Source organism: Eretmochelys imbricata, chromosome 8, assembly GCF_965152235.1.
Source record: "Eretmochelys imbricata isolate rEreImb1 chromosome 8, rEreImb1.hap1, whole genome shotgun sequence".
NCBI classification, from domain to species: Eukaryota; Metazoa; Chordata; order Testudines; family Cheloniidae; genus Eretmochelys; species Eretmochelys imbricata.
The window spans coordinates 6575892-6630430 of NC_135579.1; the positions used below are offsets into that span (position 1 = coordinate 6575892).

The 54539-nt window shown below is 53.9% G+C and overlaps 1 protein-coding gene across 3 annotated transcripts; it reads left to right on the plus strand.

Moving 5' to 3' along the window:
• The first annotated feature begins 497 nt into the window (after positions 1-497).
• Positions 498-52610, plus strand: TNIP1 (TNFAIP3 interacting protein 1). 3 transcript variants are annotated; one of them, XM_077823783.1, is made up of 18 exons: positions 498-569; positions 24992-25162; positions 26757-26879; positions 28197-28285; positions 28880-28948; positions 34664-34852; positions 35631-35725; positions 35898-35988; positions 37444-37533; positions 41477-41542; positions 41997-42128; positions 43022-43150; positions 44379-44507; positions 45037-45162; positions 46688-46768; positions 47291-47488; positions 48329-48419; positions 48946-52610. In XM_077823783.1, the coding sequence occupies exons 2-18, from the start codon at positions 25030-25032 to the stop codon at positions 48987-48989; spliced, it is 1875 nt and encodes a 624-aa protein (XP_077679909.1). In that variant the 5' UTR covers positions 498-569; positions 24992-25029; the 3' UTR covers positions 48990-52610. The 3 variants fall into 3 exon arrangements, with proteins under 3 accessions (XP_077679909.1, XP_077679908.1, XP_077679910.1); XM_077823782.1 differs by lacking the exon at positions 498-569 and adding an exon at positions 7327-7435; XM_077823784.1 differs by lacking the exon at positions 498-569 and adding an exon at positions 7327-7435 and having other exon boundaries at positions 48333-48419.
• The last annotated feature ends 1929 nt before the right edge of the window (positions 52611-54539 follow it).

Sequence of the window (54539 nt, forward strand, 5' to 3'; positions counted from 1 at the left end):
TGGTTTATCTGGAACGACTGCAGGGCTGGCGTCTATTCACCTTGCCTTCAGAATTTACCACTGGCCCACTCGACTTCACTGCTGCTGAGGCTGATGGGACAGTGAGGGACTGTCAATGGGATGCACTGATCACTGGCTAGGGAGGACAAGGCAGGCTGGCCAGCAGGAAGTATTTCCTAGCAACGCTAAACAGGCTTCCTAGGGAAGTCACTAAACATATGGGAATGTGGGAAAGAGAACAATCTTCCGATGGCCAGGCAGGAACTGGATGATCTCATCAGCCTTTCTAGGATTCCATAACTGAATCATTGTTCTGTGGTTCCAGGCTGCAATTACTAACTAATAAGTGAGGTACAGCCCCCTCTTCAGGAGGACAGACACAGGATAGCCCTTCATGCTGTGTGTGGCTCCTTATCAAAACCACTCCAGCTGTCTGGGGCCTCAGCATGGGGAATTTCCCTTCTCCTGCCTAAAAGTAACTCAGCTGGGCTCTCCTTCCTGTATTCGCTTAACAGCCCAGAGTCTGGACCGAAGGCTCTCTCTCGCCAGCTCCCCTTGGCCCTACCTGGGTGAGTAACCAAACGTTCTTTTAGCCAGAGCATGTGGTAGATAAGGTGAAAGGGAGAAGAGTCAGTTATGTTGTAAATCAAGATTCTGGAACTATGGAGATAGAGACATGACACCTCTTTGTCTCTCTTTGACAGAAATAGAACAGAGTTTTTACAGATTGCCTTAGGCTATTTATTTGCAGGCTGAGAAACTATCTTAAAAATAAGCCCCTTTGTGGCTCAATATGGCCGTATTTAGCTTTGCCTCCAGGCTTTCTGCTGGCTCACAGAACAAAAAACAGAACGAAACGAGTTCCAGCTGGGCTACGAGAAGCAGTGATAATGACTGTTTTTCAGTCCCAAGGTTCCCATAGATTCCTGGGTGCACAGAGCACCTGGGTGGTACATTCAGCTGTAGAACATAGGCATTTACATTTCCTGCACTGGTTTAAAATGCAGGACACGAGAGTCCCACGACCAAAGTCCTAGAACACAGTGAGCTGTGAAATTAAACCCTGTAGAACATTTTAAGGCATTGTTCTATTTAGAGCAACAAGCGACTAGGCCACAGAGCTTACCCCTTGTAACGTACTTTAATGACCATGTTCTCCGGTGTTTCCTGAAGCCTCCAGTTTCCAAAAAGTGATGGTGGTGCGTGAGCAGTGTGCTGCGGGAACCCAAGACTGGAACGGCTGACCATGCTGTAGGGCAGGACTGAAGTGTACAGGCAGCCTTCTGGGAGAGCCCACCATGGGCTAGCAGGAGTTGCTACAAGTCAGCAGTGAGGTGCATAGGCTGAAAGCTGTGGGGGAATGGTTCAACTTCTCTGCTTGCAGTGTGGATCCTCTGCTTGTTCCACAGCCTGATAGGCATATTCCCTAGCACCTTACTGGCAAAAAATGGCTAATAATTAAATGGAAGATCGGTCCAGCGTATGTGAAAATCTGTGCAATATTGTGCAGAAATGGGGAAATTCCCTGCAGTTGTCACTGGCTCTTTTTTCCTGTCATTATGCACCATTGTTGCTCATGAGCACCCTACAATAACAGAAGCGATGGTGCCGGGGGAGGGAAATGTGATAAGGAAACAGATCGTAATGTCGGTTTTCCAATATATTATGAGAACAGCTCAAAGATGACTTGACTCTCCCTTAGGCAATAAAGGCTGGGGAATTCTCACAATCTGAGCTGCTCATGGTGCCAGGAAAGCTTCGGTAACTCTGGAGCTGCTCTTTGCACTGTATATAGGCGTGCCTCTCATGCATCACTCTTGACCTTCATGGACAGTTCCCCTTGATATCAAGGGGAGCCAGCCATAGTTACAAGGTTAGGCAAATATGTGGTCATTGTGAAACAAAGCAGTGAGTCTCTGGCATTCTGAGGAAACACAGTGACCATCCTCTAGCTAACGGAATGCTTCGTCTGGCAACTCACAGTTACATTGGTATAATTCACTTGTGAAAACTTTAAGTAAGAATGGATTTTGCACCTCCATGCTCCCCGTGCTCCACCTTCACCTCCCCAGTCTGGCAGGGGGTTCCACCTCTGAGTCTGTGATGTCCCCCCTCTATTTGGCATTGGTGAGGCCTCATCTGGAGTACTGTGTCCAGTTTGGGGCCCCACACTACAAGAAAGATGTGGAAAAATTGGAAAGAGTCCAGCGGAGGGCAACAAAAACGATTAGGGGGCTGGAACACATGATTTATGAGGAGAGGCTGAGGGAATGGGAATTATTTAGTCTGCAGAAGAGAAGAGTCAGGGGGATTTGATAGCTGCTTTCAACTACCTGAAGGGGGGTTCCAAAGGGAATGGATCTAGACTGTTCTCAGTGGTACCAGATGATAGAACAAGGAGTAATGGTCTCAAGTTGCAGTGGGGGAGGTTTAGGTTGGATATTAGGAAAAACTTTTGCTCTAGGAGGGTGGTGAAGCATTGGAATGGGTTACCAAGGGAGGTGGTGGAATCTCCTTCCTTAGAGGTTTTTAAGGTCAGGCGTGACACAGCTCTGGCTGGGATGATTTAGTTGGGGATTGGTCACACTTTGAGCAGGGGGTTGGACTAGATGACCTCCTGAGGTCCCTTCCAACCCTGATATTCTATGATTCTATGATACTCACTGGCTTAAGAGCATCCACCTAAAGGTTCAGGGTTTCTGTTCTATTTCTCCCCGCCCCAGAACCAAGGAGTCCTTGCTGACAGCTGCTGACAGTCCTTGCTGACAGACTCCCCCCTCTACTAATGCTAGGTGCTTCAGAGGGAATGAACAGAACAGGCAATCATCAAGTGACCAACCCTAGTCATCCAGTCCCAGCTTCAGGCAGTCAGAGGCTAGGGACACCCACAGCATGAGGTTGTATCGCCGAACAGCTTGGCTAATAGCCATTGATGTATCCTCCGTGAACTTATCTAATTTTTTTAACCCCATTATAAGTTCGGCCTTCACAGCATCCCCTAGCAAGGAGTTCCACAGGCTGACCGTATGTTGTGTGAAGTAGTACTTCCCTTTTGTTTGTTTTAAATCTGCTGCCTATTAATTTCATTGGGTGACCCCTGATTCTTGTGTTATGTGAAGAGGTAAATAACACTTCCTTATTCATTTTCTACTCACCATTCATGATTTTATAGCCCTCTATCATAACCCCCTTTAGTCGTCTCTTTTCCAAGCTGAAAACTCCCCTCTCTTTCTAATCTCTCCTCGTATGGAAGCTGTCCCATACCCTTAATCATTTTTGTTGCCTTTCTCTGGACCTTTTCCAATTCTAATATATCTTTTCTGAGATGGGGCAACCAGAACTACATACAGTATTGCAGGGGTGGGAGTACCATGGATTTATATAGTGACATTACAATATTCTCTGTCTGATTATCTATCCCTTTCCTAATGGTTCCTAACATTCTGTTAGTTTTTTTGACTGCTGCTGCACATTGAGCTATATCATCAGCATGGGACCTGCTCTCCCTTGGCACCCTGCAAATCACAAAGGCCACCATGCATAAGTATCTCGTAATGATTACCGATACTGCCAGATGCAAGCAGACAGCCAGTGGGCATCTAACATGTGGGGCAAAGACCATCTTTTTGTTCTGTGTTCACACAATGGTGTCCTGGTCGTTGGGCAGACCGGGGCTGCTTCTTGCTATGACAATACGAATAGTAAATATTAACAGAATCAGATGCAGGCTTAAAGGCTTTTTTTTTTCCGGAGTGACTCTGTGGGTTGGAGAGACTGAGAGGAAGCAGCAGATCGTGAGCAGCCCAATGTTTACTGCAGGAACCACAGTGGCGGTACCCACTTCCATCCAGGAGTGGAAATCCCCTCCACATATGTAATCAGCCTTCTGCCTCCCTGCCTGCCTCTTCCCCCTTCAAAGATAGCCAAGGTGGATCAGTGATTTGAAGACTCCAAACCATTCGAGTGCTAAATTTAGGAAGGGAAACTTAGGGAGATAAGAGTGGTTGCCTCTTTCTGCTCTTTGCATTATAAAGGCAATGACAGCGTTCTGTAGCCATGATCCAGCACGCTACAGCTCAGGCGAGTGATCCCATAGGGTATGGGGCCATCAGTCCAGAATGCTCCAGGACATCACAGTGTACAACTCCGATGCTACAGGGCATGGGGCCGTCAGTCCAGAATGCTCCAGAACATCACAGTGTGCAACTCCGATGCTACAGGGCATGGGGCCGTCAGTTCAGAATGCTCCAGAACATCGCAGTCTGCAACTCCGATGCTACAGGGCATGGGGCTGTCAGTCCAGAATGCTCCAGAACATCGCAGTGTACAACTCCGATGCTACAGGGCATGGGGCCGCCAGTCCAGAATGCTCCAGAACATCGCACTGTACAACCCGCAGGGCATAGGGCCATTGGTCCAGAATGCTCCAGAACGTCACACTGTACAACCCGCAGGGCATAGGGCCATTGGTCCAGAATGCTCCAGAACGTCACAGTGTACAACCCCGACACTGCAGGGCCATCCCTCCAGAATGTCACAGCGTACAACCCCGACACTGCGGGGCACGGGGCCATCCATCCAGAATGTCAGAGTGTACAACCCCGACACTGCAGGGACATCCATCCAGAACGTCACAGCGTACAACCCCAACGCTGCGGGGCACAGGGCCATCGATCCAGAACGTCACAACGTACAACCCCGACACTGCGGGGCACGGGGCCATCCATCCAGAACGTCACAGCGTACAACCCCGACACTGCGGGGCACGGGGGCCATCCCTCCAGAACGTCACAGCGTAGAACCCTGACACTGCGGGGCACGGGGCCATCGATCCAGAACGTCACAGCGTAGAACCCCGACACTGCGGGGCACGGGGCCATCGATCCAGAACGTCACAGCGTACAACCCCGACACTGCGGGGCACGGGGCCATCCCTCCAGAACGTCACAGCGTAGAACCCCGACACTGCGGGGCACGGGGCCATCCCTCCAGAACGTCACAGCGTAGAACCCCGACACTGCGGGGCACGGGGCCATCCCTCCAGAACGTCACAGCGTAGAACCCCGACACTGCAGGGCACAGGCCATCCCTCCAGAACGTCACAGCGTACAACCCCGACACTGCGGGGCACGGGGCCATCCATCCAGAATGTCAGAGTGTACAACCCCGACACTGCGGGGCACGGGGCCATCCCTCCAGAACGTCACAGCGTACAACCCCGACACTGCGGGGCACGGGGCCATCGATCCAGCATGTCACAGCGTAGAACCCCGACACTGCGGGGCATGGGGCCATCCCTCCAGAACGTCACAGCGTAGAACCCCGACACTGCGGGGCACGGGGCCATCCATCCAGAACGTCACAGCGTAGAACCCCGACACTGCAGGGCACGGGGGCCATCCATCCAGCATGTCACAGCGTAGAACCCCGACACTGCGGGGCACGGGGCCATCCATCCAGCATGTCACAGCGTAGAACCCCGACACTGCGGGGCACGGGGCCATCGACCCAGAACGCTCCAGAACGTCACAGCGTACAACCCCGACACTGCGGGGCACGGGGGCCATCGATCCAGCATGTCACAGCGTAGAACCCCGACACTGCGGGGCACGGGGCCATCGATCCAGAACGTCACAGCGTAGAACCCCGACACTGCGGGGCACGGGGCCATCGATCCAGCATGTCACAGCGTAGAACCCCGACACTGCGGGGCACGGGGGCCATCGATCCAGCATGTCACAGCGTAGAACCCCGACACTGCGGGGCACGGGGCCATCGATCCAGCATGTCACAGCGTAGAACCCCGACACTGCGGGGCACGGGGGCCATCGATCCAGCATGTCACAGCGTAGAACCCCGACACTGCGGGGCACGGGGCCATCCATCCAGCATGTCACAGCGTAGAACCCCGACACTGCGGGGCACGGGGCCATCGATCCAGAACGTCACAGCGTAGAACCCCGACACTGCGGGGCACGGGGCCATCGATCCAGCATGTCACAGCGTAGAACCCCGACACTGCGGGGCACGGGGCCATCGATCCAGCATGTCACAGCGTACAACCCCGACACTGCGGGGCACGGGGCCATCGACCCAGAACGCTCCAGAACGTCACAGCGTACAACCCCGACACTGCGGGGCACGGGGCCATCCATCCAGCATGTCACAGCGTAGAACCCCGACACTGCGGGGCACGGGGCCATCCATCCAGCATGTCACAGCGTACAACCCCGACACTGCGGGGCACGGGGCCATCCATCCAGCATGTCACAGCGTAGAACCCCGACACTGCGGGGCACGGGGCCATCCATCCAGCATGTCACAGCGTACAACCCCGACACTGCGGGGCACGGGGCCATCCATCCAGCATGTCACAGCGTAGAACCCCGACACTGCGGGGCACGGGGCCATCCATCCAGCATGTCACAGCGTAGAACCCCGACACTGCGGGGCACGGGGCCATCCATCCAGCATGTCACAGCGTAGAACCCCGACACTGCGGGGCACGGGGCCATCCATCCAGCATGTCACAGCGTACAACCCCGACACTGCGGGGCACGGGGCCATCGACCCAGAACGCTCCAGAACGTCACAGCGTAGAACCCCGACACTGCGGGGCACGGGGGCCATCGATCCAGCATGTCACAGCGTAGAACCCCGACACTGCGGGGCACGGGGGCCATCCATCCAGCATGTCACAGCGTAGAACCCCGACACTGCGGGGCACGGGGCCATCGACCCAGAACGTCACAGCGTAGAACCCCGACACTGCGGGGCACGGGGGCCATCGACCCAGAACGTCACAGCGTAGAACCCCGACACTGCAGGGCACGGGGGCCATCCATCCAGCATGTCACAGCGTACAACCCCGACACTGCGGGGCACGGGGCCATCCATCCAGAACGTCACAGCGTAGAACCCCGACACTGCGGGGCACGGGGGCCATCGACCCAGAACGCTCCAGAACGGCACCGTGTGCAACCCCGAGGCCCGGGGCCATCAACGCAGAACGCCACCGCCCGCAAGCCGGCCGCTGCGGGGCACGGGGGCAATCGATCCAGAACCCGAGGGTAGTTTCCTGGTGGTCCCTCCCATCCTTTGGCCCCGCGGCTTTCCCTTTCCCTTGACCGTACCGCTCCCTCTGCTTCCCCCGTGCCCCCCCCCCCCCGCTCTCTCTGTTTATAACGCCCTCCGCCTGCCGCTGGCAGCTGGTCTGCGGCACGCCATGGGGCGGGCGGGGGGGGGGATCTGCGGGTTAGCGCTCAGCCCGTCAATCACGGGTGGGAATTTCCAGGGGAGGCGGCGCTGACTCACACTTCCTCCGCCCCCGCCTCCTCCCGCCGCCCGCCGGCCAGCGCGCGGGGCGCTGCGATGTCCGAGCCGCAGTCGCGGTAGGGCGCGCGCTGCCGGCGGACCCGGGCTGCCCGTCTCCCAGGTAGGACGAGACCCTCTCTCCCCCCCCCCCCCCCCGCTTGCAAAGGTGCACGGGCCCCTCCTGCAGCCGGCCCCGCTGGCGGGGGCCCTGGCTGCAGGCGGCCCCAGGGGCGGGGCGCTGCTGCCGCTGCCTGGCTCCGCCGCGCCGTGTTGTTCTCGGCTGGCCTGGCTGCGTCCCCCTTGCCGGGGGGCTGGGCTGGGGGGGCTGGCTGGGAGGGAGACTACAGCTGAATGTTTGGAAAGCAAACCGGGGCTTGACAGATCGGGCTTCTCTCTCTCTCTCCTCCCTCCCTCTCTGCCCCCAGCAGCTCGGCTGTCTCCGGAGGCGTTTTGCTTCCCCAAGTGCCCCCCCTCCCTCCCCCCGCTGTGGGGCTCCTGGGAAGGAAGCACCGTAGGTGTGGGAATGGAGGTGGTGCCCCCCCCTCCCCACCCCGGGGGGATGTTGTTATTGCAGAGGGAGTGGGGCGGTTGATGGAAGTCACGCTCTGCTCCGCTTCCCCGGAGCGGTGGGGTCTGTGGGGTGGGGTTCCTACAAGGCTGATAATGGGTTCTGTGCCATGGAGGCCGGGGCGTGTGTGTAAAGCCACCCCCCCACCCTCTCGGCGGCTCTTCAGACATCTCCTGCATGGCCCCCCACCCCGGCACCAAGTGACTCACTCTTTCTGAGCGGGCCTGGAGGATTCATGGACCTGCGGTGGAAAGGCTGAGGTGCGGTGCCCACCTGGCGAATCATGAGACGTCGTCCTGCAAAGCCATTCACCCCAAAGCTCCCCGGCAGTGCCACACTCCCTCGAGGTCCCCCCTAAGGCACAGTGTGCATGGGGTAAGGTGTGGGGGTGTTACATGCTGCCCATACACAGCGCAGACCTTGGGGGTGTGCTGGGACCTGGGGTGCTGCTGATTATAGATGCCACTTACAGCTCTTCCTTGGGGACAGCGTCTGTCATAGTAGCAGCTTCCAGAAGAGAAACGTACCCATTCCCAGGAGCCATTTGAGGCTCCTTGGTGAGTCCCTGCAGGCTGTGCCTCCCCAGGTAATATTGACGGCGTCCTGCTCGCATACAGTATTTTTAATCCGAGAGTCTCTGTGGACTTTATGGACATACGTTAGATAAACCTTGCAACAGCCCTGGGATAATGATATGTAGTATTATCCCTGCCATACGGATGGAGACGCTGATCCTCTGGGAAATGACTTGCCTCGCTCACGTCGCTCACCTGTAGAACCCAAGAGGCCTGACAACCTGTCCTCTGAACTGATCACTAGACACAGCCTTCCCTGCTAACCTTGTCACAGATTGACCAAATGACAAAGGGAGCATCGTGCACGGAAGGCCTCGGAACTGGCCTTAGAAGAGTGTCTGGTGGACACCTGGTTCTGTGTGCTGCAAGTCAAAGGATCTGATGGGGGGGAAGAAACATCTCAATAGTCAATCCAGTTGTGATTTTGAAGAACAACATCCTAGCTGATCTTTGAAAGAGAGAGCCGTGTTCTCCCTGCAGTTTACCTTTCCAGATTTGCATTTACCTGGCTTTGACTGAAAAGCAAAGACGAGCCCTAGGAAAATATAACTTGCTGATTGCCTCTTTGGGTTAGATCAAAGGTTACTGAGCTGTGTAGTCCATGGACCATCAGTGGTTCACAGAGTGCTTGCTAGTGGTCCAGACAGCCAGCTGGTCATATGGGGCTGGCATCTCTCCTTGCTTCCAGCTCCTGCATCACACAAAGACAACTAAAAATGAGACCAGGTTGTAATGGTAATGAGGAACTTTAACTATCCACTTATCTGTTGGAAAAGTAATATGGCAAAACACACAATCTCCAATAAGTTATTGGAACGTATTGGGACAACTTGTTTCAGAAGGTGGAGGAAGTAGCCAGAGGGGAAGCCATTTTAGATTTGATTCTGGCTACCAGGAAGGAATTGTTTGCAAATCTGAAGGTGGAAAGCTGTTTGGGTGAAAGTGATCTTGAAATGATAGATTTCATTATCCTAAGGAAAGGAAGGCATGAAAGCAGGGGAATAAGGACAATGGACTTCAAAGAAAGCAGACTTTAACACACTCAGAGAACTGGTAGGTGAGGTCCCAGGGGAAGAAAATGGAAAGGTAAACATGTCAGGAAAGCTGGCATTTTCTCAAAGAGACAGTATTAATGGCACAACAGCAAACTATTCCAATGTAAAGGAAAGATAGGAAGAATAGTAAGAGGCCAATATGGCTCCATCGGTTAATAAACTGACAATCAAAAAGGAATCCTACAAAAAGTGGAGACCTGGACAGATTGCTAAGGATGAATACAAAAGAATAGCACAAGCATGTAGGGACAACATCAGGCTACAGCACCACCTAAGTTGTGCCTGGCAAGGGACATAACAGGCAATAAGACAAGGTTCTATAAATACATTAGGAGCGAGAGAAAGATGAAGTAAAGTGTAGGTCTACTACTTAGCAAGTAAGGAGAGCTAATAGCTGATGACATCAAGAAGGCTGAGGTGTTTAATGCCTATTTTGATTCACTTACAAAAAGTTTAATTGTGACCAGATGCATGATTAATATTAACAACAAGGGGGGACGGACATAAGCCAGAACAGGGAAAAGAACAGGTTAAAGAATATTTAGATAAGTTAAATGTATTGAAGTTGGCAGGGCCTGACGAAATTCACTCTTGACTACTTAAGGAACTAGCTGAAGCAATCTTGGAACCATCTTCAAGAACTCATGGATGATGGGTTGAGGTCCCAAAGGACTGGAGATGGGCAAACATAGTACCTATCTTCGAAAAAGGGAACAAAGAGTACCCAGGGAGTGGGAATTATAGACCAGTTAGCCTAACTTTGTTACCTGGAAAGATACTGGAACAAATTATTAAGCAATCCATTTGTAAGCACCTAGAGGATAATAGTTATAAGGAATAGACGACATGGTTTTGTAAAGAACAAATCATGTCATATCCACCTAATTTCCTCCTTTGATGCGGTTACTGGCCTGGTGGATAGGGGGAAGTAGTAGACCTAATGTATCTTGATTTTCGTAAGGCATTTGCCACAGACCCTCATGACATTTTCATAAGCAAACTAGGGAAATATGGTCCAGATGAAATTACTGTAAGGTGGTTGCATAACTGAAAGACCATACTCAAGGAGTAGTTATCAGTGGTTCTCTCTCAGACTAGGGGGATATTTCTAGTGAGGTCCTGCAGGGGTCTGTCCTACGTCCAGTATTATTCAATATTTTATTAATGACTTGGAACAGAGAGTATGCTTGTAAAATCTACACATGATACCAAGCTGGGCGCGATTGGAAGCACTTTGGAGCACAGGATTAGAATTCAAAATGACCTTGATAACTTGGAAAATTGATCTGAAATGAACAAGATGAAATTCAATAAAGGCAAGTGCAAAATATTACACTTAGGAAGGAAAATCAAATGCACGACTCCAAATGGGGAATAGCTGGCTAGGTAGCAGTACTGCAGAAAAGGATCTGGGGGTTATAGTGGATCACATACTGAATATGTGACAAGAATGTGACGCAGTTGTGAAAAAAGCTGATTATCATTCTGGGGTTTATTCACAGGAGTGTAGTATGTAAAACGTGAGAGGTAATTGTCCCACTTTGCTCTGCACGAGCAAGGCTGCAGCTGGAGTACTGTATCCAGTTCTGGGCACCTTTCAGAAAGATGTGGACAAATTGGAGAGAGTCCAAAGGAGAGCAACGAAAAAGATAAACAGTTTAGAACACCTGACTTATGAGGAAAGCTTTAAAAAACCTGGACCTGTTTAGCCCTGAGGACAAGAAGACTGAGGGGAGTCCTGATAACAGTCTTCATATATGTTAAGGGCTCTTATAAAGATGACGATCAGTTCCCCATGTCCACTGAAGATAGGACAAGAAGCAATTGACTTAATCTGCAGCAAGGGAAATTTAGGTTAGATATTAGGAAAAACTTCCAAACTACAAGACTAGTTAAGTATTGCAATAGGCTTCCAAGGGAAGTTGTGGAATCCCCGTCATTGGAGGTTTTTGCGAACAGGTTAAATAAACGCCTGTCAAGGACGGTCTAGGTTTAGTTGGTCCTGTATAAGCACAGGGGGCTGAACTAAATGACCTCTCAAGGTCCCTTCCAACCCTACATGTATAAGATTCTCTGAAATACATGCGGTCCTTCCAGTTTTACTTTCTCGTGTAAGCAATTGTTGTAGTGACCCCAGGGATGTTGTGTGGTCCCAAATGAGAGGGGAGGTGTCCGGGAGCCAGTCCATCTGTTAGGATATGCTCTGTCCTATGGGGAAAGTTTGAGCAACACAGATCAAAAAGACAGTCCCCACTCCACAGAGTTTACAATAAACAGAGCAAGCTTTGTCCGTCATTTTTCTTGTCTTCTGTCCAGGAAACCTAGTAGAGGACCAGGCTGGTGTGCCTAGCAGATTGCTAGTTCATAATAGTACTCATTTACATAATAACAAGCATATGCAGTTTGGCACAGCCCCCACCCGTAATCCCATAGTGCTTCCTGGATTATAAAGATGCTTTCTCTGAGACAATCTGGAAAGCATTTAGCGACAGAATGGCACGTGCTCCAGCTATTGTAAGCTCTTTTAGTCCAGAAACATTCCTCTCTATATTTATAAAGCATGGTGTACATTTCCAGCTCTACATACATGTTTTGTAACAATATTAGGTGTGAGTGAATGAGCACCTCATAAGGGCTGGGGTAGGGAGGCCTGTTCCCCTGCCATCCTCAAAAAGCTTTTTGGTTATTTCCTGCAGCTTAGAAATCACGCTTCTAAATGTAGGTATAACAGCAAATAAATTTGTTAGTCTCTGAGGTGCCACAAGTCCTCCTTTTCTTTTTGCGGATACAGACTAACACGGCTGCTACTCTGAAACATCTATGGGAAAACTGATCTGTTTACTAATGTACCTGGAACCACACCTGAAAAGCTGGAGCTGTATCATGACATAGCTGCATCATATGGTGACCTCAGCAGGGTCAAGGCAGAATAACTCCCCCAACACATGGCATGTTGGATAGTCAGATGTGCTGAAAGGATGGATCCTAGATGCATCTGAGGTCACTGTTGAGCACTTGCTTTAGAGAGTGAGCTGGATGACTGTTGGTATTGCTTTTGGGTATCTGTTGGAGATGGAAGTGAGAGCCTTATGCAGTGTTATTAATGGCATTGGAAGCAAGATGAAGGTGGAAAGAAATGCACAAGTCCTTCCCCTTATCTTATTTCCATGCTTCTCAGGTTTTGGGTGGAGGGGGTATATCCTGGAGCAGCCTCAGCTATTGCTAAATGTAGTTATTGTTTGTTACCTCCTGCAAAGACAATTATGGGATACTGGAGTTGGGGGTGTGCATCCCACATAGCTTGAGCCATGGTGTTTATTCTGGGAGCTCTGGAAACAGTGACACTCATATAAGATTTCTCAGCCGGAGCTCAGAACTGTGTTTGAAAAGGCAAAATAATGACAGAAAGGGAAGTGAGTCTTTAACGGCCTTTTCTTCTTGTAGCACTACGGGCTGAGCTGATCCTATAATACCCCTTCAGCCTGACCCGCTGTTTTGCACAGGGCTTGAAGTTTCACTTGCCAATGATGGGTACGAAATGTTGCCCGGTGAGTGAAGAGAGCATAGAGGAGCTTAGCCATCAGTTTCTACAGAATTTCAGCCTTTATTTAAGAATTCTAGCTCTTATGGTTATGAAGATAACCTTTCAAATGGGACTTGGTTCCATGCTGACTTCCTGAGTCTGCTGGCAGTGTCACTGCCACTGCTGCTGCTCAGAGTTTCCTCAAGCAGCAGCAGAGTACACTTAACAAGTTCTGCTTCATTTTAAATGCTGCTGTTTGGAGCTTTGAAGGCTGCTGGGAAAGCATGTCAGTTTATTCTGCTACTTTGGAAAGCTGTGATCAGTAGCTGAGGCAGGTACTGATGCAGTGTGGGAAGCCAAATTAAAATACTTGGTCTAGGGAAAGGGTAGATTAATAGAGAGAACTTATCTTCCCAAAAGAGGATGGGGTCCCCAAGCAGCATCCAAGGACAGAATCCTGCAAAGAAGACCATCACCCCACAGAAGGGGTTTAGCTTCTGATCAGGGCGCTACTGCTAAAATCTCACTATTGGTGCTCCTTTGCATTGGTCTCTGGCTAATAGGTGGCTGGTAATTGCTTCTAGCAGGAACCTATAAGAGCAATGGCTTTCCTGCTTGCTAAAAAACCTGCCCCCTGCATGGTCACTGCCCCCAGGGGAATTACAAGAAGAGCTGGAAAAAATTTTGATGAAATATTTTTCCAGTGACAAATGCTGTTTCATCAAAACCGAAATGTTATGTGGAAATGTATCTGTTTGGGCACAAATTTCATTGGGACGTTTTCTTGGGTCGGGGTGGAATTTCTAGACCGAGGGTACACCTACACTGGAGGTGTCGTTTCCAGCTTGTGTAGACATACCTCTGCTATCTAGTATTGAGTTGGCACACAAAAACCAGAAGTATAGCCATAGACAGTGGGATGCCCGAGTACAGTCCGGTAAGAGATCCTAGGTACATACTCAGGGCAACTAGGCTATCCTGCAAGTCACTCCATCAGGCTACACTTTTTTGTTTTGCTTTGTGTTTTTTTTTGTGTGCTTGCTTGATCAGAGCTAGCCTGGGTACGTTTGCCAAGCTGGAAATTCCACCTTCTTCAGCTCCCATGTAGACATACCCAGAGACCGAGACTAGAATATCTGATAGCCCAGTGGTTAGGGCGCTCAGCTGGGGAGGTAGGTGAAGCAGGTAGAGCAGGGACTAGAACTACTAGGCTATTGGCTATTCTGGGGTGTGTCTCTCTCCCTCTAACCCCCCCTCCCGACAAATAAAAAACGGCCAAAGGTCGTGGTTTCATTTCAGATCAGAATGAAAACAAATTTTGAAACCTTGCTTTTTGAATCCTTGAAATAGTTGTTTTCCAGCCAGCCCTTATGGTAAATAAAACTCTGGCATGGTTTCTGCAGGCAGACGGCTAGGAGATACCCAAACTCTAGGCTGAATTCACTATAGTACAATCTGGATTTTGTTCTCCAGGTTCAGCTCCTCGTTCAGGAAAGTCCCTTCTCCCAACCAGCTCCCCGCCCTGCAAGTGTTCTGGCACGCGCTTCCCCCTCCGGCTTCGCCTCTAAGGGTATGTCTACACAGCAGCTGGGAGTGTGTTTCCCACCATGGGAAACCAGACCTGCGCTAGAGCTGGTTGAGCTAGCATGCTCAAAACAGCAGTGCTCCCAGGGTAGCCAGCCAAGTATGTCCCCAGCGGGGTTAGGTGGGCGTGTGTGAGAGCTATTTGTAGAATACTTGTATCTGGACTGAGGAACTACTGGAGTTCTCACCGAGACCTAAACCAATTGTAGCCCCCGTGGTATCTACCCTCCTGGCCACAGATGGTACAGCCCTATTATAGTTAGCTGCTTTCCAGTAAATAAGGCTGAAGTGTTTTTGCTTTCATTTGGAGGAGATAGTTGCTGCCCTCAGCAGGTGCCCTTTGGAATCCAAGTGTGTTGCAGAGTTTGGGGGATTGCTTTCATGCCCTGGATTCCTGGGTGCCCTGGACTGCCTTGTGTTGCAAGAAGGAAACCCCCTGCTCTGCATAAGGATCAGCTGATGCTGAGTAGCGTTTTTCTATAGTGCTGTGCCAGTGACTCCTGATGCTTGGCACACCTGCTTCCTGGCCCTGCCCGTGTGGAGGGGCGTCTGTCTCGATTTCCCGTGAGTGCCAGGGTCCTGCTGAATGATTTGGTGGTGTCTAAGGGATGTGTGGGACAGAGCCACAGTCTGAGGGGTGAAGGGGAGCTCTGAGAGAGGCTCACTCACTGGCCAGGTGATTCTCAGCCTCCCAATAAGGCTTGTGGGGGCAAACAACTGAATTAACTCTGAGAGAGCTGGGTGAAGTCGTGAATGGGATTATGTGACACACGGGGCTGCTTGTGATGGTGGGGGAACGGCTCAGCCACTCTGGGACTCACTGCCGGTTTATATCTTATGTTCCTAAAAGCTCCGGCTTCAAGGCTTCATCCCGGGCTCTGAGGTGGCACTAGACATTTTCTCTCTCCGGTGCTGGCTGGTTCTTGGTCAGGGTCTAACTGATTGTCATATGGGGGTCAGGAAGGAATTTCCCCCCCAGTCTGATTGGCAGTGGTCTTGGGGACTTTTCACCTTCCTCTGCAGGGTGTGTATGAGGGTCACTTACCAGGTTTATCTGGGTTTATCTCTCTCAGTCATTTCCCTGCCATGGCAGGGGCCTCATGCATCTGTGCACTTTGGTCCTGCCTGTTCTCTTTGTGTGACACATACGAGCTTCATCTCCTGTGGGCTGTCCTACTTCAATCTAATTTTGGTTGCGGGATTTGGGTCCTGGGTGGCGTTGGTGGCCTGTGATGTACAGCAGGTCAGACGGGAAGATCTGGTGTGGTCCCGTCTGACCTTAAACCTTATGATTCTTGAGGTCACCTGTGTACGTTATGAAAATGCCCTGTTACAGTCATTCCGGCTCAGCACAGAATCTGTCCCCACACCTCCACTGCTCTTGGAACGCCTTTGACTGCTAGTGTAAACGCACCAGCGTGTTTCTCAGCACTGTCCATTGTTTTCAGAGCCACTAGAGAGGGGACAACCATGGCTGTCAGCAGCAATGTAGGGATCACTCTCCCAGTATATCTGGGGCTTCCCAGGGGCTGGGTAAGGGTCACATGCAGGCTGGCTCTCTGATGGCTCAGGGTCACAACGTTATTGCGAGTCTCACAATATCTGGTGTTTTCCCTTAAACCCCCAGCTCCTGGAATGACAAGAGCCCATGAGAATCTCCGTTTTCATTTGCAATAGCTGTGGTTCCTTCTCTTCTCTTCCTGTCCCCCTCGCCCCGCTCTGCGGGTAACCCTAATTATTTAAAAAACAACCCAACCCTACAGTCCATGTAATTAAAGCTAAGATTTAGTCACGGGTATTTTTAGTAAAAGTCATGGACAGGTCACGGGCAGTAAACAATAATTCATGCCCCGTGGCCTGTCCATGACTTTTGCTATAAACACCCCTGACTGAATCTTAGCTGCCCAGGGCCACCGAGCCGTGACTGGTGTGGCTGCCTCAGGGCTGCTGCCCCAGCCACCCTGGGACCAGTGCTCAGGCGGTCCCCGGGGCTAGCCGCACTAGCCGTTGGTAGGATAGTCCCCAGGGCCAGCTGCCTGAGGTCGCTGAGCAGCAGCCAGTGCAGCTGCCTCAGGGCTGCTGCTACGGTTGCCCCCAGGGCCCTGCTCTGGCTGCCCCAGGACCACTGCTCAGGTGGTCCCCGGGGCCAGCTGCACCGGCCGCGACTCGGACGGTCCCTGGGGCCAGGTGCAGCCACCCCTGGGGCTGCTGCTCTGGCTGCTGCTTGGGTGGCCCCCGGGGCCCGTTGCTCATGCGGCCCTGTGGTCAGCCACACTGGCTGCTGCAGCTGCAGAATTTCATGGAGGTCGCTGAAAGTCACAGATTCCATGACTTTCCGTGTCCTCCATGACAGACTCGCAGCCTTACATGTAATTAACCAAGCTGGGTCACTTCTTCACCTTTCCCACTTGCTTGTATGTTGTATCAGTCTCCTCTACCCATGACCTGTCTGTGTCTTTAGAGTGTAAACCCTTTACAGCAAGGATTGTCTCTTCTGTGCTTGTACAGCCCCAGGCACGATGGAGCCCCAATATCTGCTGAAACCATTTGACACTTCCGCCAATATCTGTATTTGCTACTAAAAGTAAGTTTCTAGCCTCAGGGTTGTGACGAAAAGTTAAAAAATGTGGACCCCGAAGGGAAATAAAAAGAACCCACTGTATGCTATTTTTGAGCCAATCTCATGTTTTCTGGAAGCCTGGTCCAGGGTGGGGGGTTTTTAGGTTGTCCTCCATGGATGTGCCCATGCCTACGTTTTGCAGTGGGGGGGGAGGGGAGGAGTGACTACACTGTGACTTCTACTCTAGTTAACTCAGTCTCCTGGGTGTGCCATGGTTTCTCAATGCAGGGCGTGTGGAAGGAGGGGAAGATGATGCCAACAATTGTGGTTTAAAGCTAAGGGTTCTGTGATCCTGGGCTCTAAGCAGTTCATATGATACCAATTGCTCCTCTTGCCCAGAAGAAAATACTTTTTTCTTTTCCAATTGTCTATCTGCTTCTGCTTTTAGAAAAACAAAAACCAAAACAAAAAAAAGTGGTATATTTCTAACATAGCCCACACCAGTGCGGCTTCTTATTGTTTCCTCATCTGTACATGGGCCTTGCCAAGAAGAGGAATGATCTGGAAAGAGCATTTTGCTGCTAGTCAGTGGGTTGATGTTGAACTTGTAAGGGGAGCTTTTGGTGGGCTGCTTTTGTGTGCGTCCATTTCTCAGTGGTGGTGAATGCTGGATGTTTTAATAGGTGCTTGTGTTCCAAAGGGCTGCTATTCACTAGCTTGTGAGTAGGTTCACACCATCCCCACTGGATGGCTGATAATTAACCTCTTGCCACTTGGGTTTTTAAATCACCTTGGGGGTGGGGTGGGAGGGACTGGTCATGGCCAATGAGATCTACAAATAAGCACATTGCAGGGCAGCTGGAACTATGAGTGAGAATTTAATGCCCAGGCTAGCAAAGGGCACATAGCGCTAGTTTGAACCAGTTATGGTTCCAGGAAACACCGTGCAAATTTCCCCCACCCAGCTCTGCGGATGCACCTCCATCCTGAGCAGTGTCACCTGCTCTGGTCCATGCTGGGCTCTCTCTGCCAAGGACCGACAGTCTTTCGCTAATGATTAAGAGGAGGTCACCAAAGTCGTTATGACTGTAGGCAGATTTGAACATGGGTCTCCAGAAGTGAAAGGCTAGTGCCTGGATGTACTGTCCTAGCTCACTCGCGACTGGCTTCTATTGTATACTGTCTCAAAGAACCCTTTCAGAGGAGGCTAACTCCACAGGGAAATTCCAAGGAAGTGGTGTTACATAATTCGCACATGCTCATTGTATTGAATTCTAGAGCTCAAGTCGGAAGGGAAGGAAGTTGTTTGTGTTCTTACTGGCATGGACCTGGCTATGGGTTTGTGAAGCTCCTCCCTGTACACCATGGCCACTCACCGCATGATGGTAGCAGCAGGAATAGAACTGAGGTCATCCTACTCCAATAGGGTGACCAGATGTCCCAATTTTATAGGGACAGCCCTGATTTTTGGGTCTTTTTCTTATATAGGCTCCTATTACCCCCCCACCCCTGTCCCGATTAATTTCACACTTGCTGTCTGGTCACCATATACTCCAAATGCACAGGTCCCCGCTGTCTGAGCTAAGGAAGGATCTCTACCGGCTGTTAGCGGAATAGGCCCCAGTGTTCACAGCTGAGCAGTCCTGATTCCTTCCATCAGAGGGCCACAGCAAAGCCCTCTCTTGGTTTGAAGTGAAGTTCAAACAGGCAAATCCAAATGAGCTCCCTGGATTGCATCTGGTGCACTTCAGGCTCCTGGAATGTTTTTAATTGCAGTCGAAGAGAGTTCCTATACCTGCCTGATTCTAGGAGAGACTTTGCTTGGGAACACTCCCCACTTGAGTATGGCAGTTCTGGAAAAATCCCATGCTGGAATTTTTCCTGGCATTATTATTGGAATGTGTGGTACAGTGTAGGACTGGACTCAGCTGAACACTGCTCAGACCTCGGACTGGAGAGACCTTGCCTTGAAGACCCTTGATCTAATGCCCATTGCCTTTATCCTTTCCAGAGTGCTCAGCAACCATTAGCTAGTCCCTGTCACACCTGAATGGGCGCTAAAGCAGCGTGATCCTCATTTTGCAGAAGGGGCATCACTGCAAGTCAGTGCTAGGGATATGGTGGGAACCCAGGAGTCCTGCCTCGCAGCCCTGATCTCTCTGCCTTTCCTTTTTCAATCTGCTTTGGTGCTGCCTGCTAGTTAAAGTAGAGTGAGACAGGAGGGAGAACTCTAAGCAAGGGCTAGCACCGGACTAGTTTTACTGTCCCATGAAAATATTCAAGATGTTGAAAAAATGACCTGTCTCAAATAGGGCTGAAAAGTCAAAACCAAGGAAATTTTCACAAACTGAAAAATAAAAAAATAATCCCATTTGGGTCAATTTTGACCAATTTTATTGCTTCTTTACTATAATTAGTTTAATTTTAAAACAAAAAGTGATTTCAACCTGGAATGTCAAAATGAAACTTTTTGACAATTTTGTTCAACTCAAAATTTATTTTATTTTTTTTATTTATTTTTTGTAGAAAAACGACCCTTTCCCCGAGTGGTTTCGGTTTCAACTAATTGACATTTTCTGATGAAAAACAGTTGTCTGAAAATGCCTGACTAGCTCTACAGTCAACATACCGGGCATGGGGAGAGAACTGAATGAGGGAGAGGAAGAGAAGCTCCTTCTTGTTAACGAAAGAGCAAGAGCTGTCCCCCCCCCCCCGTTACTAATCCCCAATGCTGCTGACTTGGCACTGATGGCTCATTGGGTTGTATTTTTCTCCCAGACACTGTAATGTGGCTATTTAGACATGTGACACTCTTGATCTTTAATCTGAATTCTCCCCCACCCACTCTCATCCTCTCATTTCTTCTTGTGCTGAGTTGTTATAAAAGCCCTCCTTTGAAAGGTCTCTGTGCCCCGACCCTCTACTCTAGCAGGCTGAGAACGGAGCTGGTGGGCAGGTGACCGCAGTCTGCCTTGCGTGACTGTGTCCTCTCCCTCCGGTTCTCTTGAGGTTGTTGTGCTCTCCCCTCAGAGAGTCTCACAACTCGGGAGGAGTCGTCATCGCTTGATGAAAAGACCAGGACAGCTTGAAAAAAAAACAAACAAAAAACACCCCACGTTTCTCGTCAGTTCGGGGCTGAGGAACGGTGAAGTTCACAGCTCCTTCTGGCCCTACCTCAGAACATGAACAAAACTTCTAGTGGCCTTGAGTCAGAGGGGATGGGAGGGCCCCAGGGGTTAACAAAGGCACCTGTGGAGTCTTGAACAGCAGGAGGATCGTGGGGGCTGGGTGTGACAGAAAGAGCCTTGACTTGGACTCTGTGAGACAGAGAGACGCTGTGTGTGTCACAATGAGCTGGGCCTAAATACCACTTCTGATTGGTGGGGAAACACTTAATAACCTTGACTTTTGAATTGCCCTCATTAGACTTCAGAGGTGACAGAGATGGATGGCTTGGAACTACTGTTCTAGGCCATCAGCAGACTCAGGCAGGCAGAGGCTGCCATCCATATGAGGCTACAGGTGGCTCAAGTCTCTCCAGTCAGCCAACCTCTGGCTATTGGAATCATTAGTTTAGGACAATGGTTCTCTATGGCTCATTCTCTTAAGAGAGACCTGTGCATTAACCCACCTGCCCTCCAAATCACCCAGTTCAATGAGGCTTAGCAACCAAATGTTTGATTCTTGGATAACGAGGGAGAACTTAGCCCTCGGTGCATCTCTTCTGTGGTACGCTCAATCTGACAGTGCTGAGCACTTCCCAGTGCTGGATGATGTCTCGCTCCTTAGGGGAGGTCAGCAGGTACTGAAACTGCCATGGCTTTTGGAAGCTTCCTGTCAGCTGCTCCTGCATGCTACAGAAACAGAGCCTTTGGTCTGGCAGCAGCTGAGAAGCTAGTGACTGTTCTGGCTGCTTTTCACCCCCTTGGAAGGTCAGAGTGCACCTGTCTTCCCTTTGGAGATGTGGTGTCGTAACTCCCTCAGGGTACAGAAAGCACCAGTCTTAACATCTAGGCTTGGTGCCTTACTGTGGGCGTCCATGTACCTCATGCAAGCTGCCCATGTGCCTGGGCATGATTCTGCCCAGGGAGGTCGGGGCTGGAATGGCAGAAGGTGCTGCTGGCCAGGACGGCGGTCCACTGGGAGAGCTATGTGCTGTGGAGGGGTCAGGGGGCTCGCTCAGTGCCTGTCTGTCATTGCTGTCTCTCCTTATGGATTCATTGGTCCCTTCTGGCCATGCAATCTTTCTGATCAACTAGTCTGGCCTTCTGTATAACACAGGCCATAGAACTTCCACAGAATAATTCCTGGAGTGGAGTTTTATCAGTAATGTCCCATCTTGATTTAAAAATGGTCAGTGATGAGGAATCCACCCCAACCCTTGGTAATTTGTCCTGATGGTCAATTACTCTGACTGTGTTAAAAATTGATGCCTGTTTCCAGTCTGAATTTGTCTAGCTTCAGCTTCCAGCTGTTGGATTGTGTTAGACCTGCTAGATTGAAGAGCCCGTTATTAAATATTTGTTCCCCATGTCGGTACTTGTAGACTGGGATTCAGTACTTCCTCTTTCACGAGGGCTGCCGGTGGCGGAAATGGAATGTGGGATTTGCCCTGTGTTAACTGCAGTGCGCTGGAGGCCTTTGTGACATGTTCGTGATAAGATAATGCACTCGCAGCACTCCAAAGAAGTAAGCAGAGGGACTGGACCTGCAAATCTTCTCCTGGGCCTCCAACCCAGGACACAAATTGTATCGTAGTGGGCGTTGTTGGAATCCAGTCCTGGTTAGTGAAATACATCCATTGAGAGAAGGGAAAGTGCGCAGAGCTGTGCCTTTAGGGTCCCAGTGCATTCTAACTACCAGTTTTTTAAACCTTACTCTGGAGGAAAAGTCCCTCCCTAGGTCATGTTAATTATCTTCAAACAATCAGTGAGTTAATTGCTATTCTGGTTGCAGATCCTGTCAGGTGGCAATTGTCATCTGGAAAGTCCCTGATCCCGCTGACAGGCAGGTTATGTAAACTTGGAAGTATCTCAGTGCCTCAGGCCAGGGGGCTTCAAATTTTCAGAGCGTGGACTAGAGCTTTCCTGTCCCACAAAAATGTGAGATATCGAGAAAATTCCCAGCCCCGAACCGGGATGAAAAATCAAAAACTTGAAAATTTTTGCCAATGGAAAACCTGGAAAAAAATTTGGCTCAATCAAAAGATCTTGATTCAGTTTTGATCTTTGTTCTTTGAATGGCTCTCCTTCCTTTCTTCCCTTTTTTTTTTAAATATAAATGTACTAAAAATTTCAAAACAAAAAGTCATTTTGTTTAAAACACGTGAAACTTCCTGTTTTGAAAATGGTAAAATGTCCATTTAGACAATCTCAAATCTTTTCTTTTCCCAGGTTTTTGAGTTAGGAGATTTGTCGAATCCAGCCCCTGTTTTGTGAACAGATTTGGTTTTGATGAATTGGCATTTTGGGGGTAAAAAACCAAAACTATTTGTGGAAGAATTCCTGACCAGCTCTAGCATGGAACTTGTGATGATACAGTGATTCTCAGGTAGCCGCTCCACCCCGTTCGCAATTTCATAACATCCCTGTGGTGACTACTACAGCCATTGCTTACCTGGAAAAGTTATTTGAGAAGTATTAAATGTAATTTAGCAGCCTTTGATTGCCATGTAGCAGCTGGCAAAGGTGTTCCTGGAGCTTAAAGAAGGAGTGTTTCACTTAACTGATGCAGAAAGCCAGCCAGTGGTGTGATTTTTTTTTATTTTTTTATTTATTTTTTTTGAGAGATCCATAAAAATGGTGGCTTAATAAATAAATGTCATGGTGTCAGCTATTTTCTCTCTTCTCCCCTCGCCCACCGCTACCTGATTCTCTGCACACGGCTGAGCCACGTCCAGGTATTTAGGCCCAGCAAATAACTTAGTGGTTCCCCAGGCCTTTTGTTTCTTGTATAACTGGTTAACTTAACACAGACTGTTTTTTCCACCTGGGAATATGTCTGGGTTGGGCCATGGAATGTATCCAGGAGGCACCTGGGGCCAAAAATCCTATTTAACGAACTATTGGGCTTATCTGAGATGTCTCAGAGCCCGATCTGTGGTTCTGTGTTGACACGGTCATCATCTATGACAGGTTTCAGAGTAACAGCCATGTTAGTCTGTATCTGCAAAAAGAAAAGGAGTACTTGTGGCACCTTAGAGACTAACAAATTTATTTGAGCATTAGCTTTCGTGAGCTACAGCATGCTTCCAATGAAGTGAGCTGTAGCTCACGAAAGCATATGCTAAGATAAATTTGTTAGTCTCTAAGGTGCCACAAGTACTCCTTTTCTTTTTGGTCATCATCTAGTGAATTACAGAAGATGGATCTAACAGGGTGGAGCCCAACAGAGTTTGATCTTGCAACACAGACAGGACTAAGCTGTGTGTTTGAGAGCTGGTTGAAGGCGTTTACTCGTAATTAAAAAACTTGTAATTAAAAAATGTGGCCATTTTCTGGCAACGGAAATATTCATGTAACCATTCTGCTCTTTCTCAGTCTTTTACAAATTTTTCATGGAGATTTTTTCCCTCTTATCTTTTGGTTTCCCTTTGTGAGGGTTTCAATTTGGGGATTCTGTGGGGCAATTTTCTCTCTGTTCTGTTTGCACTGACAGGTTTACTTGATCTGTTTAGTCATGTGGCGGGAATCTTGTCAAAACTGAAAAAAATCATTTTAGAAAATGTCACTTTACAAAAAATCCCATATCCTTGGAACGTTTCTTTAAAAAACAAACAAACTTGATCTGTCAAACTGTGATGAAACAACTTCCACGGCTCTTGTGATCTTTTTAAAAAAAAACGTTTTAACCAGCTCTAGTGTTAACCACATGGCCAAAGAGCAGGAGAGCCCAGCAGCTCTAAGGAGGAAGGGGAGAGGAACAGGCATGATCAAGTGGAATGAGACTGCGGTGAAATGACTTTGAGGGAGGTGGAGAAGGAGATTGGAGCAAAGGGCCAGTCAGCAGCGGGGAAAGAATGACCTGAGTGCAAATTGGGTGTAGGACTAACGTGTATCACTCAGAAGCTTCAAAAGATAATTGCAATAAACCATCTTGGGGTTGGTCTGCTCACAGGTGTCTCACCGATTTAATGATATCGGTTTCTGAATTGAGCTAGTTAAATTGGTGCAAAAACTATGCAGAGAGCAGCCCTTAACTGGCTCTGCTCCTGTCCCACAGATGTTTTCTCTAAGGGAAAGGTGTGCAAACACAATGCTGGGGGTCCAAAATAACCAGAGTTTCTGAATGTGAGTAAATGCAATTGAGAGGGGCTGTAGCTTGCGTTAATGGGTGAGAGATGATGGAGGGTACAGGAGAAGAATCTGCTGTGATGCTTCCATGTGGCTTTGAACACTTGTGCATGCTGAGGACAGGGCGAAAGGAAGTGGCGGGACAGGCTTTGTCCATGAGCAGGGGGCTGCCAGTTGGTGCCCAGTCCTGTGGCTGAGCCACACCCAGCAACAGAGACCAGTGTGCTCATTGTTGCTGAACTGAACCAGGCTTCAAACGCAGGTCTGCAGCGAGGCCAGGGAGTGCACTAACCCACTGTAACACATGCAGCCAGCCAGCCACCCACCCACCTCTGGTGACATTTACATATAGCTATTGTGAGCAGGCCAACTGGAGATAGCTGTGTCTGGCAGCTGCTGGAACCCAAATGCTGATGAGCCCTGTGAGATCTGGGCTAGGGCGTGAGGTACCCCAGGGCCGTTCTCACACTTCAAGGGGCTCAGGTCGGGAAGGGTGACTTTCTGATTTGTTGCCTTTCAGGGATGGCTGGTTGGGAGGTAGATGATTAAACTGCAGACATGGAAGGGAAAGGACCCTACCGCATCTACGACCCTGGTGGGGGGACACAGGAAGAGGCGGCCGCAGCCTTTGAGCGGCTGGTGGAGGAGAACACCCGGCTGAAGGAGAAGATGCAGGGGATAAAGTCTCTAGGTAATTTGTGTGGTGCTGGACTTGTGTGGGTAGGGGGCGTGGCTTTTATTTTATCCTTCTCCTTTCTGGAGAGTCCGCTGCCTCCCTGTGACAGACCCTTGCCTTGCAGCCATGATGCCACATCCAAAAGTGCATGGTGCTCTGACTGCTTCATCAGCTAGAGGGGGTGCTACAGAGAGACACCCCTCTCTTTCCCCACCCCAGGGTGCAATTGCTGGCTCTGCAACACTCCCTAGCTGGGGCATTGGAAACTGGGACTATGTATTCAATGTGTACCCCTCTTAACCTTTCCTGAACATGCCCTGGACAACTGATACCCAAGGGGTAATTCCCTGCCTGGGAAACCCCTCCCAGGTATGAATTATGCCATTCTGCAGCGAGGGGCGCAGCTGGGCATACCCGCAGCGGGGGCTAGCTCGTCACTGAGAAGGCAACGCAAAGCTCTTGGCTCTCTGTAAAATCTGCTGTGGTGCCGGCAGGATCTCTTGGGTTACACACAGGGACGTGCGAAGGGGCTGAGACACTTGCTGTTGGTGTAGCCTACGGACAGGCCCGTGGTCTGTGCTAAATGGATGGGTTGCTATGGTTACTGTGCTGATGCATGGATGAGAATTGAGCAGTATCTTAAGGGTGCTCAGCTCCTCCGGCATCTTTCTGTGATGTACCTCAGGAGCCATGATCCAGCTAGCGTTTACTTTTAAATAAGGTTATGCTCACGTTCAGCTGCCACCTGACGCTTCCCACCCCCAATCCGTTTGACGGCTTTTCCCCTCTTGCTGTAGTGGGACCTGATTACACTTAGTCCACCTCACTGCTGGCTTCTGCGCTGCACAAGTAGGGGAATCTTTTGGCCCTGTGGACCCAAATAATGCAGACTAAGGCCTGATCCACACTGAAAAATTAGCTCGACCTAGCTACATCGCTCAGAGCAGTGAGAAATTTCGCCGGCTGTGTGCCGGGGTTAGGTGTAGCGCCTGGTGCAGTCACCGCTAAGAAGACGGGATTCCTTCGTCGCTGTAGGCAGCGACTCCGCGTCACAACTGCGGGACTGTCACTGTGCCACTGGAGTGTAGATGGAGTGTAGAGGTGTAGTAACATCTGAGAGTTCACAGGCAGCAGAAGACTGCGATGCTCCATTCCGAGACACCTGACAAGACGCTTGAGTGTGGGAAAAGATGAGGTCTTGTTGTTGTATTACCCACTGGAGATTAAAGGGCTTGGAAAAGGGACCCTCCTGGCCCAGAGTGAGGTTCTCTGGCTTAAGAGCAGAGCTTTTAAAAACTGAAGACGACCTAGGAAATACAAAATCTCCCCTGTAAGATGTGCTGTCCTTGATGTTTCCATGCCAGAGTCCCTCTGTGGCAGAGAAGCAACAACTGTAGTTCCAGGGTGGGATTATTTGCTTGGGAAGAATTATTTCTGGGTGAAGAAGGCCCTGTGGGACATTTCCATTTCTTCTGGTTGTGAAATACAAGTTGGGGAGGGGATTTATGCAGGCTGGCCTGGGGAACTGGCCTCTGGGGCATGGCAGCTATATACTAGGGAAGGGTAAATACCAGGAAATGCGAACTCCTCTGTTTACTGTATACACTAGGAGAACTGCTGGAAGAGTCCCAAATGGAAGCATCAAAGCTGCGGCAGAAGGTGGAGGACCTCGTGAAGGACAATGAGATGCTGAGGTCGTCTTCCTCTTTTGACAAACTGTCCGAAATAACAGGTATGAAGGTGGGAGGCTTACCCAGGGAGAGCCGTCCTCTCCAGATTCAGGAAGAGGACATAAAGTATTTGTCTGAGCAGATTCACACTTGGCTGGATGTACGTACGTACACACACACGCCTCTCTGACCCTGATTTCCCAGGGAGTTGCATGGCCTGTGAAGTGTCCTTGTTTCCCACATCAGTGATAGAATGGCCTGTGAGTCTGTGTCTTTAGACTAGCATGTAATTGCAACCGCTGCTCTGCGTTTGTGGAGGGAGAAGGTCAGAGCAAAGTTTGGCAAGTCGCATCTGGCCTGCCCGTTAACCTTCCCTAGTGCACATATATTAGGGATGGTGTGCCTAGCCTGTGTTTGCCAGAAGCTGGGAATGGGCGACAGGATGGATCACCTGCTCTGTTCATTCCCTCTGGGGCACCTGGTATTGGTCACTGTTGGAAGACAGGTTACTGGGCTAGATGGACCTTTTGTCTGACCCAGTATTGGCCCTTCTTATGTTCTTCATGTAACAGCCTTCTGTATTGGGGGGGCGCGGGGGAGAAGCTCCAGTCAAGTCAATGGAGTTGCATGGGGTAGGGAGCAAATTCCGCACCTGCCTGAGGCTTTCAGTTTGCGGGGAGGTAATGGCGCCCTGCACCTGGCAAAGCATATCCATGAATGGGCAAGGCCTGTGTGATGGCTATTATTTTAAAGTTGTCCGCTCACAGGGACTGGCTGATGAGACAGGGACTGGCTGCAAAGAGACTATCTAAGCCCTGGACTTGACCTTTCAGGATAGCTGTGTGAAGCATCCGAACAGGGGAAGTTCCAGCCACTTTACCTGACAAAGCTGACTGACCAAAGGCAAACGCCTGGGAGTTAATGCACACAGTCTGCATTTGCAGGGTGCTACCTGGGCCACTTACCCACCGAGCAGTCACTGGCCAGGGTAAAGAGACAGGAGAAGGTTGGGCAAGTGTGGTGCTTGGCCCTGGAAGCCGTTCCTCAGTGCCTGTTAGTCCGTTGCTGCGGGTTAGGTGGGAGGAAAGTCCGCAGTCTGACCTCTCTCTGCAACCTGTTGATGTTACAAAACACTGTTGTTTTGTAGCCAGGGGGAAGGGATCGGGCCAGCTGAGTAACATTTGTTGCCAGTGCAGAATTTCACGCAGTGGAAGCCTGATTTCCCTTTCCCCTCCAGGGAACGGGATGGAGGTTTCTGTCTTGTCCCACTAGCTGGAAATCATGGTTCTCTCTGACTTCTTAGCCTGTCTGGTCTCTGCCTCTTCACTGCTCTCCTGTTTACCAACATTCACAGCTGTGGTGTCCTCTGCCTTTTACAGGAGGTGAACCAGAGCCCCGCCTGTCCCCCGCGGGTCCAGGCAAAGCTGAGAAGGAGCAGGATACAGAAGCTCAGAAGCCTCCATCCACTGTAAGTCTGATGAAAGGGGGGCATTTGCCTGTTAACCCTTAGCAGCCCAGACCCTGAAATTATCAGGCAATTAAAAAAAACAAACTCGGAGACTTAAGGAAACGGACACGTCGAAGGGGTAGAATTTCTCCCTGTTTTGTTTCCCACATCAGGGATAGAATGGACTGTGAGTCTGTGGCTTTAGACTAGCATGTAATTGCAACCGCTGCTCTGCGTTACAGCATTAGAATGCAGAGCCAGCTACCGTTATCTACGCCCATTCACTTTCCCTTCAGGGGCTTCCATCCCAACTCTGACCCCTGTAGACACAGGACTTGCTCTCTGTTTGTGGGGAAACCTGTCTGTCACTGGATTCGAGTCCCCAGACCTGGAGGATCATCTTTACAATGCATAGAGCGGCTTAAAGAGCTGACCCGCTGGCCCAAACCATTCCTGTTTTATACCGGTGCAAATGGCATTAAGCTAGCTGGCGGAACGGGGAAATGTCTCTCTTCCCTGCTGCCCCCATAATCTCCGTCCTCCCTTTGCTGTGACGGAGCATCGCAGGATTTGGTTTCCCTGGTGAGGGCCTGACTCCCCTCTCTTCTGTTTCAGGGATCTTCGTCAGAGTTCGAAATTGTATCTGGTGAGGACAAGAGGTTTTCCCAGGAGAGCAGGAAGTCGGTGAGTCATCCTGCCAGCTCGGTTCCTTGGGGGGAAGCTCATTTGGGACTTGAGACAGAGCTATTAGTACACAGCGGGGGCACAGCGTGTCCACGGGCAGGTGGTGGGGACTGTGTGAGATGGGCAAGGCTGTTTGTTTTGGTTTCACCTGAACTGACAGGATTTGCTCTTCCTGAATGGGAATGAAGGCCGGGTAGGTGGTGGACGATCAGGGGCAGTAGCTAGGACTAGAGTGCTGATTCCCAGCTTGTCTAAGGGAGTAGCAAGGCCAGAGGAGCAGCCAGCCAATTTTCCCCACACCCACTTCCCCATCGCCTCGCCCCGTTTCAGTCCCTGGTGTGATGCACGAGAGCTGTGGGGCACACACAAGAACCGCCGTGTGATTGCTTTCCTTGGCCGATTTCCCAGGACGTGGTCAGAAAGCTCACAAGGGGAAAGCGTGAGGCTGCTGCAGAAGGGCCTCGTTGCTCACTTATGCAAATGGGCCGGCGCTGGTGACTTCCCTCTGGGCAGGTGCCATGGGCTCTGTGCAGCTGGGCATTCAGCCAGGAGGGCAGGCCATCAGGCTGGGAAACTGGGCGCCTCGGGGCTGAAGAAAGGGGCCGTAAAGTCCTGAGTGATGCAATCGTTGGAGTAATCTGGTGCTGCACGTTTCGTAACCCTTTCGGTCTCTGCGCAACTTGACAATCGCTGGGTTATTTCGCCCCCCACCCTCACCCCGCACTGTCCCCCTGCCCCACACATAGTTGATGGGATTTTTTCACCCACCCTGACCTATTTAGGATCCTCTTAGCCCCCTGTTAACTATCCCTGTGAAAACCACCATAGGACTCCACATGGCTAGCAGGCTCGGCTCAGCAGGTGCCCGCTGCTGGCACAGCAGAGCTGGGAGGGCAGGGTCCCGACTGAGGCCCATCGGGTAGCCTGCCCTCAGCCGGCCTGTGGTAAGCTTGGCTGTATCCCTGACAGGAGTCCCAGAACAAATCTACAGGTGTAAGGGGAGCACATCCTTTGAGAGCATTGCCAGTCACTGCCTCCCTGCCCTTCTCGCCCGCCCTGTTGCTTTGAGCAGGCTGGGGATGTTTTCCTGGGAGTCTGTCCGCAGGCTGCGGTACCTAGCAGGCTGATTCAGACTGAGCTGTCCGAACAAGGAGGAGCTGAGCTCTGAGGAAGGGGGCACTCGCCCCCTAGTGTCCAATTACTGACTGTACCTGTGTTTTGGTTCCCAGAGTCTGCGAAGGGGGGAATCCTTCCCACTCTGCCGGCACTGTGGTGGAGCGAGTCGCTGCACCCTTTGCTCTGGGTCCAGACCACTGTGTCCGAGCCAGGCAGCATCCGGGGCAGGGGAGGGAAATAGGACAGTAAAGAGAATAGCTTCTTGTTGGATAAAAACAGCCCCAGTGCCAGATCCCAGAAACCCGTGCTGCTCCACTGGGATTTGTGCGAGGCCCAGCCCACAAACACATTTGCACCAGTTTCACTAAAGGCTGTGACTTATAGCGGTTTAATTAATCCAGTGCGACTTTGTGTGTGGATGCTCTGAAATCAGCTTATATCCATCCAGCTTCCACCGTCCATTGAGAGGTGCCAGCTCAACCGATTTAAACCCCATAGGGAAACTCACCCCGTTTTAAGAGGAAACCAGTGTGCATAGAGAGAAACCAGGAGCAGGCAAGAGGGTGGCTGGGTGCATGTGTGGCAGACACATGAGGTGGAGTGATGAAAGTCAGAAGCGTGTTATGTTGTCACGCCCTTTGCTAGTTGGTGCTGGGGCTGGAATAGCGGGGAGCTACCCCCACATACAAGCAGCTCCCCCGGCAGATGCTGGGAATGGAGTTTGCTCCAGTAACTTTACTGCTTGCCGTTGTCTTAGCCAGTTTTCTCTTGGCTTGTCTCAGTGGCAGGGGGGCTTTACAGCTGACCTGTGTGCTACCTGGCTGGGCAGATATGAAGGCTGACAGTGCGGAGTGCGAGCCAGGCGTGGTGTGCCCGGACAGGGTGCCCTCCTCAGCAGCATTGCTAACGGTGATAAAAGCTGATGGGGCCAAAAAGTCACAGGGCTGAGGACGGCCTGTGGTTTGTGAAGCTGGGGGATGTTGCTTTTTCGCTTTCCCCTTTGAGTCAGCCACGGGACACGTGAGAGGTGGATGTGGACTCCTGCAATTCTGGGATTTCCCAGGGCCATGGGGGCAAAAGGACAGGGGGGTGGGGTGGGGCGGGGCGTGAGTCAGACAGCCCGGGGAGCGGTGCCAGGCTCTCCCAGAAGGTGAAAGGCTCACAAGACTCTGCCCGGGGCAGGCCCCATTCTTGGTGGACTGGCCAGGTGGCACACAGGGTGAGACTGTTCCCTCTTGGGAGTCATGGCTCCAGAAGATGTCTTCGGTCTCCTAGGTTACCAAACAGTTAAACACCCACAATAGCTTAGGGCAAGTCAGGGCTCAGTAGCTGAACGGTGCAACCGGGAGTTCTGTCAACATGTGCTTAAGTAAGTGGGTGTGCGGGGTGACGCACGCCGGCAGGTGTGCCCGGCCACGATAAATACAGCCTGGGCCAATCTCGGCAAGTGTCTGCCTTGGGACCTGGATCCCCCCGTGCCCTGGGGTTACTGGGAGCAGGACAACGGCAGAGACAAAGCCCAGCAGAAGAGAGGAATTACGTGGTAGAGGCAAGAGAGGGAGCTGCGCCCAGCTGAGCTTGGAGAAGTAGTGGAGGGCTGCAGGAAGGCCGGCCCATATACCAGGAGCTACAGAGGAGGAGGGCCTGGCGCTAGCCGTGAGACAGAGAGGAAACGGATGAGACAAGTTCTGAGCGAGGCCGGAGCAGGTCCAGGGGATCCAGCTCCCATACCGCACCAGGTACACAAGCTGAACTTGTTCCAGTGTGTAGCTCAAAAGCGGCACCTTCTGGCACTTCTCAGCGAGGTGGGGGCGAGGGGAGTCGCCGCCCATTGGGTCCCGTTTGCTTACTTGTCCCCCAAGAGGCGGGGCATTGGAGAATCTCCCTGGACTCTGGCATTTGATTGGCACCACAGCCAGAGCAGGGTTGTGTACCGAGTCGTCTGGGCGAGCTCTCCTACGCTCCAAGATTCCTGTGTTATCCCAGGGCTACCCACAGTATGTCTCCCAGGGGACTGTCCTTGAATGGAGACCCCGGTGGGGAAAAACCTGCACCGGGCTGGTTCAGATCTCACTGGCAGGGCACAGGCGCGTTCTGGCTGGCCATTGAGGGCAGGCTGGGACTGGTGCTTGCCAGCATTGCCTGTGTGGGATGGGTGATGGAGAGAGAAGCCGGGAGATCCTAGAACTCTGGTAGCCACTTGGGTTTCATTGTAGTGTCTTTTGGATGTAGAAGGTTTCAGAGTAACAGCCGTGTTAGTCTGTATTCGCAAAAAGAAAAGGAGTCCTTGTGGCACCTTAGAGACTAACCAATTTATTTGAGCATGAGCTTTCGTGAGCCACAGCTCACTTCATCAGATGCATACCGTGGAAACTGCAGCAGACTTTATATATACACAGAGAATATGAAACAATACCTCCTCCCACCCCACTGTCCTGCTGGTAATAGCTTATCTAAAGTAATCATCAGGTTAGGCCATTTCCAGCACAAATCCAGGTTTTCTCACCCTCCACCCCCCCACACAAATTCACTCTCCTGCTGGTGATAGCCCATCCAAAGTGACAACTCTTTACACAATGTGCATGATAATGAAGTTAGGCCATTTCCTGCACAAATCCAGGTTCTCTCACTCCCTCACCCCCCTCCAAAAACCCACCCCCATACACACACAGACTCACTCTCCTGCTGGTAATAGCTCATCCAAACTGACCACTCTCCAAGTTTAAATCCAAGTTAAACCAGAACATCTGGGGGGGGGGGGGGTAGGAAAAAACAAGAGGAAATAGGCTACCTTGCATAATGACTTAGCCACTCCCAGTCTCTATTTAAGCCTAAATTAATAGTATCCAATTTGCAAATGAATTCCAATTCAGCAGTTTCTCGCTGGAGTCTGGATTTGAAGTTTTTTTGTTTTAAGATAGCGACCTTCATGTCTGTGATTGCGTGACCAGAGAGATTGAAGTGTTCTCCGACTGGTTTATGAATGTTATAATTCTTGACATCTGATTTGTGTCCATTTATTCTTTTACGTAGAGACTGTCCAGTTTGACCAATGTACATGGCAGAGGGGCATTGCTGGCACATGATGGCATAAATCACATTGGTGGATGTGCAGGTGAACGAGCCTCTGATAGTGTGGCTGATGTTATTAGGCCCTGTGATGGTGTCCCCTGAATAGATATGTGGGCACAATTGGCAACGGGCTTTGTTGCAAGGATAAGTTCCTGGGTTAGTGGTTCTGTTGTGTGGTATGTGGTTGTTGGTGAGTATTTGCTTCAGGTTGCGGGGCTGTCTGTAGGCAAGGACTGGCCTGTCTCCCAAGATTTGTGAGAGTGTTGGGTCATCCTTTAGGATAGGTTGTAGATCCTTAATAATGCGTTGGAGGGGTTTTAGTTGGGAGCTGAAGGTGACGGCTAGTGGCGTTCTGTTATTTTCTTTGTTAGGCCTGTCCTGTAGTAGGTAACTTCTGGGAACTCTTCTGGCTCTATCAATCTGTTTCTTCACTTCCGCAGGTGGGTATTGTAGTTGTAAGAAAGCTTGACAGAGATCTTGTAGGTGTTTGTCTCTGTCTGAGGGGTTGGAGCAAAGGCGGTTGTATCGCAGAGCTTGGCTGTAGACGATGGATCATGTGGTGTGGTCAGGGTGAAAGCTGGAGGCATGCAGGTAGGAATAGCGGTCAGTAGGTTTCTGGTATAGGGTGGTGTTTATGTGACCATTGTTTATTAGCACTGTAGTGTCCAGGAAGTGGATCTCTTGTGTGGACTGGACCAGGCTGAGGTTGGTGGTGGGATGGAAATTGTTGAAATCATGGTGGAATTCCTCAAGGGCTTCTTTTCCATGGGTCCAGATGATGAAGATGTCATCAATATAGCGCAAGTAGAGTAGGGGCGTTAGGGGATGAGAGCTGAGGAAGCGTTGTTCTAAGTCAGCCATAAAAATGTTGGCATATTGTGGGGCCATGCGGGTACCCATAGCAGTGCCGCTGATCTGAAGGTATACATTGTCCCCAAATGTGAAATAGTTATGGGTAAGGACAAAGTCACAAAGTAGAATGGATGTAGAAGGGCACCGTTGTCTAGACACACAGAAGCCACTAGAGGGCACTGGAGGCTCAGAGTCCTGCGTGGAGGGAGACACTGTTCCTTCAGCAGGCAGAAGTGCGAATTAGGTCAAGAAAGGAGGACCCCGGGGTGAACCCCTGTAAATCCCCTGTGCTGTATGGATGCTCTGTTGGGTTCTGTTTAGGGGTCTGAATTGGCCCCACATTCATTTGCCGCTGGGCATCTCAGTGGGAGGATGAGCACCAGTTCTCGGAGGCTTCTGGGTTTGGCTGCTATCTTCTACCTGCTGGAAGGTGCTTGCTAAGCTACCTTCACTCCCCTTTAACCAAGTGCTTTGTCAGGGAGTGCTCGCCTGGCAGGGCCGAGGTGAGGCTAACTCCGCACTTGAGAGCCCTGGCTGGAAGGTGCTGCTGACATGCCAAGAGAGGCTGCCTGAGTGGCTGGCTGCCTCCTCCCTTGCACAGCCCTGCTCTTCCTCAGCTCCACGGTGCGAGGCTGCCGGGCTGACCTCTCTGACCGCCTGCAATTCCTCTCCCAGGAGGCAGAGCTGCAGAACGAGGACACTAACCTGATGCTGCACCTGCAGCGGCTGGAGAGCACCCTGAGTGTCTTCGCCGAGGAGCCGGACAAGAACCAGGTCTTGGCTCACCTGGGGCGCATGGCCCTGGAGTTTAACCGCCTGGCCTCCAAAGTGCACAAGAATGAGCAGAGGACGTCCGTTCTGCAGGTAGGGACATTCCTTCTGCACACAGCAGAGAGGCCTGTGGGATCTGTCCGCCGTAGGCATGCCTAGGAAACTTGCTCTTGCCCCCTCCCTCCATGTAAATCCTGCAGGGACCTCCGCCGGGGAGCACTGCCTAGCTGCCTTTCTCTGCACTCCCCCTTTTCCTCTCCTCATTTCTTCCCCCTCCACCACACCAGTCCCTCCTTCGATCTTTTCTTCTCTGTGTCCCGCTGCTATCTGTGTGTGGGGAAACTGCAGGCTCATCTGTGTCCAGCCTGCTCTTGTGCAGCATCCCCTTGTCTCTTCCCACTTCCAGCCATGACCAAAGCACTAAGTGCCTGGGGCAAGGGGGAAATCTCTCTCATGGACAGCTTGATTATGTAATTGCTCACTATTGGCCATAGAATGACTTGCATCTTCCTCAGAAGCATTGATGGCAGATGCTGCCGAGAGACATGCTGCTGGGTTAGCTGGACCATTGGTTCGATTCCTATGGTCTCTAGGAGGGTTGGCCGCTGTAGGACCACCCTTTGAAGGCCTGAGGTCATGTTCTGCCTGTGAGCGAGATGTGTGGTGCCCAAGGGATAGGTGTCTGTGCGCTTCTCTCCTCCAGTCGCATTAGTGGAGGAGAGACCAAGTCATAGAGCCCAGTTGGCCATGCTGGGCAGGGACCTGGCCTTGTTAAACCAAGGGGGGTTCTGTCGCTGGAATGCACTTTCACTGTATGTCAAGGGGACTGTGTGAAGCATGAGCCTAAAGCCACTTGCTGTTCCTCCGGCAGACGCTGTGTGAGCAACTGCGTAATGAGAACGAGGACCTGCGGGCAAAGCTGGAGAAGGATTTGGAGCAGAGGAACCAGGCTACGGAGAAGCTTAGGTGAGAGCAGGAAGGATGTTGGTTGGGCAAGTGGCGGTTGGTGGTGGGGTGGATCAGAGGGAATTGAGCATCTTCCCTGCCCTGATGGTTAACTTCGTCAAATGCTGGTTACTGTATGAATCCTTGAGGGTCTCTCAATCTGCATTTCTGTTGTGCTCTTTCCGCTGCAAAGGTGTGAGAACCTGGAGTTGAGGAAGATGGTGATGATGAGCAACAAGGTGGGCGTGAAAGGGGACGGTGTGGAGAGCGCTGGCCAGCAGCAGGTAGGAGCAGCCAAGACACTTCCTCTTCCCTGTGCCATCCTGGGACAGCTCCCACGCCACAGGGATAGCTCCCACCCTTTGCAACAATACCCTGATCGCACCTTGGAATGGAGTCCCAAGTCCAGAGCACAGTGTGATCCTGGAGGGTGCCAGGAAGCCCTCTTGGCAAACCCCCCCATTTATCTTCAAAGCATCCTTTAACCCTTCATAGGCTGATATTTTTAAACTTCCAGGGCCCGATTCTCCCCATTGACCCGTGTTGCTGGGGTGGTGCCCCTGACTCCAGCAGTCACCCTCTGTAGAAGGAGGGCTCCAGGGTGGGAAAACAGGCCCTAAGCTTGGAACATGTGCAAGTATTTGTTTCTTTAAGAGGCTTATTTTGGAGGGAGGGACATAAAGCTACGGCAGAGCTAGGTGTGATTCTGCCATGCTCCCTGCAGCCTTGCTGACTGCCACTGGGTCAGTGTTGGCTACCAGCAAACCTTGCTGCGGCGGGGAAGTGCAAAGCGGCAGAGCACGGCTGCTCCCCTCCCCCATTGCCGAGAGTTGGGCTGGAAAGGAGCAAGTCATTGTAAGGGGAGGAATGGTCTTGGGCCAAAGCACAGAAATGGCGACCAGGGCTTGGCCACGGAGCTGGGGTGCAGACCCGCTCTCCACACTGGGGAGGATGCTACTTCCGCAGCAGGAGGTCGTGAAGCCAAGTGAATGCGGGTGCACTCATTAACCGTTGACTTGAAAACCCTGTGTGACTGGGAGGGCGGGTGATTGCTCCGTCAAACCAGCAACAGGAGCGCGCGGCGGATTCCTGTGCCGAGGGAGGCAGTAAAGCAGCAGGGGCCAAAGCCGAAGGCTGATCTCCCTTGAACTAGAAGGCGTCCCTTGCCTTTGTAGGCGCAGGGCTGGCTGCTCCCACCACATCCGCTTCCTCAAAGAGGGGGAGATGTCCCTTTCCCCCGAGAAGGGGGTGGGGACAGGACTGAGGCAGACACCAGGTGGCGCTGTGCGGGACCCACGCCTCCTGGGGTCCAAAAAGCAATTCCTGACACTAAAGACATCTAAATTCCTCTCCCCTGCCCCACCCTGTGCTTGCTCGGGTGGCTGTTGGGGGGTGGCAAGTGGTGGCCAGAATCAAGGGATTATGGGGACAGGCCACTGGACTCTGCCTGGGCTGCAAGTTCAAGTTGGTTACCTGCAGAGAGACAACCAGCGCAAGGCTGGTGTCGGTGAACCACGGGGGTGGGTTCTGCTCCCAGCCGTGCGGGGCTGACGGCCATCGCCGTGCGAGACAGCATGAGCTGTGTTGCTCAGGTGCGCTGGGATGGCAGGGGACAGCTGAGGGAGGTGGGGCAGGCAGCCGTTGGACGCAGGACTTTTCTCCCGCTTCCCTGGTTCTGGGATGTGTCTGGCCCAGCTGCCAGGAAGGTCCTGAGGTTTTCTGTTTGCGCTGTCTTCCAGAGTGGGGCGCTGGCAGAGAAAGCATCGGGCAAGGGCGTGACAGGGACAAGCGAGAAGAAGGTGAAAATCCTCGAGCATCAGCGTAATGAGGTGAGCTGGGCCCGCTGCGGAGCACCACGGCGCACACAGGAGCTGTTGGCTTAGCACGTTAGCCGTTTCCCCCAAAGGCGGGCCAGGCCTGGCTCACACGGAGAATGAGTTGGGTGGCCTAGTGCTAATGTACGCTCATTACAAAGCAGTCCCACTCTTGGCATGATGGGGGTCTTACAGTGACGTGTCTGCTCAGGACAGGCCCAGGACTGGGAGAGTAGCAGGGGGCTGTGGATCAGACTGAGGCTCCCTGGCAGATCTGTGCGGGGGGAGCAGTGGGGGAGCCGGGGGCTGTGGATCAGACTGAGGCGCCCTGGCAGAGCTGGGCGGGGGGGAGCACTGGGGGAGCAGGGGGCTGTGGATTGGACTGAGGCGCACTGGCAGAGCTGGGCAGGGGGAGCGCTGGGGGAGCGGGGAGTTGTGGATTGGACTGAGGCGCCCTGGCAGAGCTGGGCAGGGGGAGCGCTGGGGGAGCGGGGGGCTGTGGATCGGACTGAGGCGCCCTGGCAGAGCTGGGGGGGGGAGCGCTGGGGGAGCGGGGGGGCTGTGGATCTGACTGAGGCGCCCTGGAAGAGCTGGGCCGGGGAGCGCTGGGGGAGCGGGGGGCTGTGGATCGGACTGAGGCACCCTGCAGAGCTGGCTGGGGGAGCGGGGGGCTGTGGAGTGGACTGAGGTGCCCTGGCAGAGCTGGCAGGGGGAGCGGGGGGCTGTGGATCGGACTGAGGCGCCCTGGCAGGGCTGGGCTGGGGGAGCGGGGGGCTGTGGAGTGGACTGAGGCGCCCTGGCAGAACTGGCAGGGGAGCGGGGGGCTGTGGATCGGACTGAGGCGCCCTGGCAGAGCTGGCGGGGGGAGCGCTGGGGGAGCGGGGGGCTGTGGATCGGACTGAGGCACCCTGCAGAGCTGGCTGGGGGAGCGGGGGGCTGTGGATCGGACTGAGGCGCCCTGGCAGAGCTGGCGGGGGAAGCGCTGGGGGAGCGGGGGGCTGTGGATCGGACTGAGGCGCCCTGGCAGAGCTGGCAGGGGGAGCAGGGGGCTGTGGATCGGACTGAGGCGCCCTGGCAGGGGGAGCAGGGGGCTGTGGATCGGACTGAGGCGCCCTGGCAGAGCTGGCAGGGGGAGCGGGGGGCTGTGGATCGGACTGAGGCACCCTGGCAGAGCTGGCGGGGGGAGCGGGGGGCTGTGGATCGGACTGAGGCGCCCTGGCAGAGCTGGCGGGGGGAGCGCTGGGGGAGCGGGGGGCTGTGGATCGGACTGAGGCGCCCTGGCAGAGCTGGCAGGGGGAGCAGGGGGCTGTGGATCGGACTGAGGCGCCCTGGCAGAGCTGGCAGGGGGAGCAGGGGGCTGTGGATCGGACTGAGGCGCCCTGGCAGAGCTGGCAGGGGGAACGGGGGGCTGTGGATCGGACTGAGGCGCCCTGGCAGAGCTGGCAGGGGGAGCAGGGGGCTGTGGATCGGACTGAGGCGCCCTGGCAGAGCTGGCGGGGGGAGCGGGGGGCTGTGGATCGGACTGAGGCGCCCTGGCAGAGCTGGGCAGGGGGAGCGCTGGGGGAGCGGGGGGCTGTGGATTGGACTGAGGCGCCCTGGCAGAGCTGGCGGGGGGAGCGCTGGGGGAGCGGGGGGCTGTGGATCGGACTGAGGCGCCCTGGCAGGAGGAGCAGGGGGCTGTGGATCGGACTGAGGCGCCCTGGCAGAGCTGGCGGGGGAAGCGCTGGGGGAGCGGGGGGCTGTGGATCGGACTGAGGCGCCCTGGCAGAGCTGGCAGGGGGAGCAGGGGGCTGTGGATCGGACTGAGGCGCCCTGGCAGGGGGAGCAGGGGGCTGTGGATCGGACTGAGGCGCCCTTGCAGAGCTGGCAGGGGGAGCAGGGGGCTGTGGATCGGACTGAGGCGCCCTGGCAGAGCTGGCAGGGGGAACGGGGGGCTGTGGATCGGACTGAGGCGCCCTGGCAGAGCTGGCAGGGGGAGCAGGGGGCTGTGGATCGGACTGAGGCGCCCTGGCAGAGCTGGCGGGGGGAGCGGGGGGCTGTGGATCGGACTGAGGCGCCCTGGCAGAGCTGGGCAGGGGGAGCGCTGGGGGAGCGGGGGGCTGTGGATTGGACTGAGGCGCCCTGGCAGAGCTGGCGGGGGGAGCGCTGGGGGAGCGGGGGGCTGTGGATCGGACTGAGGCGCCCTGGCAGGAGGAGCAGGGGGCTGTGGATCGGACTGAGGCGCCCTGGCAGAGCTGGCGGGGGAAGCGCTGGGGGAGCGGGGGGCTGTGGATCGGACTGAGGCGCCCTGGCAGAGCTGGCAGGGGGAGCAGGGGGCTGTGGATCGGACTGAGGCGCCCTGGCAGGGGGAGCAGGGGGCTGTGGATCGGACTGAGGCGCCCTTGCAGAGCTGGCAGGGGGAGCGGGGGGCTGTGGATCGGACTGAGGCGCCCTGGCAGAGCTGGCGGGGGGAGCGGGGGGCTGTGGATCGGACTGAGGCGCCCTGGCAGAGCTGGCGGGGGGAGCGCTGGGGGAGCGGGGGGCTGTGGATCGGACTGAGGCGCCCTGGCAGAGCTGGCAGGGGGAGCAGGGGGCTGTGGATCGGACTGAGGCGCCCTGGCAGAGCTGGCAGGGGGAGCAGGGGGCTGTGGATCGGACTGAGGCGCCCTGGCAGAGCTGGCAGGGGGAACGGGGGGCTGTGGATCGGACTGAGGCGCCCTGGCAGAGCTGGCAGGGGGAGCAGGGGGCTGTGGATCGGACTGAGGCGCCCTGGCAGAGCTGGCGGGGGGAGCGGGGGGCTGTGGATCGGACTGAGGCGCCCTGGCAGAGCTGGCGGGGGGAGCGGGGGGCTGTGGATTGGACTGAGGCGCCCTGGCAGAGCTGGCGGGGGGAGCGCTGGGGGAGCGGGGGGCTGTGGATCGGACTGAGGCGCCCTGGCAGGAGGAGCAGGGGGCTGTGGATCGGACTGAGGCGCCCTGGCAGAGCTGGCAGGGGGAGCAGGGGGCTGTGGATCGGACTGAGGCGCCCTGGCAGAGCTGGCGGGGGGAGCGGGGGGCTGTGGATCGGACTGAGGCGCCCTGGCAGAGCTGGGCAGGGGGAGCGCTGGGGGAGCGGGGGGCTGTGGATCGGACTGAGGCGCCCTGGCAGAGCTGGCGGGGGGAGCGCTGGGGGAGCGGGGGGCTGTGGATCGGACTGAGGTGCCCTGGCAGAGCTCGCGGGGGGAGCGGGGGGCTGTGGATCGAACTGAGGCGCCCTGGCAGAGCTGGCGGGGGGAGCGCTGGGGGAGCAGGGGGCTGTGGATCGGACTGAGGTGCCCTGGCAGAGCTGGCGGGGGGAGCGCTGGGGGAGCGGGGGGCTGTGGATCGGACTGAGGCGCCCTGGCAGAGCTGGCAGGGGGAGCAGTGGGCTGTGGATCGGACTGAGGCGCCCTGGCAGAGCTGGCGGGGGGAGCGGGGGGCTGTGGATCGGACTGAGGTGCCCTGGCAGAGCTGGCGGGGGGAGCGGGGGGCTGTGGATCGAACTGAGGCGCCCTGGCAGAGCTGGGCAGGGGGAGCGCTGGGGGAGCGGGGGGCTGTGGATTGGACTGAGGCGCCCTGGCAGAGCTGGCGGGGGGAGCGCTGGGGGAGCAGGGGGCTGTGGATCGGACTGAGGTGCCCTGGCAGAGCTGGCCTGCCCCGTGCTTGTCTGTGACATTCCTACTGTGTCTCCTGCTGGAGCTGTTAGTCGCTCACTAAAAGTCACCGAAGCATGAAGGTTTTACAAACGATGGTTCAGCTCAACTTCGAAGAGCATGAGCCTGGCTAGTGGGAGAAGAACTGGGTTCTGCTTGGGCACGCTGCTCACACAGAGCTCCTGAGAGAGAAAAGAATATTTTTGTGGGTAGGAGACTGGTAGGCTGCAAACGCCCGTTCGCCCCACTCGGCGCGGGGGGGCAAGGGGGGTCTGTGCCCCAGTTAACTCTGTGTCTTTCTCCCCCTAGCTGCTGGAGGTAAACAAGCAGTGGGATCAACACTTCAGGTCCATGAAGCAGCAGTACGAGCAGAAGGTACCTCCTGGGTGCCAGCCCGTGCCACGCAGTTTGCTTGTGGCAGATGCTGTGTTTGCACATGTCTCAGAGGCGAACGTGTGCCCTGTGTTTGCAGGGAGCAGCATGGGGGCTACTCGGGTATCCCCAGCCCCTTGAGTGCACCCGTCTTTCCCCAGCCTCTCTCCCCACCCATACAGCCGTTCGTTCCCCCTCTATCCATGCCAGCCGAGGCATCTATGCCGTTCTCATCTTCACCCTGGTATCGGAGCCCATCTCTTTCCCTTGGAACCTCCTGTTTCATGCATGACACGGGTGGGGAGAGGCAGCAGAAGAGGCTCTGGGAAGTTTTATGTTAAAATGCGGCAGGGGTGGGTGGGCAAATAGGGGTGGGGGTTGCACCTCTGCTGTGCACAACCAGCTGCGGGCAGCGCTGCGTTCCAGATGGTCACGCGGCCGCCCTGTCCCCCGGCAGATCACGGATCTCCGCCAGAAGCTGGCGGACTCCCAGAGGGCGCTGAGTGAGCTGGAGGCAGAGCGGGAGCCGAAGCAGAGGGATTTTGATCGCAAGCTTCTCCTGGCGAAATCCAAGATTGAGGTGGAGGAGGTGAGTCCTGCCGGGGGGAGTGCTGTATCCTCCCCGCACCCAGGAGCTGGGCAAAAACCAGGCACTTGTGCGTTGGCTTCCTCTTGCCACAGTAACCCTGGCTCTTCCCAGCACATCGTCTCCCTCTGGCTCCTGAGGTATCTCCTGAGCCAGGCTTCTTCGGCTGAGTCGGAGTCCCTGTGGTAGCAGAATGACTGACCAAACTCTGGGCCGGGGCAGTGGGGAGAGATGGGGCGTGTAGCTCGCCTCCAGGCTCTGTGAGGACGCAGCGACCCTTCTGCATGCCACGCCTTGGAGCCGCGGGCGGGCCCCATGCAGGGTCTCTGGGGGCACTCTGCCTCCCAGCGTAGTCAAACTCCCCCGGATGGGAGCGAACGGTTGGAAGGAGGCTGCGTCCTGTCAGGCCCCAAGAACCGGGCTGCCACTCACCCTGCAGCACCAGAGCTGAGGGCCTCCACGGGGCCTGATAAGCAGGAGCAGACCCATCTCGCTGCTTTCAGGCTGACAAGCCCGACTGGTGTGCGGTGGTGGGAAAGAGGGTCAGGCTCAGGGAAACGTCTGCTGGGGGTGGGGGGAAAGAGGCTCCGAAATCTGCTGAGCCCTCCAGAGGGGCCAGCTCTACTAGTGGGGAGGGCAGAGAGGTCTGACTAGACTCCCTTCCGCTGGGCCACGGCCGTACAAGAAGGCACCTTCCCGATGGGAGCAGAGGTGCTGTTCTCTGTGTTCCCCGGCACTTGAACCGAGGGATGAGTCTTCCTGTCTCACGCCCCGCTCTGCCACGTGGCTTCTCCCGCCCGTCACGCCCAGGGAGGGAATGACAGGCATGGGCGGAAGGGCAGTGGGTAACGTACTGCTGCTCCTTCCTCTGACCTCCCTGCCTCTTGCTCTTTCAGGCAGAAAAGGAGAGGCTGGCTGGGGAGGTGAGGGATCTGAAGCAGAGAATCAGGTTCCTGCAGGAGCAGCTGGCACCGGTCACCAAGCAAAGGGAGTACCAGGAGAAGGAGATCCAGAGGCTAAACAAGGTGGGCAGCCTGGCAGCGCCCATCCCTGGTCGCCCCAGATAAGCCTTTGGTTTCCAAGGGCCTGTTCAGACAGGTATGCCTGTACCTATGGCAAAGTGCAGATCCCCTGGCTCCCCGGGCACTGGCTGCACCTCGTGTCCAATGCACTGTGCCTCAGAGCAAGGCAGCGGCTGCCCCGTTTCGTCCCCCTCCTCCCAGCTGGGCAGTAAACCCAGAGCAGCTGCTCCCTGTCCTGCCTTCCTAGCCAAGATCTTTCGCAGAAATACCTCCTGGCCACTGCAGTGCCAGAGAGCAGCGGCCCGGGGAGACCTGCGGTCCCCGAGAGGCGGGAGTGCTAATGTTCTAGGAATTGGCTGAGCTGACAGAAGAAACGTTTCTCCCCCCCCGGGAAGAGTCTCTGATGGAATCTGCCTCGCTCAGGGGTGCATGCACGCACCCCGCCAGGGGATTATGGGGGGCCTCCGCTCAGGGCTCCATCAGACAGTGTGCGGGCAGCTGGGGGTACTTCAGCTCATCGGTTGGTAGCTGCAGGTCGCCGGGGTCCTAGATCGAGCCTGTGCTGACAGTGCACAGGCTGCACGTTGCAAGCGCAGCTGCGGGGAGGGCCTGTCTCTCTTTTGGGGATGGGGCATTACAGGGGAATTAGCCCTTTGTGGTACTTGGCTGGCAGGTACCCCTTGTGCATCAAGCCTGCCTCTGGTGGTGGTCTGGATACCAGCCTGCCCCTCCTCAAACCCATCCTGCCTGTTTCTGGGATTGAGCCCTCTCTGTCTGTTCTAGCTGACCTGCCCCTCGCCGCTCCCATGTTTAAATCCTGGAGGGACACAGCCATGCCCTGAGCAGGACGAGCCGGAGGCTTTGCCCAGACATCCCACGGCAGCGGCAGGCACGTCTCGCTGTTGGATAGTGACCGGGGCTCTGTTCGGTCCTTAGTTTCACCCCTGGCTTGTCTAAGTGGTGACGGGGGGAAGGGAGGGCCAGTGACAACACGGGATTTTCCGGGAGGTAAAAAAGTGGGGATTTTGTTTTCTTTTAATCAGCAGTCGGAGCAGGAGAGGAGAAAGGGCCTGGGTGGTGGCTGTGCTCTTCACCATGTTCACTTGGTTTGTCTGCACTAACTCTGGATATCTGTTGTTCCCGGGGTGCCTTCTCAGCCCTCTTCCAGCTGGGCATGTGCCCCACTGCTCTGTGCACTCTAATGGTGCCCTCTGTCCCCCTCCACCCTCAGGCCCTGGAGGAGGCCCTGAATGTTCAGGCCCCTGCTCCCACCCCTTCTGCACTCAGTAACGCCACGGAGCCAGGCGGAAGCATGAGACCACACGAGCTGCTGACCCAGAACGAGCTCCTGAAGCAGCAGGTAAGGAGGAACTGTGGCTCTTTTCTCTCACTCTAGCTCTCTGGGCTAGCTAAGGCTGCAGAGAGACCCTTAACGCAGACCCTGGGAAGGGTCTCGGGTCTCTGAGCAGGTAGCCCCAGCCTCCTCTCTGCTTAAAGGGACAGATTCTGCTTGGATTCTCACCAACATGGTCAGCTGGGGAGCAACTCCGTTGACGTTCCTCTAGCTTTACTCTTGTGTAGCTGGAAAGAGGCTGTAAGGAACGGCACTGGTGGTATCTGATCGTGGCCCCATCCAGGCCTCGGCTGGAAGTGCCTATGACAGGGAGTGTCACTGAAGGACACACAGCGGGGTGCCAGGTCTGACGTGGGCTTGCACTGTTGGGGGTGGTGTCTCGTATCACTAAGGCTCGGTGTGAATTCTTTGGTTAGCTTGGCATGCAGAATTTCAACGTGCGCTCCCAGGGAGGGCACCTCCCCTGCCACGCCCTGGCCCCTGCGGGAGGTGTCTGACAGGGCCCGGTGACCTCTCTGCCTCTTCTGTCTGCCAGGTGAAGATCTTCGAAGAGGACTTTCAGCGGGAGCGGCGCGACAGGGAGAGAATGAATGAGGAGAAGGAAGAGTTGAAGCAGCAGCTGGAGAAACTTAAGAAGCAGTTAACAGTCTCCAACAACCAGGTAGGGCAGTTGGGTGAGGAGTGGGGGAGTCATGCTCAGAATGCTCTGTGCTCTGAAGCTCACGTCAAAAGGTGTTTTGGGGGCAGGGGAGACAAGTCCGCCCCGAGCCTTCAGCTCTGCCACGTGATGGCATCAGCTATGTGTATGGATGCATTGAGACAGCCAATGCTGGTAGAGTTGACTGGGTACAAGTGAAACCCACTGGCAGATGGAGCCGGATCTCTCAGCATGATCCTTCCCTGACCCCTGTTTGTGCCGATCGGCCAGCGAGCTGGGTCTTTGCCTCCTGGCCCTCGGGGGATCTAGCCCTTCAGTGTGTGGTGTGGGCAGTTTGTTTATCGCTCCACGCAGATGGGATGGAGGTGAAGGCCATGCCAGCTGGGGAAGGGGAACTCGTGTGGGAGAAGCCGGCAGTTTCCATAGTGCTTTGGGGTCAGCAGGGGCTGGGGAGCAGAGACAAACACAGCAGACACGTACATTCATAGTGTGCAGGGCCCTGCGATCCCATGTGCAGCCCCACCTATGATGACGATAGACCTGTGTCCCCAGCGCAGGAAAGCTTGTGTCAGCTAGCAGCGTTCAGGTCTGCACTCCCCCCTGACTCAGCTGAGCCCCAGTTCAGGTCCCCATTCCCCCCGACTCAGCTGAGCCCCCTTGCTTCGCAGTGTGTGGGGAGGAGGTACGGGACGAAGGCCTCCTGTGAGCCATGGCTTCCCACCAGCCCTGAGGGTTGGTCACTAAAAGGTTATTGAGATTAAGTTGTTTTCTTGCCTCTGCTGTGGCCTACAGCCAGCTCCCCCCAGCCTTGGGGAGCTCGTGCTGAGCAGGATGGGCGATGCAGGGTGGTTTGGGCCTGTTGTCAGTGAGATTTTAAAGATCTCTTCTCCTCCCGAGCCGTCTCCTCCATCGCAGCCCCGGGCAGCAGCTTCTTGAGCTGCTCTCTGTTTGAAGAGCTGCAGAAGCTGCCCCCTCGGGGAGATTTGGGGCTGTCCCCCACTTTCCCTCTTGCCCTGGCACGCAGCCCAGCCGGTCAGCAGCTCTCGGGGCAGCAGGTGGTGGGAGACCCACAGGAGCCTGTTGGCATCGGGGGTGCCAGGCAGGGCTTCGGTCAGTGCTGATGAGGTGGCTTTAGGTGCTCGGCCTGAGGGACACCCCCCGCATTTGAATGGGAGCTGCCAAAATTCCCCTGCCTTTTGGGCCATAACCCCCCACAGGAAACGAGCAGCCACCCGCTGCCAGCGCCCGTGACCCAGGCTGCGGATTTATTTTAAAGCCCCCCTGGGATCATGCTAAGGACAGACTGGCATCTGCCCAGTGAGGGTGGGGGCAGTGGGTGCGTTCGGTGCTCTGGCTCGGGGCCCCAGCGGGGCTGTCAGTTGCTGCCACCCGGTCTGCTGGGCTGGGCTGCCCTGCCCTCGGTGGGCAGGAGTTCTCTCCGGCGCCTGCCAGCGTCCATGGGTGGGGGCCGGCGCTGTGCGACACTGCGGCAAGTCCCCTCTCGGTTCTGACCCCACCTCTCCTCCAGCTGCGGCTCTTCAAGGACGACTGTCAGAGAGAGAAGGAGGAGAAGGAGAAACTGAAGAAGCTGCTAAAGCAGCACAAGCAGGTATGGAGGGTGGTGGGCGGAAGCAGCTCTTCCCTCTTGGGGACGGGTTGTTGGCCAGAGCAACGTGGGCCCCTGTGGGAAGGGGAGCAGCGTAGGCCAGAGCTACCCTGGGGGTTCGGGGCCCTGGCTGTAAAAACCCGAACAGCTGCTAGGGAGGCTAAGAAATCAGAACGTGTGCTGGAGTTACTGGTGCCCCCAGCTCAGAGGGTGCGTCAGGGCATGGCTGGTGTGGGGGGGCATCTAGCCATAGCACCACTGAGGTTGCTCTAGGTGATGCTGGGGACTGAACCTGCCCTTGGCTGGTGCTGGGATCAGAGGACATGAAGGGATCTTACAGGCACCTTTGCCTCGGCCTAGGATCTTGTGCCAAGTGCATCTCGGCCAGAGCCAAGGATCAGGGCTCGTGGTGCACAGATGCTATAACGATGGGCACGTTTGACTTGCACGGATGGGCAGAAGGGGGTCTGTATAAGCTGGGATGTCTTGGCTTTGCTCCTGAATCTGCCTGTCTGCCTCTTGCAGGTTTCTGGAGAGAGGTTGCACCCAGAGCCGGTCCCGGGGCCTCTTGGCCCTGGCTGCCCCATGTACCAGTTCCAGTATAGCCCTCCAGTGCCCCACCACGTCTACCATGGCTATGAAGACTGGCATCAAATCCGGTACCCACCTTCAGCAATGCCGGGCGACCATCCACCCGTGCAAAACTTCCACCACTTCCCTCCTGTGAGTACCCTCTCGGGAAGGCATAAGGATGGGCCAGGGTGGGGAGCCATCCTGTAACCATCTCTGCTCCTTGCACGCGCCTCCCAGCCTCTCCTGCAGCGTCTGGATGTGTTCCAGGCAAGGCGGTTCCTGTCACACAATCCCCAGGTAGCAGCATGGCCACCTCCTTCCACCCAACCCCCTGCCAGCTAAGTGTAGGCCGCTGCCCACCCACTCGCTATGGGCCTCATTCCTTACCCCGGAGGGAGCGCAGCTGTGCACACACACTGTGTGTGTAGTCGGCATGACTGCGTGCACAAGTCAGGGACTGCAGGCACAAAAGTCTGGTCCGGGCACTTTGCACACGCTGCTGGTGGTCCACACTTGGTATGTGACTTAGTGGCAGAGCCGGGGGGTAGCCCTCAGGAGTTTGTGGCTCATGATTCCGTGATCCATCTGGTGGACTCGGACCACTGATGAACTAAAATGTCAGTGCTGATATGTCTTACCTCTCCCTCATCTATCTGTCTAGGTGCTTATCTGGCCCCCAGCACTAGAATATCTGAGATCCTCACATTCTTTAATGCATTTATCCCTGGGAGATAGGGAGAGTCTGTTACCCCATTGTACAGAGGGAAACTGAGGCACCAAGAGACTGCGTGACTTGCCCAAGGTCACCCAGGAAGCCTAGTGGAGCAGGGAATTGAACCTGGGTCTCCCAAGTCTTGGGCCAGGGCCCTAACCGCTGGACTATCCTTCCTACGTCCCCTTCTTCCTCCTGCCAAGTTGTTCTGTACAGAATCTGAGACCTCCTGTTTCATGCCCTCTCTCATGCTGCCCGTTCCTCACTCTTCCTTTCAGCCAGAATACACCTGGCGCCCACCTTGTGCTGTGTCAAGGACCCAGAACTCCCAAGCAGTGGAGGGAGTGAAACCTCTGTCCAAGGAAGCTGGTAAGGAAACGCTGCTCTCACGCATCAGGGGTTACTTTCCTTCTGCTGAGACTGGCGCTGCGTGAGAACCCCGGACAGCTGCCGTTCATGTTGCGGCTCAGAAGGGCACTGAATACTGCAGTGCATTGAGGCAGTGGGCTTGCACCTTCAAATCCCATCTGTCACCAGTTTGGCATTGGTTTGTCCATGTCAGAGACCCGCTGCACGAGGAGGATCCGGGGGCTGTAGTGGAACAGACCGAGGTGCTTTGGGAGAGTGGGGTGTGGGGAAGCTTGCACGCTACTCCCTTATCCTCACTGGGCCTCACCTCTGCCAGCGCTCAGCTCAGGAGCGTGGAAACACCTGTCTCAAAGTTGACAGTAAAGTTCGCTAAAAGCCTGAGATGGCCCCCAACTGCCCTCTGGCCCAGCATGTGGGAATAACACGGGATGCTGTTGTGATCTGTTTAAAAATGGCTCTAAATAGCGAGTATGCAAGGAGACCGGAGCAATACTTACGCGATGTGGGTGTGCTTTCTGTCTTTCAGAACCTGCAGGGCTTGGGTTACCAAAAAACCAAAGGCCGGTTTAGCTGTGGGCTAATGTCAGAAGAAGAGTGGGGCGGGGAGTGTGCACGCCTGTGTGTATATAGAACCTGCCTCCTGCTAGTTATCCCTGTTCACACACTCTGTATATAACAGCAGAGCCTTGACGGGCTGGAACGCCTCCCTCGGGAGCTGCTGAAGAGCGAACGCCCCGTGCCCTTAGGAGCTGCTGAGGAGCAAGTAGCACGGGGGCTTCCCTGGAATCCCGACTGGGAGCCCTGCCTACAGGGGTTGTGCAAATGGCCACGCGTGGTTATCTTGTTCCTAGTCACGTCGCTTTGATTTCAATTTGATTCCCAGCCTTCCTTCTTCTTCTTCAGCTAAGAGGGGAGCTTGCGTTCTGCAGCAGCCTCCCATTCCCTACGTTTCAACAGTCTTCAGTGGAGGATTTTCCTGCAGCCTGGTTTTGTACTGTAACATGTTTGCTGGCTGACCCTAGAGACTTTTCCCGTCGAATAGTGTAGGTGGGAGAACCGCCCCTATACGATCCCATGACAAGCAGAGCTCTGTACAGGGAGGCCTGCTGAACAGACATCTGGTACCCTGGATAGATGGGTGGGGGAAAGGGTTTAATTGTGTGTGTTCTTTTCATAGTTAAAAAGAAGCCAAGCTGAAGCTAAACTGAATCCATTGGTTCATATCATTTACCTGTGAGCACTCTGGCTTGAATGGCTTTTAAAGTGTCCCGAGTCCAGGGGCCAAATGTAAATGTGTCTCGACTCTCCATTGATGTAGAGCTTGCACCATGTAGATACTGCCCAGGCCTCTGTACATACATATACATACACACTCGCTGTCTAGATAAGATGTGGCAACCCTCATTCTCTTATTAGGTTGACCTCACAGTCCAGTCTCTGAGTTATCAGGGAGCCACAGGCCTATGGTGTGCAATAACCCTGCCTTTATTGCTCCCAGGGAGCAGGCTGTGAACTTTGCCCCTCTTCTTCCACATCCCCAAAGCAGAGCTGATGAGCCGCCTTTCAGTAATGAGCTAATATTTTAGGGCCTGATTCAGCAAGGTACTTTAAACACATGTCTAACATCAGATGCACTTTGAAGTCCGTGGGACCTCTCACCTGCTCAAAGGCAAATGTGTGCTTAACTACCTTGCTGAACTGGGGACCCGAGGGAGAGGAAGAAAACCTGATGGAAGTAGCAAACAATAGACATGAGTTTGTTTGTGGGCCCAGGCAGACCTGTTCTTCTCCGTCCTGTTTTATCCCACTGCAACATGCCCCTGGGCTTGCCCTGCTCCGCAGACTCCCTGGGGTAGCTGTTGCAAGCCCTGATTGCAGGCGAAGTGCTGAGGTATGCTGAACCAGAGGCTTTGAGTACTTGCAGTTTAGTACCAGCAGTGGCTTTGAGGGGGTGATAGGTCTTCCAAAGAAAAAAATAACAATGAAACAAGGTCTGAGGACAGGAAAGGAATGGCCAGGGTTCTGATCCCCCGGGTGCTGGGGAGTTCCCCTTGGTCTCCCTGAAGAGGCTAATGTGTCTGTTCTTATGCGTGCGTATTGTGTGTGCAGTGTACTGTGGTCTGTAATTAATGTGCTGTATGTTAATGTGGACATGCAAATGGTAATGTGTACTTTGGGGGGCTCTTGCCTCTCCTTGTGGACGTCACTTCCCCCAGTTCCTCCAATTCCCTGTTAGCTGCATGGGCTAGTTCTGGGGAACAGTGGGGCAGATCTCTGCCATTCTCTGTACTGTTGAACAATAACCTGAAGGGAAGGGAAGGGGAGAAGAGGAACTTTTCACCCCCATCTGCCCTACAGAGAAAACACCCAGCTCATTGCCCCTCACCCTTTCCTCCCCTACTCCACCTGCTTGGGTTTACTTTCTAGGATGTGAATGGACTCTGGTCCCCTCCAGATGCTGACCATCCCTGGAAAGGCACTAACCCCATCAGAGGGAGGTGCTGTGAGTCATCGTAACCCTGGACAATCATAGGACACAGGCAGGTAAATTCAGGAAATGAGCAGTATGATGGAGCACCCCCAGCTCCCTAAATCACTCACGCTTCATCAGTCCAAAGCAGGGGTGAAGGCCGGACTCCTATTCTAAGTAGTTTGGGTTTTGTATTGTTTGTGCAGAAATGTGCTTGTCCATACTGGTAGATATTTTAATATAACACCTGTCTGTGTGTACACACCCTCCCCATGATCTCTATTTAAATCTGCTACGTCGACCAGAGGGTGTGAACTTAAACCCCAGGGGAGCTTGCAGTACGGGAGGCCAGCTGATAGCTCTGTCTGTTCGCTGACTCTGCACTGCACATATTGCAATCCATGGGGTGCATTCGCCCACCAGCCATTAACTGGACTGTTGTCTGTGCTAACATGGCACCTGTGTCCCCAAGAACCTGTACCTGGCCATCACTGGCATGTGACTTGAGGGTTTCATACTGTCAATCTAACAGCGCTGTATTTAGTGAGCTGGCCTCTGTTTGTCTGGTTCATGTCAGCGGCCCCATGGGCTTTGCAGGCACTGTTCACACGCACAAAGCAAGCAGGATTTGGCCATGGGTTTTTGAAGACAAGGCTACCAGTGTAACCCAGGCTAATAGAAGCGGTTCCTTGTCCGCTTCTCGGGGCTAGTCCATATGTAGAGATTTGAGTCTGCTTCTGCCTCTGAACTAATAGACCTACTCTTCTGGCTCAAAATTTGTCCTGCCTGCCCAAGACCAGAGGGAGAATAACAAAACCCCAGCTCTAGAGGCTGGCTGTACTATTCCTGTGAATACGGCTCTATAGTTTACAGTGAGTGAAGACTGTAACCAACATGCGTGTGTGTGAAACGCTCCATGATTTGATCTACCCTGACTTCAGTCACTTAGCTCTGTGGGTCCCCTCAGGTCCTGCTGGCTTCCTGTGACTGTCCAGTTCTGCACCTACCACCCCGTGTCTGGTTTTTTTCAGTGTGGCTCCTAAACAACGCAGCCTCTTGTTCCTTTGTTCTGGTTGCTCCCTGTCCCTTCAGTTCCCTGTTCACATGCGTTAAATCCCGTTCCGTACAGCTCTGTATCTAGGCCTGGGTCCATGTAAATCTTGGCTGGTTTCTTGTATGCGAAAAGCCAACCTTGCTCCCGATGAAAACCAGTCTGAAGAGTGATGTCCCCATAGGGGTCTGCCCAGTTTGTATGACTAGCTTGGGCACTGGGATCCAACATTAAAGCTCTAGCTCTGGGCTTCTTTTCTAGCTGCTAGCACTGTGTTTACGACACATGGTGAACCATGCTATTATTGCAGATGAAAAGGGGTGAGGGGGCTAGTTTTTCTCACCCCAAGCCCCATGGGTTTCCCACATGGAGAAGACCATTTCCATAGATTTGGGATTTTTCACCATCCATTTTGCCCAGACATGCTAACCTTTTAAACTGATACAAATCCAGCCACTCAGCCTAGGTTTTGAAATGCACCCTGTATAGCCAATATCCTGGAAAACAACAATATTCCCCCAGGGGCAAACATATACCCCAGAGACGCGTGTACAGATCTATGACACAGGTTGGTTGGTTTGTTTCTGTGCAGAAAAAGTATGATGAATTGTAACAATAACTATTCCTTTGCAATACTCCGTAATAAACTATCTGGAGATTTTCCACCCCAGCCATTGTCCACTGTGGGTTTGCTTTGTCTCCTTTTGTTCTCAGACAGTGGTGATGCCTAGCAAAGGGTTCCTGTCTTGGAGCAAAAACAGTGTGTTAGGCTGGCATCCTAAACTGAATTGCCAGCAGAGTTTTGCTCTCAGATTCATAGATATTTAGGTCAGAAGGGACCATTATGATCATCTAGTCTGACCTCCTGCACAACGCAGGCCACAGACTCTCACCCACCCACTCCTGTAACAAACCTCTCACCTATGTCTGTGCTATTGAAGTCCTCAAATCGTGGTTTAAAGACTTCAAGGAGCAGAGAATCCTCCAGCAAGTGACCCGTGCCCCATGCTACAGAGGAAGGCGAAAAACCTCCAGGGCCTCTTCCAACCTGCCCTGGAGGAAAATTCCTTCCTGACTCCAAATATGGCGATTAGCTAAACCCTGAGCATATGGGCAAGATTCACCAGCCGGATACTACAGAAAATTCTTGATCACTGTGCTTCTTGACTAGCAATTGCCAAGCTTCCCTGGCCAGAAACAACTCCCTCGTGCCCTACATGCATATCATCTGCTACTGCAAGGAGCTGATTGGGGTGCCCATCTCTCCACTGCATAGGGAATTCAGAGGGGGAGTGTGTGTGTGTGGGGGGGTGCTTTTGCATGAGCAGATAATGGGATAGTGGCTGGAGAGGAGCGGGGGGGGGGTTCCTTTTTTGGGAGAAGAGCTTTCCATGTTGCCCTGGGCCAGGCCTGCTACTAGCTGTACAGGTGGAGATGGAAGAGCAAGGCACAATGTCACCCCAGCCCCCTCAGCCAGTATCTGTCCCAGGGTGGACACAGCCCCACTCCGCCTAGGGCTGCCAGTAGGGACCCCCAAGCACGTCCGCAGCCTCAGTGCTTCTTGTGGTGATCACCTGTCCAGCGAGTGGCTTAGATTGAAACAGGAGCGGGAGGGAGCTCTCCCTGCACCAGCCCACGAGAAGGAGGGGCCAGTGGTTGGGGTGAGTCCGGGACTCTGCCGCAGACTTCTTATGGGACCTTGAGCAAGTCACTTAGTCTCTCTGTGCCTCAGTGCCCCATCTGTGAAATGGGGATTAGAGCACCTGTACTGAGGGCAAGTCTATTGAAGACTGCGGTACTCCATGATGGGGGGCCACAGAAGCACCTATGGCAGGGAAAGGGCTGTGCACTTCTGCCCAAATGTGAGGTCAGAGCCATCTGACTGGGGCGGCTCTGGACCCAGTGTGGGGCCTGCCCCAATCTGCTCTGCCAGCTGGTGTGGGGCATGGGTGTGTTTAGCCCCATGGCTGAGGAAGGGGAGTCCATTGATGCTGTGTGGTGGGAGGGTTTGTGATAAACAGGAAGAGGCAGGTTGGACATCAGGTACTGAGAGACAGAGACACCCTCGCTCCCTGGGAGGCTGGGGGCATTAGCACCACAGAGCTCTCAACCCAAGCCAGCGGATCCCCTGTTGCTGTCACAAGTAGTGTAAGGACCCCAGGGCCCTGGGTCCCCTGGCACTTGCAGTGTCTCAAGGGCCCTTGTCCATGGGCTCATCTGTGTAGTGTCTCATGCCTGGGATGACAGGAGCTGGTGTTGGAGCCCAGGGGAGAAGGCAATGACTGGGAACCAAGAGCTGGGGCCTAGCAGGATCAAGTGCCAGATGGACTCGCTGGTTCATACCCTTCCCTCCTGGTTGAAAGGAAACCCCCCAAAACTCCTTAAAAACCAAGCGCCCCCTTGAACGTTTGCACAGGTGTTTATTTTGCATTTCTACAGCTCTACACAGGCTGCGGGGGCGTGGGAGGAGAAGCTGGGTTCCTGGGGGAGAGAGGAGAGCACATCCCTGCACAGGAAACTGCAGAGCAGCTTGAATGCACTGGAAGGGCCACTCTGCACCCATGCAGGCTTGGGACAGGTCCACCCTTTGGGGGCTTTC

Bases quoted from the DNA above. Each gene is read 5' to 3' on its own strand.
- TNIP1 (XM_077823783.1), top strand. From the start codon at position 25,030: ATGGAAGGGAAAGGACCCTACCGCATCTACGACCCTGGTGGGGGGACA. The intron at 35,726-35,897 runs GTGAGAGCAGGA...TCCGCTGCAAAG, and splicing joins CAGGCTACGGAGAAGCTTAG to GTGTGAGAACCTGGAGTTGA. The intron at 41,543-41,996 runs GTACCTCCTGGG...GTCCCCCGGCAG, and splicing joins AGCAGCAGTACGAGCAGAAG to ATCACGGATCTCCGCCAGAA.